This window comes from Leptodactylus fuscus, chromosome 2 (assembly GCF_031893055.1).
Source record: "Leptodactylus fuscus isolate aLepFus1 chromosome 2, aLepFus1.hap2, whole genome shotgun sequence".
Classification (NCBI taxonomy): Eukaryota; Metazoa; Chordata; class Amphibia; order Anura; family Leptodactylidae; genus Leptodactylus; species Leptodactylus fuscus.
The window spans coordinates 214,506,198-214,578,286 of NC_134266.1; positions in this window are offsets into that span (position 1 = coordinate 214,506,198).

Sequence of the window (72,089 nt, forward strand, 5' to 3'; positions counted from 1 at the left end):
AGGAAACTGATAACACTTCTTTAGCACAGATTTGTTCAGACAATTTCTGATTGTTGCTATATATAGTTATTTCTTAGAAAAAAGCCCTATTGGGAAAGTGCAATTTATTGACTCATTTTAAGGTTGTTAATGGGGTACTGTACTGATAAAGTGCAGTCACGCATCCACCCACTGATGGGGATCGGTAACTAAGAAGACAAGGGACATTATGACTGAAGTGCCTTTAGTGGATGGCTTGGAGTGCTTTTAGACTGACCTTTAACATGATTTGATTACTCAAGAGCGCCAAAGCTGTTAGAAGCATTAAGAGTTGGGTCTGCATTCAATGGTATCCTGATATGACATCACTTCGGAATCAGCTGCATTTATTCAAGTAGAACATCAATTTATGTCAAGGTCCATTATTTCACGCACATGGCCCCGAAATTTTTGATTTGTTCAGTTTTACTTCAGTAACAGAATTTATAAATGAAAGGTTCTAGAAATTGATTGTATGAATAGTAATAGGAACATGTGAAATATTTGTGATAAAGCAAGGCCTGGAGCAATATGTAAACAGAGCAGATGAAAACTGAATACGGGATAACATTTTTGAGCATAGGAGCAGAATTAGGTTAAAAATAAGCTTAATACAGCTCGCCAATCCCTCATCGTGTCCATTCTGACTCTGACTGAATTGACTTTCTCAGTCAAATACTGTGTTTCTCTGAAAATAAGGCAGGGTCTTATATTATTTTTTGCTCCGAAAGATAGATTAGGGCTTATTTTCAAGGGATGTCTTATTTTTTCCCCCATGAACAACAGTCCATTCACCAGACCCCCTTACACCCAAAGCAATTTAGAGTTGGCAAGTACCAATGGCGCATGGGTCCTCACACACAGATCTGAGTCACTCCTGTCTCAGGCCGCTTCCCATTGCAGCAGCATTCCAGTACAGCCAAGTATAGCAGTTGGCTCCCCCTGGATACTGGAGGCAGCCACAATGTAGTCATGTCAGTGGGATGACCTGATTTTTGTGTGAGAATCCAGCACTACCGGTAGTCAACCCTGATTGTTGTGGAGAACTCTCTCACTAGTTCCATCTTGTGCAGATAGTTCCCTTAAAGTCAATGTACGATTCTCTTGGGGGTGCAATTCTTTTTGGGGTGTCTGCTTTCATTGATGAAGGGTCTTCTCTATTCTATTTACTTTTTGACATGTATAGCTGCCTGGACACTTTTTTTTTATGAACTGAAGCTAGGGCTTATTTTCGGGGTAGGGCTTATTTTCAGAGTAGGGCTTATATTTCAAGCATACTCCAAAAAAAGTAGGGCTTATTTTTGGAGGAACATGGTACAGACCAAGGTAGGTCACTGCAATGCCCAGTGATTTACTAAGTCGGCATTTCCTGCATGACCAGACAGGATCAGGAAGTAGAGAACCAGTCAGTTAGAACACAAGTGGAAGGGGATCAGCAAGATGAGTAATGCTTACTTTATTTTTTTTAACCAATTCTACCTCTTTGTTCAGAACTGTTATCCAATATAAGGATCCCTTTTAAAGGTACAGAATAGAGATGAGCGAGTAGTATTTGATCGAATACCTCCCCGTTATAGGTATGCGTGTAAGCGGCCGAACACCAAGTGGTTAAGCACCTAGTACATAATCCATATAATAACAAAAAATGTACAGTAAATGATTTATTTTGTACAGACGTGAATTTCAGTATGTGTTTTTCAGAGTGTTGAGAGTGTAAAGGGTATATTTACCTCCTAATAATTGGTAAATATAGAATTAGGCAAATTAGTGCCAAAACCATTGAGCGACTCTTTAATTATATGCTCCATACAATACACGCCAGGTGCTCACAATAATGAGCAAATGACTTAATTAACTGCGATTTATTATAAAGCAAAGACAGCATTCAGACAGGTAAAACACACATTAACTATTTATATTTACAGACTCATTAGATTGTAATTGACTCACCAACCACAGAAATGGCTGAGTGATGAAAAATATATCATTGCAATATCTGTTTACTAACTATCTTGCTGCCAATTTGATATCATCCATATTTAGTTGGATAAAGCATCATAGCCTTCTTGTAGATCCTACATTTTTACTTCCCTGTGAGATATATATTATTAATCTATACATACCTGTAATTATATTGCCAGATGCTTTTTCAAACTCACCTCTGGCAAGTAACCAGTGTGGGCAATAAAAAAATCACACCTGAAACCAGATAAAAAGGAGAGAAGTTGATTCAATCTTTGCATTGTGTGTCTGTGTGTGCCACACTAAGCATGGAGAACAGACAGAGGAGAAGGGAACTGTCTGAGGACTTGAGAGCCCAAATTGTGGAAAAATATCAACAATTTAAAGGTTACAATTCCATCTCTAGAGATCTTGATGTTCCTTTGACCATGGTGCACAACATAATCAAAAAGTTTATAACCCATGGCACTGTAGCTAAACTCCCTGAATGTGGAGAGAAGAGAAAAATTGATGAAAGTTTGCAATGCAGGATAGTCCGGATGAGCAGCTACAATCAAGTGCCAAAGAAATTCAAGCTGTTCTGCAGGCTCAGGGGGTATCAGTTTCAGCGTATACTATCTAGCGACACTTTTGTTTTCCAAAATGTACCTGAGTAAGTCAAAATCTTCCTGGGAAAATTCTGCAGTTTACTGAAAAGGTTCAAAGATGTTTTGTGGTTGTTTTGTTGCCTCTGGCGCTGGGTGCTTTGACTGTGTGGAAGGCATCATGAAATCTGAAGATTACCAAAGGATTTTTGGTCTCAATGAAGGGCCAAAGTCAGAAAGCTAGGTCCTAGGTCATGGGTCTTCCAGGAGGGCAATAACACCAAACATACTTCAAAAAGCACCCAGAAGTAGATGAAAACAAAGCGCTGGAGAGTTCTGAAGTGGCCAGTAATTTTGCCCAGCTCATCTCTGCAGTTTTGCATAAAATTATATCAATTTAGGCCTTTTTCTCAGTTTTTTGTGTCATTCAATACACAGAAAAGAAATGAACATGTGTATAACAATGAAATAATTTTGTGGGAGAAATACTTATTTTTCTGAAAATGTTTTAGAATTGACAACACTTATGGCCATGGCTGTATGTAAATAATAAGAAGACTACTATCTCCTGCTCTCAGGGTCAGACTGGTTCCCCAGAATACCCCTCTGTACCTTTACATTAATCACCTTTATTGAAATGAGACAATTTGTTGAGACTTGAGACGTCTTTCCTGTCATCCACAAATGGCCGTGATAGAGGCCGACACTCGTTCAGTGCTGCGAAGCATTAATGGATCAAAAAAGTCCAGCAGAAGTCAGACACATTTGTTCCCAACTAGAGGCTCATCCATTTCTGATAGAAACACAATGTATGGATAAATTCTCAAATAAATAGACATGGAATAATGAAATATCATCTGTGTGCACTGATGATAGCATAGTTCAGGATGGTAGTTAGACTCTGCATGCACATGTCCTTCCCTGTGTTTGTGTGGGTTTCTTCCAGGTACTCTGGTTTCCTCCCATACTCCGAAGACATACTGATAGGGAATGTAGATTGTGAGTCCTATGTGGGACAGTGACTATGTCTGTAAAGTGCTGCTTAATATGATGTCACTATACAAATAATCAAAATAAAATTAATGGTAGGACTACAAATAATTTCCTTTGGTGATTCCAAGGCACTCTAGACTGATAGTAGCTGTAGGTGCTGGTCAGATAGACTTTCCCAATTTCATTCATTCAGCTACACCCATCTCCTTGTCCTGACAACATACAGTACATGCATTTTATTAGAATGGTCACAATTAGAGATGAGCGAGTACTATTCGAAACTCCAGTTTCGAATAGCACGCACCCATAGGAATGAATAGACGTAGCCGGCACGCATTCCTATGGGTGCGTGCTATTCGAATAATAAGAGCAGAGCAATCAATTGCAGCACTAACTGGGCTGTAAGATCAGAAGCATTGTACTTTGTTAGTCATACTTTTACATAATTTGTTTAGTTCAAAAAAATAAGTGTTGTCCTTTATGGAAGATGATAAGTAACACAGAAATAACACATAATTGGTGCAATTATCTTCTGCCGAGAAGGCTACAAAGCACAGCTTTGAAATGCCAATGATTTTACTCTACGTCACCATAATAAGTGTTTGTGAGAAAATCATCAATTTGTTAACAAGAGGTAAAATAGTGAGGGAGTATCTAGATAAAAATGTACAAGAGGTACAATATGCGGCACATGGACCTAGAGTGTAGGAACAGTTAAATGTCAAAAAACATGAGCTGCAAGCTATACATGGTCATTAAACTATCTCTATACAGATAAAGGAAACACAAAACTAAAGCAAAAGGGAGAAGGCGTTGTCTGGTGTTAGAGCAGTTTCGCACTAGCCCCCGGTCTCCACTTTGCAGGTTTCCATCTTCTGCCCAAGAAACTGGACAGGAGACGACAACTCGGCAGTCAGTTTTCAAACCCATTCACTTGAATGGGTTTGCAAAGTGTCCGCCCATACTCGTTTTGTGCCTCTCCGCGGCCAAAACTGTTTTTTTTAACCGTACTCATATTCCTGCATGTCCAACTTTGTGTCTGGTTAAAAAAAAAAACAGTTTTGCTGCAGAAAAGCACAAGACACTCATGGGCAGACACTTTGCAAACCCATGCGAATGGATTTGAAAACTGACCACTGGGTTTCTGTCTCCTGTCCAGTTTCTCGGGCAGAAGACGGAAACCTGCAAAGTGGAGACCGGGTGCTGGTGTGAACCCGCCTTCACTAAGACATTACAGAATGTGCTATACAAATGCATAGGGCTTAATGAAACCCATAAGAGTACTACAGTGCAGCAATGTGAGGGCTGGTACAAAGAACTGCTTCACTTTTTGTCTAAACTTGTTTGTCTATACAATAGTCTGATCGTGTTTCTTGGTTTCCGGCTGGCATGCTCAAATATAGGAAAAGAAGTACAGATGTAGCACTGTTTAACTTGACTATCTGCAGCTTGATAATGTTCTGCATCATGATATCCTATGTCAGAAGACAACAAAAAGTCATTGACAACCCATTGAGTCGAGTTAACACTCTGTGCCACAATATTGGTCACACATTATGAGTGATGTTCACCTTTGCTACATCTTTATATGTAACATGGTATCAGAAATATTTAGGTTATATTCACATCTGCTTTGTTAGGATTCTATCAATGATCACAGAAAAAAAGAGATGCTTACACAATGGAATTATTTCAATTTATGGTGACAGAAAAGTAGAAAAAAACACACACGCCAGCACACACTTTCACAACTATCACATCATACGAGTACAGGTAGGTTCAAACTACTCTTATTAACATCCATTGCTCTCATCCATTATAGGAAGAGAGCAACGGACATTTACAGTATCATTCTCACGTCAAGAAACATCCTGAAAGTTTCCTCTTGTAAGAATTACAAATCTTTCCATTACACCTTACAACTAAGGTGCCACATTGCGGAAACACAGTGTTATTCCTGTTTCAGAAACATAGCAGAGATAAAATGCATTTTACAGTACCTGCATAGTGAATGAGAGTCTGGCTAATCACATCACACATTGCGGGGAAAAAAGAAAATTCTCCGGAAAAAGTCGCATGTTTATAAAACGCGGCATGTCAAGTTTGCCTGCAGAAACTTGCGTTTCTCTAAAGAATTAATAAGGGAAGAAAAAATGCAATGAAAATTGATGAACAAAAAACCACCTTTTTATAATAAAATATTGTACACACAAATATTAATGAATAGAGTTTAAGATGAATTGACTTCTACAGAAATACCTGTTTCATTATGCACAGAGAACACATCACAGATTAGTCACTGGCACATGAATATTTATGTCTCTATTTTTCAACCTAGAAAGGAATCATTCCAGGAGTATAAAGGTCAGTACTAGCCTGTGTTGAACGCAAAGGTCCCTCGGTATTAATAGGACATTGTGATAACTTAGTATAAATAATCTCTATGTAGTGAATCATCATTACCAATGGTCAGCCAAAAATAAAATCACACTAATAATCACAGAGATGGAAATCTGTTTTTACACTTTACCCATAGACATCATTAAATCCTAACCAGAATAGTCAATACGTAGTCAATCATTAAGCACATAATAGGATCTACTGTTCATCTGGTTCACTTGTATTCCTTACCTGGGAAATGGATCCCATAAACCGCATTTGGATTGCAGGTACGGATAAATTGAAGTTTGGCTTTAAATTGGCACCTTTTTTTAATTGCACTTGTAGTCTTGATCACTTTATTACTGATTACTGGATAGGATGAGTATAAGATAAGATAATCCTTTAATAGTCCCACCATGGGGAAATTCAGTAGGGACTGCTATATTAGGGTCAGGTTCCGGTCAGGCGCACGTGCTATTTACGGTGGTGGCCTCGAGTTAGGTTTTTAGAATGTATCAGGCCAATCACATTTGTAGAGCGATTTATAGGGAGAGTAACACTTTATTTATGGGTTCCTTTTGGCTGTATTGATTTGATATGAACCTGTGTTTTATCCCTCCATCTATCCAGTATCTATTGTTGGTAATACTGGATTTCTCTGAATCACGGTAAGCCCTGGTTTATACGTCCTTACTGTTCCAGGCCACCGTGTTTGGATTATTGTTTGGCTTATCAGGACATATACTGTTATTGTGCTGACAACAGGTTATTCTAGCTGTGGTTGAAAAACATTTTTCTTGGTTTATTTATGATATTTTATTGACTTATTAATAGTTATATATTAATTTAGTCTAAAGGGGCATTCAGACTTTCACCCATGTCTGCTTGCCGGGTCTCCATCCTATTCCCCAGAAAAACTAGACAAGAGACGGCTTCCCAAGGATCAGTTTTAAAACCCATTCATTTGAATGGGTTTTAAAACCAAACCACCGGTGTCTGTATGCGGCCTCTCTGCAGGAAAATCAGGTTTTTTTTGGCCGGACACAAGGTCCTGCATGCCCGACTTTGTGTCCAGCCAAGAAAAACGTTTTCCCCACAGAGAGGCTGCATACAGACACCGGCGGTTTGCTTTTAAAACCCATGCAAATGAATGGGTTTTAAAACTGACTGCCGGGAAGCCGTCCCCTGTCCAGTTTCTCTGGGGCTGAGAACGGAAACCCAGCAGAATGACACAGGGCGGACACATATTGGATCATATTAGATTTTGCAATTGGATTGGACACTAAGAAAACTGGGGTGTGTAGTCTAAGTAATCTCCTGGCGCACAGTAATGATATTTTGGTAAAATTCCTTTATTGAGGTCTCCAGAATAGTAAAAAAAAGAAAACCTGGTAAACAAAAAAAATTGGCAACAAAGTTAGGAACATACCCAGGGATTGCCAGGATGCAGGACATAACATGTCAGAGGATGAGATACGAATAAACTATGCATAAAATGGACTTCAATTTTCAGGCAATAAGGTCAAGGACATCTTACATCTTACATCTTACAGTCTGGATTTTATCAGAAAGAAACGACGGTTGCTGTAGCAATGAGAGGCTTCCATAATGGTGAGCAGGCGAGCCACAGCCAAATCAGCTGAGATGGAGTTAAGTAAAATATTTCAAGAATGCATATGAGGTTCTTAGCATGCACTTAGATCAATTCTCTTACTTTTCACTTCTAAATTAATCTTATCTCTATATTACATGACGGACAAAGGAAAACACTTCTACAGCTCAACTGCTCCCCTTCTGCAAAGCTGAGCCTCGGCTCCGTGCTGCATCCTCACAGGCACAGAAATACAACAGTAAAGTAAGCAGCAAAAATGATCAAGGAGAAGGTGGATGTTCATAAAAATGAGGATGAAGAAAACAGTGTTATCTTAATAATCAGCAGTCAAATGGTTTCTACATGAAAAATAGGTACCAAGCTTTTAAAGTAAAGTCTACATATGGGCAGTAAGTTTTTGCCTACAAATCAATGTAGGGCAACAGATGCTTATGCTGTAACTAAAGTCTAAGATGTTTAAAGAGGACCTTTCACCACTTTTGGGCACATGCAGTGTTATATACTGCTGGAAAGCTGACAGTGCGCTGAATTCAGCGCACTGTCGGCTTTCCCGATCTGTGCCCGGTGTAAAGAGCTTACGGTGCCGGTACCGTAGTGCTCTATGGTCAGAAGGGCATTTCTGACCATTAGCCAGAGACGTCCTTCTGCCTCGCGGCGCCTATCGCGCTGTACTGTGGAGCCGGGAGGAACGCCCCCTCCCTCTGCTCACACAGCTCGTCCATAGACCAGCATTATCAGGAGCGGGAGGGGGGAGTCCCAGCCATAGTGCGGGCACCGCACTTTCGCGCATGCGCAGTACGTTTGGCAATCTCCGCCGAACAGAGAGCATACTGCGCAGGCGTCCGACAGACGCTGAAGAGGCAAGGGGAGGATACAGAAGACCAGAGAGGCGGCGCTGCGGTCGGTTTTCGAGCTGCAATGGGGATGCCCCCATCGCTGCTCCTGCGATGGGGACGCCCCCATCGCTGCGAGAGAACTAATTAGCATACCGGTACAAACCGGTATTTTGAACGAACGGCGCGGCGGAGAGCACTTCCACAGGTAAGAGACGAATAGCCTTTTTAAAGGCTATTCCGACGTGGTAACTAGAAAAAAAAGTGTTTTAGTGGTAGAATCCCTTTAATGTTTGCGGAACAAATTGTTCTTCATGTTGCCACCATTAATTATTCGTTACAATATACTGGGTGGCTGGAAAAAAAAATCAGAATAGAGTGGATTTGAAGAAAAAGTGCATTTGTGCCACTTTCCTACGGGCTTCGTTTTTATGGCATTCACTGTGCAGCCAAAACGACTTATCACCTGTATTCTCTGTTTTGATATGATTCCGAGAATACCAAATTTATATGGTTTTATTTATATTTTAACCCATTAACAAAAACATTAATAAAAATCCAAAACTGTGGCAAAAAATTTTTTTCTAAAAGTCGCCATATTCTGACACCCGTAAATGTTTTATACTTCTGTGTACGGGACTGCATAGGGCGGCTTTTTTTGCGGGGCTGGGTGTACTTTTCAGTTCTACCACTTTGGAGAATTGCTATTATTTTGATCACTTTTTATTCAAATTTTTATCAGAGGCAAAACAGTGAAAAAATGACAGACTTTTGACCTTTTTTTTCCCGCTACAGCATTTACCATATGGGAAAAACATTTTAATAGATTTGTAGACTGGGCGTTTTCGGACACAGGGATACCTAATGTGTAGGTGTTTCACAATATTTAAGTATTTTTATATGTGTTCTAGGGAAAGGGGGGTGATTTGAATTTTTAATACTTTTTTTAACGTTTTGTTGTTTTTTGTTTGCATATATTAGACCCCTCTAGGGTTAAAATAGAAAAACAAATCTAAGTGGATCAAACAATACAAATAATTGTACATTCATAAGAACTGCATGTAATGCTTTAATACAAGTACAATACATAATATGTAATGTAACACAGAGCTAAATGATTTAAAAAAAAATACTAGTTCTGTTTTACCCTTTTACAAGTACAAAAGCTGAGAGACAAATGAATAACTTATGTCACAGTTATGTAACGTGTCATTATTTTTCCCTTTGCATAACACACTTTTCACCTTTCCATAATAATTTTCAAATCAACATTGACTTTGAAATCAATCAACTATATCATCTCCTTGGGAATACAACTCTATATGAACGGAATAAGAAAATTCTACAATAAGTTACTTTAAAAGAACATTAATATTATAGACCACTCAGAAAGTAGTAATACCAAATATAACTATTCTTCTGAATTCAGTGCACTGTCAGCTTTCCAGCAGTATATAGAACTGCCTGTGCCCCAAACCATGAAAGGTCCTCTTTAAGGAAAAAAAATGGATAAATCCCAAACTATTACTGTATGTCCAATCCCTACAGACCTTGTAGCTTCATCCAAATATCAATCTGTAGACTTTCTAAAATCTCCACTTTAGATCCTGCTTAACAACTTCTAATCCGTGGAGTCCACACATTCTCAGATTCCGACAACCTGTTATTTCTTCTGTATATTGTTGTTTGGGTTTTTTGTAACTCTTTTTGTGTACTGTATTCATTTTTCTGAAGTGGGTGAAGTTGATTTCTCCAATTTAAAAGACTATGTTTCCTAGCAAAATATAAGGAGAAAGTATGTTTTTGTGCCATGTTAGCCAGTGGGTATAAAATATAAAAAAAAACAAAAAACTTGAGAGTCTTCAGTAGTTGATACCTTTTTTAATGGCTAACTTAATAATGATGACAAATTACAAGCTTTCGGGATAACTCTGATCCCTTCCTCAGGTATAGTATAAAAACTATTTCTGAAGGATGCATATTTATGTAAAAAGAGGCACATGAGAATAGAATAGAAACTGATGGTCATTGGTACATACAAGTAAACAATTATCAGTGCACAAGGTTTTTATCAGCTCAAAGCGTGGTCTTTTATGGCTGCTTTAATCAGTGATGATTCCTACAAAAGGCCATAAACCCATGTGACAAATTCACCCCCTCCTGGGGGAAACTTGAAACCAAAGAAAGACAGAAGGATTTATGAGTACAAGTTCATGACCCTGTTCAATACACTCCAGGAGGGGCTGAATTTGTCACATGGGTTTATGGCCTTTTACAGGAATTATCACTGATCAAAAGCAGCCATAAAAGACCACGCTTTGAGCTGATAAGAACCTTGTGCACTGATAATTGTATGTACCAATGACCATCAGTTTCCATTCTATTCTTATATGCCTCTTTGTACATAAATATGCATCCTTCAGAAATTGTTTTTATACTATACCCAAGGAAGGGATCAGAGTTATCCCGAAAGCTTGTAATCTGTCATCATTATTAAGTTATCCATTAAAAAAGGTGTCAACTACTGGAGATTCTCAAGTTTTTGTTTTTTTTTATATAGCAAAATATAGTAATTTACCCACTGCTATGATTCCTTGAGTTCCCAACGTTAGGCTAAGGACCCATAGCACAGCTATAAAGCGCTACGGGAAAAACCACAGCAGGAAAGCATCACAGTTCTTCCCGCAGCGCTTTAAACAGAAAGTTCGCATAGTTATACCTCTGCAGACTTTCTGTTACAATTATATCTATGGGGAAGCTGTTGGCGTTTCCGTAGATATAATTGACATGCTGCAATTTCCAAAACTACGCCAGTTTTGGAAATTGCAGCATGTCCACGCTGCAGTTTTTACTACAAAGTGGACATGGGATTCACAAGAAGATTTGCCGTGATTTTTCCTGTGGCGTTTCTGCCGCGGGCAAATCGCGGCGTTTTTGGCCCATGGGGTCCGTCTTTAGGGTCCTTTGCTCCCAATATACAAATCAATGAATCAAGTGGAACTTTCATCTGATATAAATTATATATATTTTTTTTTCCAGTCTCTCCCAAAACCTGTTAATCTTGGCGCACCGCTATAAAATATGAATATTATCTGCTTCAATGTAATTGTATCTTAAACACCTAAAATCTGCATTTTTATCAAGTATATATTTTTATAATGTAGTACAGAATAAAAATTCAATTTTGCTAGTAGCTGTTTTGTTTTGATGTATTACGATAAAAATAAACCACTTATATTATATTAAAAGAATACATTCCACTTTGTTCAATACTGTTTAGTCAATACTGTGTTTACTTGAAGACTCTTACTCAAAATGTCATTTTATTTTCAGCTATAATTTTTCTTTTTATGGATACAACAAATGTTGTCAAAGATGGATCAATTCCTCTCAATACTGTATGTGAACATCCCCTGTGGTTACAGAACTTCCTGCACCTGATTGTTATATTATTCAGCCTGAAATAACCCTGCTGTTCCACTCCTGACGGTAGGAATAATACTTATTAGGTTGCATGCCAACTGTAATGCTATACTGCACAATATACGTTTAAAGCTTATTAATAGTCAGATATTTAATACTGCTAATAACATATAATTCCCTGCCAAAAATCTATCTATTACGATTTTTTATTTTTTTATTTAGTTTTTTATTTTTTTTATTTTGTAGGGCAAACCTGAAAACCCAGTGGTAGCTGGAGGCAAGGGAGTAACTACTGGGGTAGCAGTGGTAGCAGTTGCCACAGGACCCGGGACACTAGGGAGCCCAGCGGCAGCCACTATTTCTGCAGATTTTTTTTTTTTTTTTAAGGGGCCGTTACCTGCTGGAATTACTCTATTACTCCTTACTAGAGATGAGCGAGTAGTAGTCAATCGAGTAGGTATTCAATCTAATACTACGATATTCATACTCGATCGAATACTACTAGCTATTCGCAGTAAATATTCAATTCAGAGCCAGCGTTGATTTACCGAATGCTATACAGTGTATAGCATTCGGCAAATCAATGCTGGTTCAGCAGCAGGCTCTACCTTGCTAGTCAGGAGAGCTGGCAGCTTGCTGTTATGAGCGAGCTAACTTTTTCGGCCAATCAATGCTGGTCAATTCATTCTTATGAGAAAGAGAGTCAGCTCCCTCATAACAGCAAGCTGCCAGCTCTCCTAACTAACAAGGACGAGCCTTGTGGTCCGATTTTAGACTCCGCCTTCATTGTGGTCCGATTTTAGACTCCGCCTCCTCACATACGAGCCTCCGGCAGAACCAGCATTGATTGGTCGAATGCTGTACACTGGCCAATCAATGCTGGTCAATTCATTCCTATGAGAAATAGTCAGCTGTCTCGTAACAGCAAGCTGCCAGCTCTCCTGACTAGCCAGGACGAGCCTGCGACAAATCAACATTGGTTCTGCAGCAGGCTCTTCCTTGCTAGTCAGGAGAGCTGGCAGCTTGATGTTACGAGGGAGCTGACTTTTTATCAGCGCAACTGCAAGCGCTGTGCAGTTAAAGCACACGGACCCCATAGACTATAATGGGGTCCGTGCACTTTAACTGCACAGCGCTCCTCCTGCTATTCGTGGACTTGGTGACTCTCCTTTAGTCAAATAGGGGTTTCCCCTGAAACGAGCGTTTTTTCTCATAGACTATAATGGAATTCGATATTCAATCAAGTAGCCGAATATTGAGGCTCTACTCAAAACGAATATTGAATCTCGAATATTTCACTGTTTGCTCATCTCTACTCATTACTAAAGAATAATGATCAGAGTGCTAGGAGTGGTGAGGGAACATAAAAAAAACACAGTTAGTTACCTCTTCTGGTTCCGGAACTCTTCAGGCCTACTTGTGTGATGTCCGAGACATCATGGCAGCTGGGGCTTGCGTCTTTATGCATTGCGACACAATCACCGGCTCAAGTGATGTCTCTTCCATCATTGAAGATAGCTGACATCAGTGGAGAGTGCGCCCAAACCCAGGAGAGGTAAGTAACAGTGTTTTTTTTTAATGTTTGTATCCTCCCCTGGGTCTCCGAGTATTATATGCTGAGGTCTGAACATGTCAAAAGTTTGCCACGGGGTCCCACCATTCCTAGTTACGCCACTGGCTGGAGGATATGAACAAATAAATAAGAAGAAATGCTTAGATATTCCTTGTCCTCTTTTGAAGCAAATGCGGCCCCATTCCCTCTACTTCTGGTCTTCGCTGGTGGTAAGTGGTGAGGCTCCCATGGATGCTGTAGTCATTCACTCGTCTCAGTAGTCACATATGCAGGAACAGCACATCATCCTCTGGAAGCAGAAGCAGAAGAACGACCAGAACCAGAAGGAATGGCGGACACACCACTGAAATAGAGAGCCAGCTCACTGCAATCATGTCACATGGCAATTTGTTTTTGTTACTTAAACCACATGTTGATGTCTCACTGAACTGAGACTTTAATGCCTTCTTATTTTCTCCTTTTCTCTATCTTTCCATATGTACCATTGTTTGGAAAATCTTGGTAACACATGGCAAGTGCTCAGACAATGATCTAACTATTCTTAGACAATAGAGGAATAAAGTAAACTTATCTGCTAGTATTCCATTTAAAACTCGGACACATTAATTAAAGGTTTTTGCCTCTGTTAATACAAAAAAGCTTCACTCTTGCAAGTTCATAAAAATATTTGAAGAAGGAGTGTGGTAAAAACTGTTTAAAAATATACCGCATAAACTAATAGGCGAATGTGATTTTTAGCAGCAAAATAGATAAAACTTCTAAACTGATGTAGAACACTTGACTATTGGTGAAATGCATCAGATTTTCTAGTGCCACGCAACACTATAGAAAATCCGGCACTGTTAAAGATATTACACCTAGTTGTTGGACTGTTTAAGCTTACTACACCCAAGGTTGTCAGTAACAGTCAGTAATGAATTTATTGGGCTATCTAATGTTTAAGAATGAGTTGGGTCCTCAAAAGGGTGAAAAGCTCTTCAGCAATTCTTCTTTATAGAGTCTTGACTGGAGATTCCTCTTCATTGCATCTTCCTAAACTAATAGGCTATTTTCTATGGACTAGAGTTGAGCGATCAGGTTTGGAAAAGATCGTCTCTCGATCGGCGATCGAGTAAATTTCATGATCGCGATCGTGTTCCGATCCCGCCTAAAAAAGATTGGGAATGGAATTCCGATCCCGATCGCTCAACTTACCTGCACAGAAGTGCTGCCGCTGCTGCTCCCCGTTCTTCTCACTCCTCTTCTTTCTACTTCACATGCCTTCAGAGCACCCTGAGCGCCCCCCGCCTCCCTAGACTAGTGTTAGAGATGCTGGGAGAAGTCGAGGCTTGTGGCTTAGGAGAGTGTGGGCGGGTACTGGGCGGGGAGACATGAGTGATGCACTCACATCTTCCTGCCCACACTCTCCTAAGCCACAACAAGCCCCACCTACTCCCATCATCTCTAACAATAGCCTAGGGAGGCGGTGGTGCGCACGACGCTCTGAAGGCATGTCAATGAGAGAGGACCGGAGCGAGAAGAACGGGGAGCAGCAGCGGATCTGTGCAGGTAAGTGGAAACGAGGGGGGCTAAGTAGCTAGGTTTTTTTTTTTTAATCATTACACAGCGTGGAGTCCAAAAATTTAAATAATTTTTGGACTCCATGCTGTGTAGTGAATAGGATCAATTTTAAAATCTGATCTTCGATAATTAAAAAAATCCCATTGACTTGCATTGGGATCGGATTTGGGATCAGGATCAGGTACAGATGGAAAATGATCGGAAATCGGATTTTAAAAACGATCCTGAAATTTCAAGATCGGCTCAAACCTACTACGGACCTGAATTCAGCCAAGCCAACATCTACATGGCATTTACATCTGTAATATCTTTTCATGTTTGCTTTTTTCTTTTGAGCATTCCAATTTCCTATCGCTCTTAGGTTAATTGGGTTCCTAAGACAAATACCTCCGTATATATGTGAAATAGGAAAATTCGTTTATCAGCAACGCTGGGGACAAGGACGGATGGGGATAGCTATATTCTGGGGAAAATAATGACACTTATGAAACATAAACTGAAATACTTATATCAAGTATATCAGTCACCTTATTAAATGCCTCAAGGCAGCTGTCATTACCTGGTTCCCTGGTCTGTACCCTGCACTACTTCTTCAATGGCTCCTACTTGTAAAGGGAGCAAGTAAGTTCATAGATACAGTATATATTACAGAATTGCTGATAATGTTGTCCCCAGTGTCCATTGTGCTTCATGGTAAAGCCTCAGTCTACTTAGTGGAAATGCTGATTAAAAAAAATAAAAACAAAAAAGTCCTTTTTTTTTTTTATTTCTCATTTTATTTTATTGTACCTTTTAAATTAAAATATCTATGCCAAATGTATCAGAATGAAGCGCTGTTTCCCCTTTTTCTACACAGGGAGGTGTGAATTGTTGCACGTTTCCTGTGATAATTAATTAATTGTTAATTAGTTATAATGAGTTTCTTAAACAATACAATTTTTATTGCTATGAAATAAAGATGCTATAGCAAGAACACAAAGAATGGGGTTGTTGTTTGCTTGTGGATAAAATGCAAATAATGTGAACAGGATACAGAGGATATTTTTCTACAACATGCACATAATATTTAAAAAAGTAAATAACAAGCATATAACATAAAGCAATATACCCGGATGTACTTACAGTATAATACAAATACCTTTCTGTACATTCCTTGTACATTGTTTCAGACTAACAGAAGACTAAGGCCTGGTTCACATCTGCGTTCAGTATTCCGTTCGGGGAGTCCCTTGGGGACCCCCCGAACGGAATATTGAATGCATTAAAAAGCTGTGGGCAATGAAAGCACACGGACCCCATAGACTATAATGGAATCTGTGTGTTTTCCGCACGAGTGATGCAGATAGAAAATAACTACTTCAAGAACTACTTTTCTCTCTGCATGATTAGTGTGGACACCGCACGGAAAATACACAGACTCCATTATAGTCTATGGGGTCCATGTGCGTTCATTGCTCACCGCTTTTTAATGTGTTCATTATTCCTTTCAGGGAGTCCATTTGGTGAACGCAGATGTGAACCAGACCTAAGACACAAGACATAAACAGTCTTATATATTCTAACATGGTAGAAAGGAAATAATCAAGTGATAACACAAAAACAAGCCACCATGTAATTCAGCCAAAGGAGAAATTCACACAATATGGTGACAGAGAAAAAAATATTTTTATTTAAAATTTTGTTTTATTGTAAAGCAATGGCAAATATTTTAAAAAAATTGTATGTACCCAAAATTGTTGCTATTAAAAATGCAAAAATACAGCAATTCATTTTGAAGGTACTTTTCGAGAATTCTGAGCAATGTCATCGTATTCCCCTTTGGTTGTATAAGTAACATCTAAGCAGTCAAATGTTATTCTGTACACAGAAAGCAAGGAAGGGATTTCATGGGAAAAAAAGAGAAATTTTACATCTAGAATTACTCATCCATTTTAATAAGCAGTCTCTGATCAAGAGGTAAAGGTTAAATTCTCTATCCCCAAACCCGGTAACAACCTTAATTTTAATGATGGACTTAAATAGAATTGTAATAACATATTGATGTAAATTTTATTTGTTGCTGTCAATCTCTTATTAAGTGAGGAGGAACAATGAGAAATGTAACCATTAATCCTTGTCATAGCATCTTTTGTAGCCAGTAGTCGTACAGTATCACTAGAGGATTTTCTTCTATCATTCACTATCTAACGTCTACATGTACATCCTCCTAAGTAGTATACTTTAAGTGATGATGTCACTCCTCCAGTTCAGTACCTGAGTTCATTTTCCATCTGACTTTCTCTCTATCTCTGATAATATAGCATTAACTAGAATCGTACAAAAACATTTTAAGGCTTAAGATCTCAAGCAGCGAGCAGTGAAAAAGTGGAAACGCATTGTGGTTTCTCCTACAGCACTTTTCAAAGAAAGTCCACAGAGTTTTCCTCTATTGGAGGACTTTCTGCTTCAAATAAACCTATATGGAAAACACCAGTGTTTCCATAGGTATAATTGACATCCTGCGATTTATAAAAACGTGCAGTTTGGAAATTGCATCATATCCGCTGCAGACATTTTTTTTTGCAATGGGTGGATGGGATTAGCCAGAAGGTTCGATTCGAACAGCCGCTCAATGTTCGTGTGTTCGAACGGGTTTCGAACCCCATTATAGTCTATGGGGAACAGATACTCGTTAAGGGGGAAACCCAAATCCGTGTCTGGAGGGTCACCAAGTCCACTATGACAACCCAGGAAATGATGCCAACACCTCTGGAATGACACTGGGACAGCAGGGGAAGCATGTCTGGGGGCATCTAACACACCAAAGACCCTCTATTACCCCAACATCACAGCCTAACAACTACACACTTTACACACTCAATACCACCTCTCTGACAGTAGGAAAACACCTTGAAACATGTGTATTTGGCACTTGCAGTGAGGAGAGCTTGTCACCAGCAGTGAATTTGGCCCTTGTAGTAAGTTGAGGTTGGCACCAACATTTGTTTTGAAAATCAGGGTGGATTGAGCCTCTAACCAGCAGAGTTGGGGCAAATTCATGGTGGAGGGAGCCTCTAAAAACCCCAGTTTGGACCAATTCATGGTGGAGGGAGCCTCTAAACAGCCCAGTTTGGGCAAATTCATGGTGGAGGGAGCCTCTAAAAACCCCCAGTTTGGACCAATTCATGGTGGAGGGAGCCTCTAAAAACCCCAGTTTGGACCAATTCATGGTGGAGGGAGCCTCTAAACAGCCCAGTTTGGACAAATTCATGGTGGAGGGAGCCTCTAAACAGCCCAGTTTGGGCAAATTCATGGTGGAGGGAGCCTCTAAAAACCCCAGTTTGGACCAATTCATGGTGGAGGGAGCCTCTAAAAACCCCAGTTTGGACCAATTCATGGTGGAGGGAGCCTCTAAAAACCCCAGTTTGGACCAATTCATGATGGAGGGAGCCTCTAAACAGCCCAGTTTGGGCAAATTCATGGTGGAGGGAGCCTCTAAAAACCCCCAGTTTGGACCAATTCATGGTGGAGGGAGCCTCTAAAAACCCCAGTTTGGACCAATTCATGGTGGAGGGAGCCTCTAAACAGCCCAGTTTGGGCCAATTCATGGTGGAGGGAGCCTCTAAACAGCCCAGTTTGGGCAAATTCATGGTGGAGGGAGCCTCTAAAAACCCCAGTTTGGACCAATTCATGGTGGAGGGAGCCGCTAAAAACCCCAGTTTGGACCAATTCATGGTGGAGGGAGCCGCTAAACAGCCCAGTTTGGACCAATTCATGGTGGAGGGAGCCTCTAACCAGCAGAGTTGGTGGAAATCAGGGTGGAGGGAGCCTCTAACCAGCAGAGTTGTGGGAAAGCAGGGTGGAGGGAGCCTCTAACCAGCAGAGTTGGTGGAAATCAAGGTGGAGGGAGCCTCTAACCAGCAGAGTTGTGGGAAAGCAGGGTGGAGGGAGCCTCTAACCAGCAGAGTTGTGGGAAAGCAGGGTGGAGGGAGCCTCTAACCAGCAGAGTTGTGGGAAAGCAGGGTGGAGGGAGCCTCTAACCAGCAGAGTTGGTGGAAATCAGGGTGGAGGGAGCCTCTAACCAGCAGAGTTGGGGGAAATCACGGTGGAGGGAGCCTAGTATTAGCAGAATTGTGCAACGCTTATGGTGGATGAGTATGAGGATGTGGAGGAATTGGAGAGGTTGAGTACAGACATGGAGTTTCATGTTGGGGTGCTTTACACAGGTGGGCACAAAAATGAAGGCTCTATCCAGTGGTGGTTCATTTTTATCAAAGTGAGCCGGTCGGCACTCTCAGCTGACAGACGGGTGCGCTTGTCAGTGATGATGCCACTGGCTGCACTGAACACCCTCTCAGATAGGACGCTGGCGGCAGGACAGGACAGCACCTCCAAGGCATATAGGGCAAGTTCAAGCCACAGGTCCAACTTCGACACCCAATACGTGTAGGGCGCAGAGGGGTCGGAGAGGACAGGGCTGTGGTCGGAAAGGTATTCCCGCAACATGCACCTAAACTTCTCACGCCTGGTGACACTAGGACCCTCCGTGGCGGCACTTTGGCGAGGGGGTGCCATCAAGGTGTCCCAGACCTTAGACAGTGTGCCCCTCGTTTGTGTGGACCGGTGAGAACTTGGTTGCCTACTGGAGGAATTGCCCTCCCTGCCACCAACGTCACATGCTGGAAACATCTCCATCATATTCTGCACCAATTGCCTGTGGCAAGCATTGATGCGATTGGCCCTCCCCTCTACCGGAATAAAAGACGAGATGTTGTTTTTATACCGGGGGTCAAGGATAGCAAAGATCCAGTACTGGTTGTCCTCCATGATTTTGACAATACGCTTGTCGGTTGTAAAGCACCCCAACATGAACTCAGCCATGTCTGCCAAAGTGTTAGTTGGCATGACTCCTCTGGCCCCACCGGAAAGTTCAATCTCCATTTCCTCCTCATCCTCCATGTCTACCCATCCGCGCTGCAACAATGGGACGATTCGAAGTTGCCCGGAAGCCTCCTGTATCACCATCACATCATCGGACAACTCTTCTTCCTCCTCCTCCTCCTCCTCCTCCTCCATTAAACGCAGTGAAGCGGACAGATGTGTGGACCTACTCTCCAGCTGTGACGGATCGGATGCTATCCCTAACTCCTCTGTGTGATCTGAGTTATCCCTGATGTCAATCAGGGATTCTCTCAGAACACACAAGAGCGGGATTGTAAGGCTCACCATCGCATCCTCAGAGCTCACCCTCCTTGTGGACTCCTCAAAGACCCGTAGGATGTCACAAAGGTCTCTCATCCATGGCCACTCATGGATGTGAAACTGAGGCAGCTGACTTTGTGGCACCCTAGGGTTTTGTAGCTGGTATTCCATCAAAGGTCTCTGCTGCTCAACCACTCTATTCAACATCTGAAACGTTGAGTTCCAGCGTGTGGGGACGTCGCACAAAAGCCGGTGTTGTGGCACATGCAGGCGTTGCTGGAGAGATTTTAAGCTAGCAGCGGCTACTGTCGACTTGCGAAAGTGGGCGCACATGCGCCGCACTTTCACCAGTAGCTCTGGAACATTGGGGTAGCTCTTTAGGAAACGTTGCACCACTAGGTTGAAGACGTGGGCCAGGCATGGAACATGTTGGAGTCCGGCAAGCTCCAGAGCTGCTACCAGGTTCCGGCCATTATCACAAACGACCATGCCTGGGCCCAGGTGCAGCGGCTCAAACCATATTGCCGTCTCATCGAGGAGGGCATCCCTCACCTCGGAGGCAGTGTGCTGTCTGTCCCCCAAGCTGATCAGCTTCAGCACAGCCTGCTGACGTCTACCAACGCCAGTGCTGCAACGTTTCCAACTCGTAGCTGGGGTCAATCTAACAGCGGAGGAGGAGGCGGTGGCGGAGGAGGAGGCGGTACAGGAGGAGGAGGCGGTACAGGAGGAGGAGGGGGGTGTTCTTCTCGTGTCCCTGCCAGGAATGTTAGGCGGGGAGACGAGGTACACCGGGCCAGTTTGGGAAGCAGTCCCAGCCTCAACTACATTCACCCAGTGTGCCGTCAGTGAAATGTAGCGTCCCTGTCCGCATGCACTTGTCCACGCTTCGGTGGTCAAGTGGACCTTTGTGCAAAGCGCGGAACTAAGGGCCCGCCTGATGTTGAGTGACATGTGCTGGTGCAAGGCGGGGACGGCACACCGGGAGAAGTAGTGACGGCTAGGGACGGCATAGCGAGGTGCCGCAGTTGCCATCAGGTCCAGGAAGGCGGGAGTTTCAACAAGCCGGAACGCCAACATCTCCTGGGCCAGCAGTTTAGCGATGTTGGCGTTCAAGGCTTGCGCGTGTGGGTGGTTAGCAGTGTATTTCTGCCGCCGCTCCAATGTCTGAAAGATGGTGGGTTGTTGTAAAGAAGCGCCTGATGGTGCCTTTGATGGTGCAGGAGAAGGAGATAAGACAGGAACAGGGGAGGATGAGGGAGAAGTCAACAAAGTGGCGGAGGCAGATGAAGTGGTGTCCTGGCTCGTCCTCTGGAGTGCATCGCCAGCACAGTCAGCAGTGGCAGTGGCAGAGGCAGAGGCAGTGGCAGAGGCAGTGGCGTGAACGGCAGGCGGCCTTTGTCCTGCCGTTGCTGCCTGCCACTGATTCCAGTGCTTGGATTCCAAATGACGGCGCATTGAAGTGGTGGACAGGTTGCTCTTCTCAGAGCCCCTAATCAATTTCGAGAGGCAAATTGTGCAGACAACACTATATCTGTCCTCGGCGCATTCCTTGAAAAAACTCCACACCTTCGAGAAACGTGCCCTCGAGGTGGGAGTTTTTCGGGGCTGGGTACGAACTGGAACATCTTGGGAGATTCCGGGTGTGGCCTGGCTTCGCCTAAGCTGCTGACCTCTGCCTCTGCCTCTAGCTACCCTTTTTGGTGCTGCACCTGCCTCAACATCCACACTACTTTCCCCGCTTGACATCCCCCTGTCCAGGTCGGGTCAGTGTCCTCATCATCCACCATTTCCTCTTCCAACTCCTGTCTCATCTCTTCCTCCCGCACAATGCGCCGGTCAACTGGATGCCCTGACGGCAACTGCGTCACATCATCGTCGATGAGGGTGGGTTGCTGGTCATCCACCACCAAATCGAACGGAGATGGAGGAGACTCTAGTGTTTGAGCATCTGGACACAGATGCTCCTCTGTTAGGTTCGTGGAATCGTGACGTGGAGAGGCAGGTTGAGGGACAATGAAAGGAGCGGAGAACAGCTCTGGGGAGCAGGGACAGTTGGGGTTATTGTTCTGTGAAGCTTGGGAATTTTGGGAGGAAGGAGGACAAGACTGTTGGGTAATAGGAGGAGAGGAGGCAGAGTCTGACTGGCTGCTGGACAATGTGCTGTAAGCGTTCTCTGACAGCCATTGCAAGACCTGTTCCTGGTTCTCGGGCCTACTAAGGTTTGTACCCTGCAGTTTAGTTAATGTGGCAAGCAACCCTGGCACTGTGGAGTGGCGCAATGTTTGCTGCCCCACAGGAGTAGGCACGGGACGCCCTGTGGCTTCACTGCTACCTTGCTCCCCAGAACCATTCCCCCGACCTCGCCCACGGCCTCGTCCACGTCCCTTTCCGGGAGCCTTGCGCATTTTGAATTCCCAGTTAGAAATTGGCACTATATACCAGTAGCAAAAATTGTGGGTGCACGTAACCCCAATATATTCTTTGAATTCCCAGTCAGACAATGGCACTATATACCAGTAGCAAGAAATGGGGGTATTTATAACCCCAATATATTCTTTGAATTACCAGTCAGAAACTGGCACTATATGGCAGTAGCAAGAAATGAGGGTATTTATAACCCCAATATATTCTTTGAATTCCCAGTCAGACAATGGCACTATATACCAGTAGCAAGAAATGAGGGTATTTGTAACCCCAATATATTCTTTGAATTCCCAGTCAGACAATGGCACTATATACCAGTAGCAAGAAATGAGGGTATTTGTAACCCCAATATATTCTTTGAATTCCCAGTCAGACAATGGCACTATATACCAGTAGCAAAAATTGTTGGTGCACGTAACCCCAATATATTCTTTGAATTACCAGTCAGAAACTGGCACTATATGGCAGTAGCAAGAAATGAGGGTATTTGTAACCCCAATATATTCTTTGAATTCCCAGTCAGACAATGGCACTATATACCAGTAGCAAGAAATGAGGGTATTTATAACCGCAATATATTCTTTGAATTCCCAGTCAGACAATGGCACTATATACCAGTAGCAAGAAATGAGGGTATTTATAACCCCAATATATTCTTTGAATTACCAGTCAGAAACTGGCACTATATGGCAGTAGCAAGAAATGAGGGTATTTGTAACCCCAATATATTCTTTGAATTCCCAGTCAGACAATGGCACTATATGGCAGTAGCAAGAAATGAGGGTATTTGTAACCCCAATATATTCTTTGAATTCCCAGTCAGACAATGGCACTATATACCAGTAGCAAAAATTCTGGGTGCACGTAACCCCAATATATTCTTTGAATTACCAGTCAGAAACTGGCACTATATGGCAGTAGCAAGAAATGAGGGTATTTGTAACCCCAATATATTCTTTGAATTCCCAGTCAGACAATGGCACTATATACCAGTAGCAAGAAATGAGGGTATTTATAACCCCAATATATTCTTTGAATTACCAGTCAGAAACTGGCACTATATGGCAGTAGCAAGAAATGAGGGTATTTATAACCCCAATATATTCTTTGAATTCCCAGTCAGACAATGGCACTATATACCAGTAGCAAGTATTGAGGGTATTTGTAACCCCAATATATTCTTTGAATTCCCAGTCATACAATGGCACTATATACCAGTAGCAAGAAATGAGGGTATTTGTAACCCCAATATATTCTTTGAATTCCCAGTGAGACAATGGCACTATATACCAGTAGCAAAAATTGTGGGTGCACGTAACCCCAATATATTCTTTGAATTACCAGTCAGAAACTGGCACTATATGGCAGTAGCAAGAAATGAGGGTATTTGTAACCCCAATATATTCTTTGAATTCCCAGTCAGACAATGGCACTATATACCAGTAGCAAGAAATGAGGGTATTTATAACCCCAATATATTCTTTGAATTACCAGTCAGAAACTGGCACTATATGGCAGTAGCAAGAAATGAGGGTATTTGTAACCCCAATATATTCTTTGAATTCCCAGTCAGACAATGGCACTATATACCAGTAGCAAGAAATGAGGGTATTTATAACCCCAATATATTCTTTGAATTCCCAGTCAGACAATGGCACTATATACCAGTAGCAAAAATTGTGGGTGCACGTAACCCCAATATATTCTTTGAATTCCCAGTCAGACAATGGCACTATATGGCAGTAGCAAAAATAGTGGGTGTATATAGCCCCAATTCTATTGCTAGGGGACTTGCAGTGTATTTCTGGGGTGAAGGTGGGGGGGCACACCGTTGGAACGGGTATCGGGGGTATATATCGGGTATACGGGAATACACTGTCAGTGTATTCCATTCAGGATCCTGGGAAAGCTGGGTTGCGGCGATTGAGCCCGTCAGTGCCACGTTACACTGACAAGCTTCTCCCTGGAATTGAAGTTATATGTAAGCCCAATATATTCTTTGAATTCCCAGTGAGACAATGGCACTATATGGCAGTAGCAAAAATAGTGGGTGTATATAGCCCCAATTCTGTTGCTAGGGGACTTGCAGGGTATTTCTGGGGTGAAGGTGGGGGGGCACACCGTTGGAACGGGTATCGGGGGTATATATCGGGTATACGGGAATACACTGTCAGTGTATTCCATTCAGGATCCTGGGAAAGCTGGGTTGCGGCGATTGAGCCCGTCAGTGCCACGTTACACTGACAAGCTTCTCCCTGGAATTTAGCTCTTATAAGAGCTGTTGGTTGTCTTCTCCTTCCTATCCTAGCCTGTCCCTGCCTACCCAGAATCTAAGCCCTAGCTAACTGGACGGAAACCTCCGTCCCCGGTGAATTGCAAGCTCAGAATGACGCGAAGCTGGGCGGCGCTGTTCTTTTAAATTAGAGATCACATGTTTTCGGCAGCCAATGGGTTTTGCCTACTTTTTTCAACGTCACCGGTGTCGTAGTTCCTGTCCCACCTACCCTGCGCTGTTATTGGAGCAAAAAAGGCGCCAGGGAAGGTGGGAGGGGAATCGAGTAATGGCGCACTTTACCACGCGGTGTTCGATTCGATTCGAACATGCCGAACAGCCTAATATCCGATCGAACATGAGTTCAATAGAACACTGTTCGCTCATCTCTAATAATAAACATCAAGCTAGTGGACCTCAGTGTCATGCATGCTGACACCCCGAAATATACAGGCAATTCAAAGACAGTTGGAAACCAGACATCTGGGGTCAAATGGTTTGGCTGGTAAGATTTACACTGAGGGGTCATTCACACGGAGTAAAGTGGCACTGATTCTGCCACGATAACTCACGGCAGAATAAGGGCTGATAAAAAGAGGAACACATAGAAATCAATGGGAGGCTTTTCAACCCATTGATTTCAATGTGTTCCGTGCGGAAGACAGAACCCATTGAACTCAATTGGAGTTTTTTCATCAGCGCTGATTCTGCCTCGAGTTATTGTGACAGAATCAGCGCCACTTTACTCCGTGTGAATGCACCCTAAGCATTCTTCAGAGGTGTTCCAGGTCCACACCTCCTTTCTGATGTACAGAAATTTCCGTGAGATTTGTTACACACGTCTGATTGTCTGTGGTTTGGAATGTAAATTTACACCTTTGTATCAGACAGAGCCAGGACTTTCTACAAAGCTAAAAGAGACTTAAAAATGAAGGGTAAGAGACACAACACACCAAGCTAAAGAAAATAAGCTAAAATTGAACAATTGTACTGAAGGAGCTCTGCACATACTCACCTAAAGCTGTCATTCTATACATGAGCTATGTACATTGTGGGGAATCGCTCAGGTAGATGCTTGTAACAGTGCAGGAAACAGGGACACAGACACTGGGTTGTACACAAGTTCAGGCTTTATTCACATGTAACGCATACATTGCTTTTGCAAAGCCACAGGATAAACAAAACAAAACCCTTCTCGGCTGAGAAAACTAACTTAAACATAAGGAAACTTTTCCCTGACTATACAGGAGACTGGCTACCAGTCTCCCACCTTGGCAACAACAACGGGTGGCACAGTACCTGCTTTGGAGGTCCGGTCTGGACAGTTCAACTCTGTCAGTGTGGTGCCACACTGCTAGTCTTCACACTCAGACTGTTATTAGGGCCTGATTGCCCAGCTGACCTCCCTGGTGTGAATCTTTACCAAACACCCTTTAGCTGCCTGGCTGGGACATACCTGTCTTCCCAGACTACACCCTTCACGCTCTCATAACATACAGATAAATATATGCAGCTCATTTATAGAACAGAAGTCTTCCAATATGTCTGTAGATGAGCTATGTATATACGGATTAATCTACTATATGTAGCTAGTATATGTAGAGCAGAATCCCCCATGAGTCACGTATGACAGGTAGTAGAACAACCCTGAATATTAAATAGCTTGTTACAAGTAAGTGTTAGTATTCTTTCTATGACGATAACTGTCAGTCATAGAGTTTGAGCTTAGTAACAAGTAGTAATAAAGCTACGACACTGCTGAAGTTCCTAGTGCATAATAATGCCTAGAATGGGAAAAAATCTGGTTGGTAGTCAAGCTTCAGGCCAGTGATTGGGAAACACTGCCATAGAGTGACCTGTATGGATGATATGTATAAAAAAAAAACACGCAAAGTGAGGATCAGTTATTATTTGACCATTTTTGTGCATCTTTTCTTGAAGTGAGACCTCTTTATGCATTTTTCATTTCATGGGCCTGATTTACTAAAATGCACAATTACATCAGATATTTAGAGGTTTGTTTATGCTGCTCCATGTACTGGAGTGCAGTCATCACTTTCTGTGCATTTTTATTTTTAATAAAAGGGAATGGGATTAATATATTAGTTTTACAAGTGAAAGCACCGGCTGCTCCAGCCCCGAGTGTTGCAATGCTGCAGTTGGGAACACCATGTGGTAGTAACAATCATTCATATCTTTCTATGCCCATACAGTTTGCATCATTTTCAGCAGCACATGTTCTATGAATGATCAATTCTGATAATTACCTCATGTAAAAGGTCCTTGAATCCTTGATATCATGGACTAGAAATCAGAGTTTCTCCAATGTTGAATTGGGATGTCTAGAGACCACCAGTTAAATTCATTCTGGGTGTGCACTATATAGCTACATGTAAATATTTCCTGACACTCATTCACAAATATCACAAATGTAGCCAACATCATTTTTTTTCAACAGTAGTCTGCTGCCTGGTTCTTGCCGCTATTTGTTTCTGTCCTGAGGTCCTGTTAGTAGCCTTGCCTTGAATTGGGACCCTTTTAGCTCTTTGAGTTGGGAATATGTGTTCATATAGCAGCAATCCTCAGGCAACAAGTTGGTGAAGTCATTATAAAGCAACTTAGTCCATGGGGCCCCAAGGAAGAAGGATAACAATTGACCTAATTCTATACCTAGATGTCACCCAATGTATCTACAGTATAAAAAAAATATGGTCAGTTTCTTTATCACTATATTATGCCGACACATAAACTGCTTGAAATGCGGCATGATGAGTATCTGTATGAAGCGCAGTGAGTATACTGTTCCATGTCAGGATGAGCTGGGGTCCCTCTTGGCTCAATGGTCCACTGGGGTATTTACTAGAGATGAGCGAGTACTGTTCGGATCAGCCGATCCGAACAGCACGCTCGCATAGAAATGAATGGACGTAGCCGGCACGCGGGGGGTTAAGCGGCCAGCCGCTGTCAAAGCGGAAGTACCAGGTGCATCCATTCATTTCTATGGAGCGTGCTGTTCGGATCAGCTGATCCGAACAGTACTCGCTCATCTCTAGTATTTACCTGTTCATCCAACATCAATTTCTCAATTGCTACATTTAGTATCAGTGTTCAGTAAAATAATGGCTAAACAACGAACCAATTTTATAAAAGGTGCCAACATTTATGCAGTTTGTGACACCTATATCACATGTTAAAAGCCACAAATATACAAATATACAAATTCATACCCTGAAATAATCCCCCTTTATTGAAGAATATCCACCCTTGGAGTCATCTCAGTGATTATTTTAGAAAAAATACAAAAATATCTTAAAGAATTTAAAGTTTAAAGTAAAACTTAATAAAAAAAAATATACAAAAATACCCTAAAACTTCCTCCCTTCATTTCCTCCTTTCCTTTGGACCTATTTTTATCTCATATTACCATTAAAGCTGATAAATATAATTTTTTGTACCTCGGACATGGCCCCCACTTGTCCCTCAATATATTGTGTCTGAGTGCAAGACAACTGGCTGGAGCAGTAGCCTTCCCCACTGCCCTGTCTACTGTAAGAAAAAAGATTGCTAAGCCCAACCCTCTTTGCTAAGCACCACCCCTCTAGGCAGTCATAGGCTAAAGATGGAGCCGATCAGCAGCTCACTCATGTTCTCTGCAGGATCACTACAGTAAAGTTGTTTTTAATAGGATTATTCAGAAAATACTGTAGATTGATAGTGAGAGACACTATTTTCTGTTTACTTTGTCTACTGTATATATTTATAGGGTTAGTGTTCCTTTAATCCCTCAACCATACACAATGCACTATTCACAATTAGGCAATGGAGCATAGGCTGTCCCAATGTGATGAAAAAATACAAGCTTCTTATTCATAGTTAGAGATGAGACAATATTTCCAAATTCTCTTTTTGATATTAATTTTCAAATTACACATCCCATGTCATGAAGCTTGAACCTGGCGATTCTGTCATCGCTATCAGTAAAATAAAGTCCTTTTCTTTGTTGTTTCTCCGAAATGCCAAACAGGCAAATCAATTCTATCTTCTCTATTTACTGCATGTGCTCCATAACTCCTCTGTCATTCATTGTGAACAAAGTGCCGATAGGAAGCATGACATTGATGAAGGATAATTCTTATGCCTTTCAAAGTATAAATGATAAAAAACAAAGATATTTTATTCCTCATTGCACTTAACCCCAAAGGAAAGAACTCAATTTCTGTCTTATGAGTCTCAGTGGACAAAATGACCTTTTTATTTATGTAAATATTCGGTCAAAGACATGCCAATGCTTTATACCCATAAAAAGTAAAAATCTCTTTAAAAAGAGTTCAAGTTGTATGAGCTCATACATACCACGTAAACTCTCTGTTTCTGACACCACAGCTAGGGTGCGATCGAATGGCCTCCTATGGGATCCCTTTCCGGACGGCAATGGTACCCGACAAGGTTGCTCTTTATCCCTTCTTCTTTACATGCTAATGATGGAAGATCTTGCAATTGCACCGGTGTATGCTTTTTCCAAATAGGTCGGTTCCAGGTCAAGACATCGCTGTATGAGGACGATCTTCTTTATGTTACCCAACCCCCGTATTTCCGTTCCCTCCATTCTTAAAGAGTTCCAACACTTCGATAACATGTCTAACTTTAAGGTTAATCTCTCCAAGAGGGAGGCTCCTAATTTTTCTTTGCCACTGACTTAGGTGGCGCATCTTGCCGCTCAGTTTTCCTTTAAATGGTAGCCTCGCTCTATTAAATATCTAGGGATACAGATCTCCACTGACCCATCTGGCTTATTCCACCTAAATTATACCCCTCTGCTGGAGAAAACCATGACCACTCTGAGGGCTATGGTGTCCTTGGTGTGTCCTTGTTTGGGCGCATTAACGCATTAAAAATGGAAGTAGTTCCCCGACTTTTATATCTTTTTCAGGCCCTACCAATCCCAGTCCCAAAGCGCTACCGTTCAACCCTTCAGATGCTATTTAGGCATATTGTTTGGGGCCGCTCTTGCAGCAGACTGAAATTTCAGACCCTCAAGCAGTGCAAGAACACCGGAGGGGTGGGTCTTCCAGACCTCTACCTGTATTACAGATCAGCTGCCTTGTTGTGCCTCCTTGACTGGCGATACAGGGCATTTTAAGGTTAGTCTAACATTACAGTGTTAGTAAATCTGCCCCTGTATGCATAAGGTAAGTGTGTTAGCTCAGTATACAATATGGGTGAGTTTTGTGTCGTGTATTTATAACTGTATATGAAGTTCCTATAATGTAATAAGAAGCTTATTGTACAGGAGCCACATGGTGGCTCAGTGGTTAGCACTGCAGCCTTGCAGCGCTGGGTCCTGGTGTTCAAATCCCGCCAAGGGCAAAAAACCATCTGCCAGGAGTTTGTATGTTCTCCCCGTGTTTGCATGGATTTCCATTCCATATTCCAAAAAGACATACTGATAGGGGAAAAAAATATACATTGTGAGCTCTATGTGGGGCTCACAATCTACATTAGAAAAAAAAATCTTAAATCTTATTGTACAGTATGTGTAAACTGTGTCTATGGTATGTATATATTTGTACAATTACAGTACCTGTATATTTATAAATCTGTCTGTAAGTGGTGCCAATAATGTAATGTACAGTATTTCTGTATATTGTATTTGTATAGCGTATTGTGTTTGTATTGTATATATATGTGTATATATACATTTGTATAGAGAGAAACATAAGGACAGAGTCTGTTATAGTATATTGCTAGGCTATGCCATGACTTGCTGATCAGTAAAGAAAGGATTGCTTGTACCCCCCTGATATAACTAGCATAAAGGAGCTGCGACAGTAGTAAAGTACAGCTGTAGATTTTCTTCTGAGTTTTACCATTCCTGACCTGGCACTGTGTAGGTCCTGCACATCTTTCTTTAGTCACCTGAATGGGGCTGTTTTGCACTGTCTGGTAGGGAGCAAAGATGTGCAAAAATGCCAGAAGAGCCATTGCTCTCCCTAATGTATGTGAAATGATGTGTATGTGATGATAAAAAAATATCTATCGATATTATGGTGGTGGTAGTAATAATAATAATAATAATAATAATAATAATAATAATAATAATAATAATAGTAATAATAATAATATGTAGCCCTTTCAGTAAAAGCTTGTAAAATAAAACTATGTTTTCATGAATTGTTTCTGAAGGACTTGTGCTTAGTTATTATTTCAATGTAATAGTCCATGAAGGGTTTAAAAGAAACTTGCTTTAAACAACCAGTTAAGCATAACATTATAAACATCATGTAATAGTAGAATTTGTAGAACAAGAGCCTACAACCGCCTCTATGTGGTTCCACCATTGTGGGGGGACACCATGAAGCTGAATCTAACAGTGTAGCCCTTAGGTAATATATAGGTAAGATTTAAAAAAAATATATATATATATTTCTTTTATTTCACAGGCCATAGTAATAAGTTACAGCATGTTTTTGCTATTGTAGGCTGTTAGTCACATTCAATAGAGTATTTATAAAATGTAGTTTATACTTAAAAAGGATTGTCTCATGAAAGCAGCCACATCGCTATGGGCTCACAATTTATTAAATTGTAGGCTAAGTACAACACATTTAGGAGGCGTTCACACAGAGTAACGTGCCGCGTGATGTGGCACGTATACGCCGTGTGAGATTTTGCGGGCCGTATACGCTCCCATTGATTTCAGGGGAGAGGGGTCAGAGACAAATATAGAGTTAACTATAATCATTGATAATGTCTAGCTTGGCAACAGTCCTGACAAAAATAAAAAATGGCCCTCAATCGTGATCAGAAACATGTAACCACATGAGTATTAAGATTGAATAGGTTCCTCATTAGAGTAGAAAAAAATAGTGTAACCAAATATGAAGGTTTACAGGACACGACAGAATTGATTGACAACCTAAGGCTATCACACAGTAAGGACAGACTACCTTTGCATGTTCTGCCTTGCTTCCATCCCTGTTCTTTCGATCACCCATGTTAAATTATGCAATATGTCTAAAGGTTAGAAACCCTTGAATGTGAACATTGCAAATTGCAAGCTGTTTTTCATCAAGTTTTTTCCTAAATGTGAGAAATATGATCTAACAAATTCACACTTTGATTTATTGCATGAGCGAAGGGAAATATTGACTATCTCAGTCTTCTGTTATGACACAACGAATATGTAGACCTGTCTTTAATAAGCTATTGGGGGACAGAATGAAAACAAATTACTGCGTGGATGGATCAAATTCCCTTTTATCTTCTAAAATCCTTGCTCTAAATTAGCATTTGCTCTCAAAAACATCCTGCTTACATTAGTGCGAAAGAGCAAACAATCAATCAGCGATGCTGCAGGTGCCAATGATAGAGGTTTATGTAATTACGGATGGATATCAGCTAATCCCTGTAGCCCACTCACTGTCACTCAACACATAACCCTATCTATCCTGATTATCAGTAGCAAATTTCCATTAGCTGTGAATGACGGAAAACCGGGAACACTAGGAACCATAGGGAGATATGGCATTTCCAGCTACTAGGCTTCGGAATTAACAGAGCAGCATAAATCCTTTGCCCCGTGTATTTTCTAACTATACACATAGACTCCCATTTGTTGATATATAATGTTAGTCTGATAATGTTTAGCTTTAAAAGGGTTAATCTATTGAGTGTTATCATGGTTAACCTATTAGTATCCATCATACTGTAAACCCATCTGGCTCTCCAGGAGTTTGTTGCATCTGGCCCCATATGTCCACTGCAGGCCACAATTCCCTGGCAATGTTCCTTTCTACTTGAGCGTTCATATGTCACAGGCTACTGGCTCGTGATGCCTGATGTGCCCTGATGGGATTAATTAGCTTGCTAGGAAAATATTAATCTTCAATCATTATTTTTATTTTGTTTATAGTTATTTTATATCATTATTTCATGTAATAGTGAAGTGTTTACTAAGCAGCCCTTCAATGAACAGTCTATAGTCAGAAAAATACAATGCAATCTTAGTCTTTAAATATTTTGATGTATAATTCTATATAATATATTTTATTGTATGTGTGTACGTATTGTGGCACTGCAGCTATTATTAGAAAGAGCAGGTTTTTAGCAAGAAATGTGAAAATAAGGATGTCTTCATAAAGAAGGTGATTTTTCTCCTCTTTCACTATGTGTAAAATATGGAAAATATCTGATTTGTTAGTGTAGGGAGAAAAGAGTAGATTCCATCTAGCAGGGTAGTCCCAGTTCTGGGTTGTTTATTAGGTGGTCAGTTGAGAAGAAAGGACGCCCGCAAGGATGTACAAAAAAGGAGTTCATTACTCATACAGGTCACTGAGGAGACATGGCTGAAATCTTGGACCAGTGCCAGTATAAAAGGTTATCTCAGGCCAGTCAAACAGAAGCTCAGTCTAGTCCAAGTAGTCAGGGACTACCTGGCTAGGTTTTTTGAATGATATTTTAAGAATATATATATATATATATATATATATATATATATATAGTCACGAAAAGAAAAAGAAAAAAGAGGGCGGCACAGCTCTGTCTCAAAAAATCTTATATGAATCGTGGTAACATATTTCCCCTTTTTTGATTAACTCTTTATCCAGCCTAAAAGAGTGCCGGCTGACATTGTTATCGGCGGTGCTCCAAAAACCCCGAAGGAAACAAGAGTAATAACATATAGAGAAAAAGAAAATATAGGGGTGGGCACTCACCAATCAGTAGATGAACAATCTTCTAAGTAAAAATAGATCCTTTATTGGGTGCATGGATAAAATTCAGAGAGGGAGTGACAGCATATTGGCAGAAAAAGTGGCAACAGCCGTTTCGCGTCCAAACAGACACTTTTTCAAGCCTAAAATGCAATACCTTCGATCTACTAAACAGGTCTTAAATACATAACACTAATTAGTTTTAATCAGGCTTAATGTGTGTTCGGTCAGAAAGTACACCAATCCGTGAGGAGGACCAGAATGAAGACTCTTGCAATACATGTAAACAAAAGGTTCATAGTACTTGAAGAACCGCCCATAAGCATAGAGCGCTAAAGGAGCTAAAAAGGAGATAAAACACAGCGGCCTTCTGTTTATTGGCGCTCTATGCTTATGGGCGGTTCTTCAAGTACTATGAACCTTTTGTTTACATGTATTGCAAGAGTCTTCATTCTGGTCCGCCTCTGGAGAGGGGTGGAGTTCTTGGCGCTGTGTCCTATTGTCAGTGTGCGGATTGGCCAAGTGACGTAACTATGAGATATCTCACGGATTGGTGTACTTATTGACCGAACACACATTAAGCCAGATTAAAACTAATTAGTGTTATGTATTTAAGACCTGTTTAGTAGATCGAAGGTATTGCATTTTAGGCTTGAAAAAGCGTCTGTTTGGACGCGAAACGGCTGTTGCCACTTGTTCTGCCAATATGCTGTCACTCCCTCTCTGAATTTTATCCATGCACCCAATAAAGGATCTATTTTTACTTAGAAGATTGTTCGTCTACTGATTGGTGAGTGCCCACCCCTATATTTTCTTTCTCTCTCTCTCTCATATATATATATATATATATATATATATATATATATATATATAGTACTGTCCAAACGTTTTAGGCACGCACTATCCTTTGGAGGTGTCCTCAAAGTGTTTAAATGGCCCCTACTTAGCCCTAATCTCTACATTATCTCCACCAACTCCAACTCTTTCCACTCTTCAATAGAGGCTGCTTCACTGATTCTGGTGTAGTTGGAATATCAGGTGGGTGCTTCAAGATATCTAGGACAGCCCATCTGACAGTAGAGAGCTCCATTAGTATAATGGATGCTGTAGCTTACAGAGATTATTTCAAGCTACTAACGCTAACATACAAAGCCATCCACAACCTGTCCCCTCCATATATCTCTGACTTAATCTCCCACTACCTGCCCACACGTAACCTCAGATCCTCCAATGACCTCCTGCTCCACTCTGCTCTCATCCGCTCCTCACACAACCGTCTAAAAGGTTTCTCTCATGCAGCCCCCATACTCTGGAACGCCTTACCTAGACACATAAGACTGACCCCAAAATCACAGGATTCAAGAAGGCCCTGAAGACTCATCTATTCAGGAAGGCCTACAACCTCCAATAACACTATCACCGCACCACCATCTGTACAGTCTGCACCTCTCCTTCTGTCTCTACCCCCTTCCCCCATAGATTGTAAGCCCTCGCGGGCAGGGCCCTCTACCCCACTGTGCCAGTCGGTCACTGATAGTATTATATCTACTTGTATATTCTGTGTATTGTATGTAACCCCCAAATGTAAAGCACCATGGAATTAATGGTGCTATATAAATAAATAATAATAATTATTATTATTATTATTATTATTGCTCAAGAACAGTGTTGACTAAATAAAAAAATCCATTCACTGTAGTGTCTTCCAAGGGTGAAAAACATTGGAGTTTGGTGGAGGTAGCAAAAGGTTTTCCTTAAAACTGAAGTGAAATTGTGCGTATGCTCCATGACTGACATCCTTCTTGGCCCTAGTAGAAAGTTTCAGCCCATTTGGTCCCAGATATGTATTGTAAAGTTTTCAACAGTGTAAAGATGTACAAAGTTCTGACATAGCTATATAGTAAAAGCTCTTAGTACTTCACTGTCCGCTTGTAAAAATGTCCGACTTTTCAAGCGGACAGCAAAAACCTACATGTCGGGTTTTTATGTCTGCTTGAAAAGTTGGACATCTTTACAAGCGGACAGTGAAGGAAGGGCCGGAGTGCAAAAGAACGCACCCGATCGCCATTTAAATGAATGACAAGTGTCACGGACACAGCTAGTGTCCGCTCCTAATGTCCGTGCAAGATTTTGAATGGACACTAGGAGCGGACACTACCTGTCGGACACTGATGGTAGTGTGAACGCCCCCTTAGATACTTTGGCATCTATCCCAATACTGTTAGATTTAGAATGATTGACACACTTGGGGTTCCCTTGTTGCTGCTTTTCTGTCTCCTCACCTTTGTCTCCTCCGCTGTCTATTTCACCTGGCATGTCCTCTGTACTGTCTGTATCCAGATGTTTGCCACTGGTGGGCTTTGTGAAATGCTACTGTTCACCCTCCATTCTTACCTTAGTTCACCTGGCATTTACAAGCTGTCAGATACATATTGACTGAAACCACCAGGGGTTTGCTAAGCTCTGCTGCTCTTTTACACATTTATTCATTAAGCTTGGGTACCAATACATTTGTCTTGGGTCGTAAGCTAAATATCCAAATCACATACCTGCCTGACATTACTTATCACCTTTTGTGATGGAATATACTAAAAACTTAAAATAGCCATTAAAACGCTTTCCTGCTGTTCAGATATCATCACTTCTTGTGAACTATGTGTTTACTCGGAATATATATATACAGTACATTAAGCTCCATTCCTTCATCTTCTTTTAAGCTTTTACAGAAAGTTAGCCAATTCCTGCCACCTGGTATCTCATGCTGATAAGCTTCTTATAAAATAAATCTTATGATGTGGTCATAGCAAGAGATATATGCGGAAAGCCTCACGGAAGTAAAGTCTGCCTGATGAGACTAGAACCTTTAGGTTACAAGCTCAGCAGTTTGCTCTTGAACTCTTGTAAGTATATGACTAATATTTGGTGATAACTAGAGATGAGCGAACAGTGAAATGTTCGAAGTTCGAAATTTGATTCGAGTAGCCGCTCAATACTCGACTGTTCGATCGAATATCGAACCCATTATAGTCTATGGGGAAAAAATACTTGTTATGGGGGAAACCACTATTCGACTCAGGAGGGTCACCAAGTCCACTATGACACCTCAGCAAATGATGACAACACCTCTGGAATGCAACTGGGACAGCAGGGGAAGCATGTCTGGGGGCATCTAAGACGCCAAAGTCCCTGTATTACCCCACTATCACAGCCTAACAGCTACACACTTTACACACTCAATACAACCTCTATGGAAACTGGAAAGATACCTGGAAACCTTCTTTCCTCCTCAATTGTATGGACAGAAACCCAAATTTTAAGCTAAAGAAAGATTAGCATGCACTCCTCACAATTCCTGATATGACAGATGCGTTAAGCAGGGTGCAGGGTATAACGCAGACCAGGTCCCAGCACCAGGAACAGGTGTTACAATGGCTAGCGGATAATGTTTACAGCTCCTTATCCACCAGCCAGTCAGCCACTACCTCAAGTCCTCTTCCTTGCCAAAAGTCTGGTCCACCTTCCTCCCAACATACCCAATCTTCCCAAGACTGTCATCCCACATTTCCCCCCTCCCAGGAGAGGTTTTCAGGTCCTTTAACTGTCCCTGACTCCCAGGAGCTACCAAATGACTTTGTATGTCCTGATGCCCAAACACTGGAGCATCCACCATTTCCTGCCAATTTTGTGGTTGTGGACCCACAACCAGAGTTCCTCGGCCTCAGTGTTGATGATGAGACACAGTTTCCATCAGAGCAGGCTGTGGTTATGTGCGGTTTGCAGTAAGAGGAGAGTGAGCAATTGGAAGAGGAGGTGGTGGATGATGAAGCCACCAACCCGACCTGGAGAGGGGTGATGTCTAGCGGGGAAAGCAGTGTATATGTGGAGGCAAGCTAAGCAGGAAAAAAGGTGTCTAGAGGCGTCCGCCTTCGTCAGGTTGCCGGTGAATCCTCTCTCCCCCCTTTCGCTCAGTTATGTCTTTCCCATCCTGATGTCCGCCTTTCCTGGTTGGAATACGGCCAGTTGTCGTCCTTCCTGCAGAAGTTTTCTCTTCCTCCCTTGCTCTCCTCGCCCTTGACTACGCTGGAATCTTATGCAGCGGGTTCGGTTCCCCTCCCGGGCGCGCTTTCCACCCTTTATGATCTTCTCCTTAATGACGCCACCCCAGGGCTCCCCTCTTTTGTGGAGTCTTGGAACTCTGATCTCCCTTCGAGTCTGCCACCTGCTGATTGGAGTAAATCTTTCACGTTATCTCATAAATTGGCTATGCCTTGTAGTGCGCAGGAACGGAACTTTAAAATCTTGACCCGTTGGTATAGGTGTCCCGACCTTCTCCACAGGATTTTTCCTGCTGTTTCGGACCGGTGTTGGCGCTGTGGAGTCGAAAAGGGCACCATGCTCCACATTTGGTGGGACTGTGACGTTTTACGGCCCTTTTGGGATGCAGTCTTCTCACTTTACGCTGAGGTATATGATCACCCTGTCACTCCTACTCCCCAGCTGGCCTTACTGTCAATTATACCTGGTAAGCTCTCCCGGATTAAAAAGAACTTATTGGGTCATTTCCTCATGGCCGCCAGGGCCGTCATCCCGCGACATTGGCGGAGCTCTACACCACCCTCTATGCTTGAATTCCTTCAGGAGCTTCTCCTCATGCGGAGAATGGAGGCTCTGGTTGCGGAGGACTCTCCCGACTCCTCCCGGTTCGACCGGCTCTGGCGGCCCTGGATGATCTTTCAGGAATCTTCTGCTTTCTCGTCTTTCTTCCTTGACTAGTCTCTGGCTGCTCTTTCCTTTCTCTCCCCCTCCCTCTTCTTGCCCACCCTTCCTTCCCTCCGTGTCTGCTTTTTCCCTCCCTTTTGTGGCTGTCTCGTCATTCTGTATGTCGTTTCTGTTCCCATATAGCGGTTGTCGCTGCTTTCCCCTCTCCACCTCTTTTCTTTTTTTTGCTCTCCTACATGTGGCCTGGATTTGGCCTGTTTTTGTTACTTTGTTTCCCTTATTTTTGTGATCACGCGGCCCATTTGGTTTTTCAAGTTGCGGGGTTGGGGGCCCTCCCCCCCTCCCCATTTATACTGTTTGGGGCCTGCGTGCCTGATTTGTCAACCCTTGTTTTTTTTCTTGTATCTTATTCTGTTCAACTGTAAAAATTTCAATAAAACCCGATTATACATAAAGGTGTCTAGAGGCAGAGGCATGTCCAGGGATGATGTCTAGGGGGGAAAGCAGTGTAGATGTGGAGGGAAGTGCAGCACCAAAGAGAGTGGCTAGAGGCAGAGGCATGTCCAGAGTCACAGGACAGCTGCTTGACAGAAGCCAGGCCTGAGTCAGTAAGGCCCAAGATGTTCCCTGTCCTAGCCACCTTAGAAAAACTCCCCCATCGAGGCCACATTCCTCGATGGTGGGGATATTTTTCAATGTATACGCGGAGGACAAACTGAGTGCAGTTTGCACACTTTGCAAGTCTAAACTGAGTAGGGCCTTTGAAAAGAGCAACCTTACCACCTCTGGCATGCACTGCCATTTGTAAGGCAAGCACTGGTCTCAGTGGGAGACAGCAAACGCAGAACAATTGTCGTCTGGCGTTGCTGCCTGTAATGATACTCCTTAATCTAGGGATACCTTGAGCCACCGGCCCGCAAGCAGACTAGCACAACAATATATAGTCAATAATGTTCTTTATCTTGTGCAGGTACAGAGTTTAGACACAGGCTCACACGATATGTAAGAACAGAGTTCAGACAATGCTCAAATGGTATGTAGGAACAGAGTGCAGACAACTTATCCAAGTCCATGCAGGTGTTGTAGCGATGTCATGGATTCCAGGAGCCAAGAGAGGGAGAGTTCAACTGCCAGAGTCCAAAAGCCAGGAGAGAGAGTTCCACTGCCAGAGTCCAGGAGCCAGGAGGGAGAGGGGTTCTGCAGTCAAGGTCCCAAAGCCAGAAGAGGTAGGTTCAGCAGCCAAAGTCTAGAAACCAGTGCTGATACTGAGGCACTAAGCAGCAGCAGGTGAGGCTTTTTAAGCAAAGTCCAAGCAGGAACTGGGTGTGCCGAAAGAAGCAGTCTTCTCCATCTTGGAACAGGGCAGATAAAAACAAAATGGGCAAAGCAATACACCTGGATCCTGACACTACTCCCTCCCTAGGAGTGGCCTCTGGACGATCCCTGGAGCCGGTTTGCTGGGGTGCCTTAGGTGGAAACGTTGGACCAGCTGTGGAGCGCAAAGGTTACTCATCGGCTCCCAAGAGTTGTCTTCAGCAGGGTACCCCTTCCACTTGACCAGGTACTGTAGGTGCTTTCGATAGAATCGGGAATCCAAGATGTCCTCCACCTCATAATGTTCCTGGCCATCAACCATGATGGGATCGGGGGGGTGGGGAAGACCGACCTAAAAAGGAATTAGGAACAGTGGGTTTCAGCAAAGAGACATGGAATACCGGGTGTATCCTAAGGGTCTTGGGAAGTTGAAGTTTGCAGGCCACGGAGCTTACAATACCGCAAACCTTGAAAGGACTGATGTATTTCTGGCCCAACTTGGGCGAAGGCAACTTCAATCTTAAGTTCTTAGTAGAGAGCCATACCGAATCTCCGAGCTTGTAAATGGGAGCCAGCTTCCGGAACCGATCAGCCGCCTTCTTATAGCGGGTCTGGGCCGTGGCCAGGGTCTCCTTTAAAGTTACCAGGATACCTTGCAAGGCTATTATTCTCTCCGCAACGGCAGGAACCGAAGTGTCCACAGGGAGCTGCGGTTGGATCTGCGGATGGTAGCCTAGGTTGGCATAAAATGGAGAAAGTTTAGTGGTCGCGCTCTGAGAGTTGTTAAAGCAGAACTCAGCCAGGGGAAGCAGCTCAACCCAATCGTCCTGCTGATGACTGATGTAGCACCGTAAATATTGTTCCAAGGTCTGATTTGTCCGTTCCGTCTGGCCATTTGTCTGGGGATGATAAGCGGAGGATAACCGAACTGAGATGCCTACTGCAGCACAGAATGCTCTCCAGAATCGGGAGGTAAACTGCACTCCTCAATCTGAGATGATCTCGTCAGGAACACCGTGTAGCCGGAAGACTTCCCGTATGATCAAAGTGGCGGTGGTGGTAGCCGATGGGAGGCCTGCGCACGGGATGAAATGGGCTGCTTTAGTTAAACGGTCTACCACAACCAGAACTGTGGTTTGTCCCTGAGAGGGCGGCAAGTCTACAATAAAATCCATGGAGATTGAGCCCCAAGGCCGAGATGGAACAGGCAGGGGCTGCAGGAGACCGGTGGGCAAGGCCCTAAGTACCTTACACCTGGCACAGACTTCACAGGAGCGAACATAGTTCTTGACGTCCTTTTGAAAACCGGGCCACCAGTAGAAACGAGACAGGAACTCTTGAGACTTCTGGATCCCCCTGTGACCTGCGAGTTTAGAATCATGGATTAGCTTGAGTACCTTAAGCCTTGCAGCTTCCGGGACATAGAGGCGACCGTCGCGAACCCACACACCATGGAAAGTCAAGGAGACGTCTTCCGGGGGTGAAGACAGAAAGGCATCCGATTCATACGCATCCTTAATATCGGCAATCAGGTCCTTGTTGTGTATGACACCTAAAAAACAAGAATTAGGAAGAATAGGCTCTGGCAAAGGGGCAGAACTTGGTTTGGAGGAATACATTCGGGAAAGAGCGTTTGCCTTGCCATTGCGGGAACCTGGTCGGTAAGAAATGATGAAATTGAATTGATTGAGAAATAAAGTCCATCGGGCTTGTCGGGTAGTCATATTTTTCGCGGACCGGAAGAATTCCAGGTTCCGATGATCTGTAAGAACAACAATTTGCTGCACTGCCCCCTGAAGATGATGTCTCCATTCCTTAAAAGCAGAAACAATAGCTAATAACTCCTTATTGCCTATATCATAGTTCCTCTCTGCGGTAGACATCTTTCGGGAGAAGAAGGCACAGGGGTGGAGCAACCCCCTTATCCCGCTTCGCTGCGAAAGAACAGCCCCTATAGCACAGTCTGAGGCATCTGCTTCCACAATAAAAGCAGATTCGGGGTCAGGGTGTATCAGGAGTGGAGCGGTAGTAAATTCCTGCTTCAGTTGATCGAATGCGCTCTGGGCTTGTGGGGACCAGTGAAAAACTGCAGTCTTTTTTGTCAGTGAGGTAATAGGCGACACAATTGCAGAAAAATTCTTTATGAAGCGCCGGTAGAAGTTTGCAAAACCTATGAATCGTTGTACCTCCTTGCTGTTTTTTGGGGTCGGCCATTCCTGGACAGCTTTCACCTTGCTGGTGTCCATGCTCAGTCCCTGGGGAGAAATGACATATCCCATGAATTGTATTTTGGATTTATGGAACTCACACTTCTCCAGTTTGATGTATAGGTGATTTTCTCTTAGACGCTGTAATACTGCTTTCACCTGATCCTGGTGTTCTTGCATATTGTTCGAGTAGATCAGGATGTCGTCCAAGTAGATTACCACAAACCTGTCCAGGTAGTCTCGAAATATATCATTGATTAGATGCTGGAAAGTGGCAGGGGCATTAGTGAGTCCGAAAGGCATGACAAGGTATTCAAAATGACCATACCTGGAGCGAAAAGCCGTCTTCCACTCATCCCCTCGCCGTATCCGAACCAGGTTGTAAGCCCCTCGTAGATCCAGCTTAGTAAAAATGGACGCCTGTCAAACTCTTTCCAATAGCTCGGGGATCAACGGTAATGGGTAACGATTTCTCACCGTCACTTTGTTAAGCTCTCGATAGTCAATGCAGGGCCTCCGAGAACCGTCCTTCTTTACAAAAAATATCGGGGCTCCGGCTGGGGAGGAAGAGGGACGAATGAATCCTTTGGCTCGGTTTTCGTCTATGTATTCTTTTAGTGCTTTGAGTTCCGGACCGGCCAGGGGGTAAATATGTCCAAATGGTATCGGGACCCCAGATAATAATTCTATCGGACAATCATATGGACGATGAGGGGGAAGTACATCCGCATTCTTCTTGTCGCACACATCTGCAAATTCTTTATATACCACAGGAAGCCCAGTTTCCGACAACCCGACACCCGAAGCAGAGGAGGGTTCAGGCTCCTGCTTATGTGCAGGAGGGAAATCTTTCAGGGAATGGCAAGAAGCAGCGTCCCTTTTTGGGAAAACAATGTCTTTAGTCTCCCAATTGATGGTTGGGTTCTGTGCTTGAAGCCAAGGTAGGCCAAGGATGAGTGGGAAGTGCGGGGATGAAATGATCATGAATGTGATGACTTCTTCATGCTGAGGTTCGATGCGGATCTTCAGGGTCTCAGTTTCGTGATCCACGGGACCCGATGTCAATGGAGAGCCATCAATGGTTTCCATAATTATGGGGGAATCTTTCTTCCTGACAGTGATGTCGTGACGCTCTGCAAACGCACCGTCCATGAAGTTACCCCCCGCTCCCGAATCCACCATGGCCAGACACTGGAGCCACTGAGTCCCCTTCCAGATCTTAATGGGCAGGAAGAAGTGTGAATTCTTATCCTTGAGTTCTATGTGTGGAGCGACTGATGTTAGGGATTGGACAACCATATTCAGTGAAGGAGCAAGTTCTGATGTATAAGACTCCATGTCTGAACTGGGCTCCTCATCCTCATTCTCAGCTAATGCTGCGATAGTCCTGGGGGGTCTCCTGGGGCAATTCATCAAAAAATGGTTTTTAGCTCCACAGTACAGGCAAGTTCCTTCCCGAAGTCTCTGCTCACGTCGTTCTGCATTTTCTCTCTTGCGGAGCGAATCCACTTGCATGGGTTCTGCTATCGGTTCCTGCATCACCTGATTTTGGGACCCCCGGCTGGAAGAAAAAGGTAAGGGGTTATTACCTCGGTTTAATGAAGTCCATCTCTCTAGCTTGCGTTCTGAGAGATGGACATCCATACGAATGCAGAGGTTAATGAAATCGGAGAGATCCGTAGGAGGTTCAATTCGGGCCAGTTCATCTTTAATAGGGCTGGACAAACCTCGGCGAAACAAGGGGAGCAGACCCTCTTCAGACCAGGCAGTATCAACCGCCCATCGCCGGAACTCCGTAACATACTCTGCGACTGAGCGTTTACCCTGTCGTAGTGCCAACAGGGCGTTTTCTGCGGTAAAGGACCGGTTTGGGTCATCGAACAGTTGGGCCATAGCTGCGATGAAACTGTCAAAGTTATGTAAGCAGGGATCATCAGTCTCTATTAAAGGATTTGCCCAGGCCAGTGCCTTATGGGTAAGGAGCATAAGCACACAATTTATTTTAGTTGTATCCGTGCAGTAATGGGCGGCGTGGGCCCGAAAAAACAGACGACACTGATTGACGAATCCCCGAAACTTATCCCGTTCACCTCCAAAACGAAAAGGCGGCAGCCTTGGTGTACTCTGGGAGAGCGGAGTCGATCCTGCAGTCTCGAGTTGGGTGCAGCGTTCTGCCAAAGCAAGCACAGCCTCATTTATCTCAAGCCGAAAGGTGTGCAATTCCTGCTGGGAGATTTGCAGAGCTGCTTGTAGTCCTTGCTGGGATGTGCTCACCTCCTGCAGCATCTGACTGACTGCTTGCAGATCACTAGTGGACCGATTATCCACTGATTCAATCTTTAATCCCAGTGCGCGCACACTATCGCTGGTTGTCTGCACCTGTCCATTGAGCTTTTTAATGCGGATGTCAAACGCCTGCACGGCAGCGGTATCCATAATGGCCTCAGTATCTTGTAATGATACTCCTTAATCTAGGGATACCTTGAGCCACCGGCCCGCAAGCAGACTAGCACAACAATATACAGTCAATAATGTTCTTTATCTTGTGCAGGTACAGAGTTTAGACACAGGCTCACACGATATGTAAGAACAGAGTTCAGACAATGCTCAAATGGTATGTAGGAACAGAGTGCAGACAACTTATCCAAGTCCATGCAGGTGTTGTAGCGATGTCATGGATTCCAGGAGCCAAGAGAGGGAGAGTTCAACTGCCAGAGTCCAAAAGCCAGGAGAGAGAGTTCCACTGCCAGAGTCCAGGAGCCAGGAGGGAGAGGGGTTCTGCAGTCAAGGTCCCAAAGCCAGAAGAGGTAGGTTCAGCAGCCAAAGTCCAGAAACCAGTGCTGATACTGAGGCACTAAGCAGCAGCAGGTGAGGCTTTTTAAGCAAAGTCCAAGCAGGAACTGGGTGTGCCGAAAGAAGCAGTCTTCTCCATCTTGGAACAGGGCAGATAAAAACAAAATGGGCAAAGCAATACACCTGGATCCTGACACTGCCACTGCCTCTCCCACTGTTGCCAGTGCTGGTGCTGTAGTCCAGACCACCAGCCAGGTCACCTCCACATCTTCCTCTGACACTTTGGGGAGTTCACCTTCATCCTCCCCTTTTCCTGCCACTGCTCCTTTTGCCTGCACCATCATGCGCCTCTTCCCAGCAACTCCCCATCTCCCAGGCCTTTCATTTCAAGCAGAAGTATAGCGTAACCCACCCAAGGCTTCAACGGCCTCATCTTAAAACTGCTGGCCCAGGAGATGTTGTCGTCATGGCTTGTGGAGACTCAGGCCTTATGTGACTGGCTGGCAGTTGCGGCACCTTGCTATGATGCCCCTAGCTGTCACTACCTCTGTTGGTGTGCCGTCTCCGCCTTGCGCCTCCATGTGTCCCCTAACATAAGTCGGGCCCTGAGTTCCGCGCTTTACTATAAGGTCCACTTGACCACCGACGCATGGCCAAGCGCCTGTGGTCAGGGACACAGCTTCTCTGTAATGACAGGCTGGGTGAATGTAGTTGTGGATGGGCCCGAGGTGCAAACTGGGGTGGCCTTTCTCCTCTCCCAGCCCAAAATTCATGCTAGGGGTTGACTGAAAGCCTTCTGCTACACTGCAACATTGACCACACCTGCGACCTGTACGTGCTTCAGCACTGGGGTGTGGAGATGACAGCAGGTCATGCTGAAGCTCTTCAGCTTGACTGACAGAAAACACACTTCCTCCGAGGTTAGGGATGCCATCCTTGATGCGACGGCAATGTGGTTTTCACCGCCGCACCTGGGACCAGGCATGTTTGTGTATGTGATATTGGCCGGAACCTGGTAGCAGATCTGGAGCTTGCCAGACTCAAACATGGCCCACACATGGTTCCCTTTTTCAACTAGTTGGTGCAATGGTTCTTTGAAACCTAAACCATTGTGCCTGATATACTGGTGAAAGTGCGGCCATTTTCCTAAGCAAAAAGTAGCCTCTGCTAGGCTGAAAACATTTAGAGCACACTCCTGTCATCTTTGCACCGTTGGCTGATGGAGGAAGATGAGGGGGATGAAGTGGCATTTCATGACACAGTCCCACCCGAGGCTTGAGTGGGAAGTTCAGTGTATCCCATTGCTTCAACATGGATGGTGTGAAAGGAAGTGGGAAGTGGAGGAAATGGAGAGTGACCCTTCCAGTTGGGGGCAGGAAAATCATGCCAAGTAACACTCTGGCACACATGGCTGACTTCATGTTGGGTTGCTTTTCAAGAGACAAAGGCATACTTCACATCATGGAGAACAAATAATACTGGATTTTTGCAAGCCTCGACCCCTGGTATAAGTAAAATATCTGTTCCTTTGTTCTGGTAGGGGAGAGGGAAAAAAAACGCTAAATATGCAGAATATGATGGAAATGTTTCCGTAAACCCTCTTGGGCGGTAGAGAGGAGATTTCCTCCATGAGGCTCACAACTGCCATCCGGTGCACAACCCACCAGGGGAACACTGTACAAGGTCTGGTACATGTTAATGGACCCCCCCCCCCCCCCCCCGCCCAACCTACTGCCAGTTAGGGGCCTAGTATCATCATGAGGGAAAAGTATAGGCACATGTTGCGTGAGTACCTGGCCAACGACAGCCCTGTCCTCTCCAATCCCTCTGCGAGTTACACTTATTGGGTGTAGAAGTTGGACCTGTGGCCCTTGGGTTGAGCGTACATAGCCTGACAATTAATGTGCATACCTGGGCCACACTGTGGCTCAGTGGTTAGTACTGCAGCCTTGCAGCGCTGGAGTCCTGGTGTTCAAATCCCTCCAAGGGCAAAAAACCATCTGCAAGGAGTTTGTATGTTATCCCTGTGTTTGCATGGATTTCCATCCCATATTAAAAAGAGACATACTGACAGGAAAAAATGTACATTGGGAGCTCTATGTGAGGCTCACAATCTACATAAAAAAAAAAAAAGTTATTAATGTGTATATCACTAATTTGTGGTGGGTACGCACCCTTAAAACCTGGATTAAGTGTATTTAGCCTGACAATTGCTGTGTATCCCAGTTAGGTTTTATGGGTACACACCGTTGAAAGCTGGGTTTTGCGTACATAGCCTAACTATTGCTGTGTGTCCCACTTTTGCGTTTGTGGGTACACACCGTGGCAGGCTGTGTTGGTCGTATATGGCCTGATAGGTATCCCAGATAGGTTTTGTGGGTACACACCATGGAATGCTGGGTTTAGCATACATAGGCTGACTATTGCTGTGTGTTCCACTTTTGCGATTGGGGGTACACACCATGGCAGGCTGTGTTGGTCGTATATGGCCTGATAGGTATCCCAGATAGGTTTTGTGGGTACACACCGTGGAATACTGGGTTTAGCGTACATAACCTGACAATTAATGTGTATCCCACTTAGTGTTGGTGGGGTACACACTGTGACAACCTGGATTATGCGTATATGGCCTGAGAATTATAATGTATATCTCACTTTTTTTTTCGTGGGTACACACCGTTACAACCTGGATGAAGCGTCTATAGCTTGAGAATTAGAATGTATATCTCACTTTTTTTTTCGTGGGTACACACCGTTACAACCTGGATGAAGCGTCTATAGCCTGAGAATTATAATGTATATCCCATTGTTTTTTTGTGGGTACACAACGTGACAACCTGGATGAAGCATATATAGCCTTAGAATTAGAATGTATATCCCACTGTTTTTTGTGGGTACACACCGTGACAACCTGGATGAACCGTATATAGCCTGAGAATTAGAATGTAGATCCCACAGTTTTTTTGTGGGTACACACCGTGACAACCTGGATTTGTGGGTAGACACTGTGCCAAGCTTGTTTGAGCTTCTCCCTTTAGTGCAGCTCTTAAAAGAGCTGTTGTGGTTCTTCTTCTTTGCTATTCCTGCCTAGCAGAATCTAAAAGCTATCTAGCCCTCAGCAGATCTCTGACCCTAACTAAGTGAAAGCCGAGAATGAATCGAAGATGGCCGCCGCTGTTCTTATGAATCAGAGGTCACATGTCCTCGGTAGCCAATGGCTTTTTTCTATTTTTTTTTTCAATGACCCCGTTGTCATATGTCCTGTCCCACCTCCCCTGCGCTGTTATTGGTGCAGAAAAAGCTCCAGGGAAGGTGGTAGTGGAATTGAATTTTAAGTGTGTTTGCCATGTGGTGTCCGATTCGAATCGAACATGGAGAACAGCGTGATATTCGATCGGACATGTACTCGATAGAACGCTGTTTGCTCATCTCTAGTGATAACATTTCTATTTTTTTTGTTTTATTTGGCACCTTCAAATCACATCGAAATCAATAATTAACTTGCAAAATCACGTGCGTTATACGCCAGTAACGACACATTGAAATGAATGTAATCTGTTTTGAGCGCTCACATTCTGACACGTGTATATGTGCCAGAACGCACACGCGTTAACTTCGTGTGAACTAGCCCTTAAAAGCAGAGCTGACTGATTGCTCTTAAAGATCTTCCTGATAAGGAGGAGTGCCGCAGAGAAAGGTCAGGTACTTTTCCTATCCTAGCTTGTAGAGATGAGCGAGTACTGTTCGGATCAGCCGATCCGAACAGCACGCATGCATTGAAATGAATGGAAGCACATGGTACTTCCGCTTTGACGCCGGCCGGCCGCTTAACCCCCCCGCGTGCCAGCTACGTCCATTCATTTCAATGCGTGCGTGCTGATCGGATCGGCTGATCCGAACAGTACTCGCTAGAGATGAGCGAACACTAAAATGTTCGAGGTTCGAAATTCGATTCGAACAGCCGCTCAATGTTCGTGTGTTCGAATGGGATTCGAACCCCATTATAGTCTATGGGGAACAGATACTCGTTAAGGGGGAAACCCAAATCCGTGTCTGGAGGGTCACCAAGTCCACTATGACACCCCAGGAAATGATGCCAACACCTCTGGAATGACACTGGGACAGCAGGGGAAGCATGTCTGGGGGCATCTAACACACCAAAGACCCTCTATTACCCCAACATCACAGCCTAACAACTACACACTTTACACACTCAATACCACCTCTCTGACAGTAGGAAAACACCTTGAAACATGTGTATTTGGCACTTGCAGTGAGGAGAGCTTGTCACCAGCAGTGAATTTAGCCCTTGTAGTAAGTTGAGGTTGGCACCAACATTTGTTTTGAAAATCAGGGTGGATTGAGCCTCTAACCAGCAGAGTTTGGGCAAATTCATGGTGGAGGGAGCCTCTAAACACCCCAGTTTGGGCAAATTCATGGTGGAGGGAGCCTCTAAAAACCCCAGTTTGGACCAATTCATGGTGGAGGGAGCCTCTAACCAGCCCAGTTTGGGCAAATTCATGGTGGAGGGAGCCTCTAAAAAACCCAGTTTGGACCAATTCATGGTGGAGGGAGCCTCTAACCAGCCCAGTTTGGGCAAATTCATGGTGGAGGGAGCCTCTAACCAGCCCAGTTTGGGCAAATTCATGGTGGAGGGAGCCTCTAAAAAACCCAGTTTGGACCAATTCATGGTGGAGGGAGACTCTAACCAGCCCAGTTTGGGCAAATTCATGGTGGAGGGAGCCTCTAACCAGCCCAGTTTGGACCAATTAATGGTGGAGGGAGCCTCTAACCAGCCCAGTTTGGACCAATTAATGGTGGAGGGAGCCTCTAACCAGCCCAGTTTGGACCAATTAATGGTGGAGGGAGCCTCTAACCAGCCCAGTTTGGACCAATTAATGGTGGAGGGAGCCTCTAACCACCCCAGTTTGGACCAATTCATGGTGGAGGGAGCCTCTAAACAGCCAAGTTTGGACCAATTCATGGTGGAGGGAGCCTCTAAAAACCCCAGTTTGGACCAATTCATGGTGGAGGGAGCCTCTAACCAGCCCAGTTTGGGCAAATTCATGGTGGAGGGAGCCTCTAAACAGCCCAGTTTGGGCAAATTCATGGTGGAGGGAGCCTCTAACCAGCCCAGTTTGGACCAATTAATGGTGGAGGGAGCCGCTAAACAGCCCAGTTTGGGCAAATTCATGGTGGAGGGAGCCTCTAAACAGCCCAGTTTGGACCAATTCATGGTGGAGGGAGCCTCTAAAAAACCCAGTTTGGACCAATTCATGGTGGAGGGAGCCTCTAAACAGCCCAGTTTGGACCAATTAATGGTGGAGGGAGCCTCTAAACAGCCAAGTTTGGACCAATTCATGGTGGAGGGAGCCTCTAAAAACCCCAGTTTGGACCAATTCATGGTGGAGGGAGCCTCTAACCAGCCCAGTTTGGACCAATTAATGGTGGAGGGAGCCTGTAACCAGCCCAGTTTGGACCAATTAATGGTGGAGGGAGCCTCTAACCACCCCAGTTTGGACCAATTAATGGTGGAGGGAGCCTCTAACCAGCCCAGTTTGGACCAATTAATGGTGGAGGGAGCCTCTAACCAGCCCAGTTTGGACCAATTAATGGTGGAGGGAGCCTCTAACCAGCCCAGTTTGGACCAATTAATGGTGGAGGGAGCCTCTAACCACCCCAGTTTGGACCAATTCATGGTGGAGGGAGCCTCTAAACAGCCAAGTTTGGACCAATTCATGGTGGAGGGAGCCTCTAAAAACCCCAGTTTGGACCAATTCATGGTGGAGGGAGCCTCTAACCAGCCCAGTTTGGGCAAATTCATGGTGGAGGGAGCCTCTAAACAGCCCAGTTTGGGCAAATTCATGGTGGAGGGAGCCTCTAACCAGCCCAGTTTGGACCAATTAATGGTGGAGGGAGCCGCTAAACAGCCCAGTTTGGGCAAATTCATGGTGGAGGGAGCCTCTAAACAGCCCAGTTTGGACCAATTAATGGTGGAGGGAGCCGCTAAACAGCCCAGTTTGGACCAATTCATGGTGGAGGGAGCCTCTAAAAACCCCAGTTTGGACCAATTCATGGTGGAGGGAGCCTCTAAAAAACCCAGTTTGGACCAATTCATGGTGGAGGGAGCCTCTAACCAGCCCAGTTTGGGCAAATTCATGGTGGAGGGAGCCTCTAACCAGCAGAGTTGTGGGAAAGCAGGGTGGAGGGAGCCTCTAACCAGCAGAGTTGGTGGAAATCAGGGTGGAGGGAGCCTCTAACCAGCAGAGTTGGGGGAAATCATGTTGGAGGGAGCCTAGTATTAGCAGAATTGTGCAACGCTTATGGTGGATGAGTATGAGGATGCGGAGGAATTGGAGAGGTTGAGTACAGACATGGAGTTTCATGTTGGGGTGCTTTACACAGGTGGGCACAAAAATGAAGGCTCTATCCAGTGGTGGTTCATTTTTATCAAAGTGAGCCGGTCGGCACTCTCAGCTGACAGACGGGTGCGCTTGTCAGTGATGATGCCACCGGCTGCACTGAACACCCTCTCAGATAGGACGCTGGCGGCAGGACAGGACAGCACCTCCAAGGCATATAGGGCAAGTTCAAGCCACAGGTCCAACTTCGACACCCAATACGTGTAGGGCGCAGAGGGGTCGGAGAGGACAGGGCTGTGGTCGGAAAGGTATTCCCGCAACATGCGCCTATACTTCTCACGCCTGGTGACACTAGGACCCTCCGTGGCGGCACTTTGGCGAGGGGGTGCCATCAAGGTGTCCCAGACCTTAGACAGTGTGCCCCTCGTTTGTGTGGACCGGTGAGAACTTGGTTGCCTACTGGAGGAACTGCCCTCCCTGCCGCCAACGTCACATGCTGGAAACATCTCCATCATATTCTGCACCAATTGCCTGTGGCAAGCATTGATGCGATTGGCCCTCCCCTCTACCGGAATAAAAGACGAGATGTTGTTTTTATACCGGGGGTCAAGGATAGCAAAGATCCAGTACTGGTTGTCCTCCATGATTTTGACAATACGCTTGTCGGTTGTAAAGCACCCCAACATGAACTCAGCCATGTCTGCCACAGTGTTAGTTGGCATGACTCCTCTGGCCCCACCGGAAAGTTCAATCTCCATTTCCTCCTCATCCTCCATGTCTACCCATCCGCGCTGCAACAATGGGACGATTCGAAGTTGCCCGGAAGCCTCCTGTATCACCATCACATCATCGGACAACTCTTCTTCCTCCTCCTCCTCCTCCTCCATTAAACGCAGTGAAGCGGACAGATGTGTGGACCTACTCTCCAGCTGTGACGGATCGGATGCTATCCCTAACTCCTCTGTGTGATCTGAGTTATCCCTGATGTCAATCAGGGATTCTCTCAGAACACACAAGAGCGGGATTGTAAGGCTCACCATCGCATCCTCAGAGCTCACCCTCCTTGTGGACTCCTCAAAGACCCGTAGGATGTCACAAAGGTCTCTCATCCATGGCCACTCATGGATGTGAAACTGAGGCAGCTGACTTTGTGGCACCCTAGGGTTTTGTAGCTGGTATTCCATCAAAGGTCTCTGCTGCTCAACCACTCTATTCAACATCTGAAACGTTGAGTTCCAGCGTGTGGGGACGTCGCACAAAAGCCGGTGTTGTGGCACATGCAGGCGTTGCTGGAGAGATTTTAAGCTAGCAGCGGCTACTGTCGACTTGCGAAAGTGGGCGCACATGCGCCGCACTTTCACCAGTAGCTCTGGAACATTGGGGTAGCTCTTTAGGAAACGTTGCACCACTAGGTTGAAGACGTGGGCCAGGCATGGAACATGTTGGAGTCCGGCAAGCTCCAGAGCTGCTACCAGGTTCCGGCCGTTATCACAAACGACCATGCCTGGGCCCAGGTGCAGCGGCTCAAACCATATTGCCGTCTCATCGAGGAGGGCATCCCTCACCTCGGAGGCAGTGTGCTGTCTGTCCCCCAAGCTGATCAGCTTCAGCACAGCCTGCTGACGTCTACCACCGCCAGTGCTGCAACGTTTCCAACTCGTAGCTGGGGTCAATCTAACAGCGGAGGAGGAGGCGGTGGCGGAGGAGGAGGCGGTGGCGGAGGAGGAGGCGGTAGAGGAGGAGGAGGAGGGGGGTGTTCTTCTCGTGTCCCTGCCAGGAATGTTAGGCGGGGAGACGAGGTACACCGGGCCAGTTTGGGAAGCAGTCCCAGCCTCAACTACATTCACCCAGTGTGCCGTCAGTGAAATGTAGCGTCCCTGTCCGCATGCACTTGTCCACGCGTCGGTGGTCAAGTGGACCTTTGTGCAAAGCGCGGAACTAAGGGCCCGCCTGATGTTGAGTGACACGTGCTGGTGCAAGGCGGGGACGGCACACCGGGAGAAGTAGTGACGGCTAGGGACGGCATAGCGAGGTGCCGCAGTTGCCATCAGGTCCAGGAAGGCGGGAGTTTCAACAAGCCGGAACGCCAACATCTCCTGGGCCAGCAGTTTAGCGATGTTGGCGTTCAAGGCTTGCGCGTGTGGGTGGTTAGCAGTGTATTTCTGCCGCCGCTCCAATGTCTGAGAGATGGTGGGTTGTTGTAAAGAAACGCCTGATGGTGCCTTTGATGGTGCAGGAGAAGGAGATAAGACAGGACCAGGGGAGGATGAGGTAGAAGTCAACAAAGTGGCGGAGGCAGATGAAGTGGTGTCCTGGCTCGTCCTCTGGAGTGCATCGCCAGCACAGTCAGCAGTGGCAGTGGCAGAGGCAGAGGTAGTGGCAGAGGCAGTGGCAGTGGCGTGAACGGCAGGCGGCCTTTGTCCTGCCGTTGCTGCCTGCCACTGATTCCAGTGCTTGGATTCCAAATGACGGCGCATTGAAGTGGTGGACAGGTTGCTCTTCTCAGAGCCCCTAATCAATTTCGAGAGGCAAATTGTGCAGACAACACTATATCTGTCCTCGGCGCATTCCTTGAAAAAACTCCACACCTTCGAGAAACGTGCCCTCGAGGTGGGAGTTTTTCGGGGCTGGGTACGAACTGGAACATCTTGGGAGATTCCGGGTGTGGCCTGGCTTCGCCGAAGCTGCTGACCTCTGCCTCTGCCTCTAGCTACCCTTTTTGGTGCTGCACCTGCCTCAACATCCACACTACTTTCCCCGCTTGACATCCCCCCTGTCCAGGTCGGGTCAGTGTCCTCATCATCCACCACTTCCTCTTCCAACTCCTGTCTCATCTCCTCCTCCCGCACAATGCGCCGGTCAACTGGATGCCCTGACGGCAACTGCGTCACATCATCGTCGATGAGGGTGGGTTGCTGGTCATCCACCACCAAATCGAACGGAGATGGAGGAGACTCTAGTGTTTGAGCATCTGGACACAGATGCTCCTCTGTTAGGTTCGTGGAATCGTGACGTGGAGAGGCAGGTTGAGGGACAATGAAAGGAGCGGAGAACAGCTCTGGGGAGCAGGGACAGTTTGGGTTATTGTTCTGTAAAGCTTCGGAATTTTGGGAGGAAGGAAGACAAGACTGTTGGGTAATAGGAGGAGAGGAGGCAGAGTCTGACTGGCTGCTGGACAATGTGCTGTAAGCGTTCTCTGACAGCCATTGCAAGACCTGTTCCTGGTTCTCGGGCCTACTAAGGTTTGTACCCTGCAGTTTAGTTAATGTGGCAAGCAACCCTGGCACTGTGGAGTGGCGCAATGCTTGCTGCCCCACAGGAGTAGGCACGGGACGCCCTGTGGCTTCACTGCTACCTTGCTCCCCAGAACCATTCCCCCGACCTCGCCCACGGCCTCGTCCACGTCCCTTTCCGGGAGCCTTGCGCATTTTGAATTCCTAGTTAGAAATTGGCACTGTATACCAGTAGTAAAAATTGTGGGTGCACGTAACCCCAATATATTCTTTGAATTACCAGTCAGAAACTGGCACTATATGGCAGTAGCAAGAAATGAGGGTATTTATAACCCCAATATATTCTTTGAATTCCCAGTCAGACAATGGCACTGTATACCAGTAGTAAAAATTGTGGGTGCACGTAACCCCAATATATTCTTTGAATTCCCAGTCAGACACTGGCACTATATGGCAGTAGCAAGAAATGAGGGTATTTGTATTCCCAATATACTCTTTGAATTCCCAGTCAGACAATGGCACTGTATACCAGTAGTAAAAATTGTGGGTGCACGTAACCCCAATATATTCTTTGAATTACCAGTCAGAAACTGGCACTATATGGCAGTAGCAAGAAATGAGGGTATTTATAACCCCAATATATTCTTTGAATTCCCAGTCAGACAATGGCACTGTATACCAGTAGTAAAAATTGTGGGTGCACGTAACCCCAATATATTCTTTGAATTACCAGTCAGAAACTGGCACTATATGGCAGTAGCAAGAAATGAGGGTATTTGTATTCCCAATATATTCTTTGAATTCCCAGTCAGACAATGGCACTGTATACCAGTAGTAAAAATTGTGTGTACACGTAACCCCAATATATTCTTTGAATTCCCAGTCAGACACTGGCACTATATGGCAGTAGCAAGAAATGAGGGTATTTGTATTCCCAATATATTCTTTGAATTCCCAGTCAGACAATGGCACTGTATACCAGTAGTAAAAATTGTGGGTGCACGTAACCCCAATATATTCTTTGAATTACCAGTCAGAAACTGGCACTATATGGCAGTAGCAAGAAATGAGGGTATTTATAACCCCAATATATTCTTTGAATTCCCAGTCAGACAATGGCACTGTATACCAGTAGTAAAAATTGTGGGTGCACGTAACCCCAATATATTCTTTGAATTCCCAGTCAGACACTGGCACTATATGGCAGTAGCAAGAAATGAGGGTATTTGTATTCCCAATATACTCTTTGAATTCCCAGTCAGACAATGGCACTGTATACCAGTAGTAAAAATTGTGGGTGCACGTAACCCCAATATATTCTTTGAATTACCAGTCAGAAACTGGCACTATATGGCAGTAGCAAGAAATGAGGGTATTTGTATTCCCAATATATTCTTTGAATTCCCAGTCAGACAATGGCACTGTATACCAGTAGTAAAAATTGTGGGTGCACGTAACCCCAATATATTCTTTGAATTACCAGTCAGACACTGGCACTATATGGCAGTAGCAAGAAATGAGGGTATTTGTATTCCCAATATATTCTTTGAATTCCCAGTCAGACAATGGCACTGTATACTAGTAGTAAAAATTGTGGGTGCACGTAACCCCAATATATTCTTTGAATTCCCAGTCAGACACTGGCACTATATGGCAGTAGCAAGAAATGAGGGTATTTGTATTCCCAATATACTCTTTGAATTCCCAGTCAGACAATGGCACTGTATACCAGTAGTAAAAATTGTGGGTGCACGTAACCCCAATATATTCTTTGAATTACCAGTCAGAAACTGGCACTATATGGCAGTAGCAAGAAATGAGGGTATTTGTATTCCCAATATATTCTTTGAATTCCCAGTCAGACAATGGCACTGTATACCAGTAGTAAAAATTGTGGGTGCACGTAACCCCAATATATTCTTTGAATTACCAGTCAGACACTGGCACTATATGGCAGTAGCAAGAAATGAGGGTATTTGTATTCCCAATATATTCTTTGAATTCCCAGTCAGACAATGGCACTGTATACCAGTAGTAAAAATTGTGGGTGCACGTAACCCCAATATATTCTTTGAATTCCCAGTCAGACACTGGCACTATATGGCAGTAGCAAGAAATGAGGGTATTTGTATTCCCAATATATTCTTTGAATTCCCAGTCAGACAATGGCACTGTATACCAGTAGTAAAAATTGTGGGTGCACGTAACCCCAATATATTCTTTGAATTCCCAGTCAGACACTGGCACTATATGGCAGTAGCAAGAAATGAGGGTATTTGTATTCCCAATATATTCTTTGAATTCCCAGTCAGACAATGGCACTGTATACCAGTAGTAAAAATTGTGGGTGCACGTAACCCCAATATATTCTTTGAATTACCAGTCAGACACTGGCACTATATGGCAGTAGCAAGAAATGAGGGTATTTGTATTCCCAATATATTCTTTGAATTCCCAGTCAGACAATGGCACTGTATACCAGTAGTAAAAATTGTGGGTGCACGTAACCCCAATATATTCTTTGAATTCCCAGTCAGACACTGGCACTATATGGCAGTAGCAAGAAATGAGGGTATTTGTATTCCCAATATATTCTTTGAATTCCCAGTCAGACAATGGCACTGTATACCAGTAGTAAAAATTGTGGGTGCACGTAACCCCAATATATTCTTTGAATTACCAGTCAGACACTGGCACTATATGGCAGTAGCAAGAAATGAGGGTATTTGTATTCCCAATATATTCTTTGAATTCCCAGTCAGACAATGGCACTGTATACCAGTAGTAAAAATTGTGGGTGCACGTAACCCCAATATATTCTTTGAATTCCCAGTCAGACACTGGCACTATATGGCAGTAGCAAGAAATGAGGGTATTTGTATTCCCAATATATTCTTTGAATTCCCAGTCAGACAATGGCACTGTATACCAGTAGTAAAAATTGTGGGTGCACGTAACCCCAATATATTCTTTGAATTCCCAGTCAGACACTGGCACTATATGGCAGTAGCAAGAAATGAGGGTATTTGTATTCCCAATATATTCTTTGAATTCCCAGTCAGACAATGGCACTGTATACCAGTAGTAAAAATTGTGGGTGCACGTAACCCCAATATATTCTTTGAATTACCAGTCAGACACTGGCACTATATGGCAGTAGCAAGAAATGAGGGTATTTGTATTCCCAATATATTCTTTGAATTCCCAGTCAGACAATGGCACTGTATACCAGTAGTAAAAATTGTGGGTGCACGTAACCCCAAAATATTCTTTGAATTACCAGTCAGAAACTGGCACTATATGGCAGTAGCAAGAAATGAGGGTATTTATAACCCCAATATATTCTTTGAATTCCCAGTCAGACAATGGCACTGTATACCGGTAGTAAAAATTGTGGGTGCACGTAACCCCAATATATTCTTTGAATTCCCAGTCAGACACTGGCACTATATGGCAGTAGCAAGAAATGAGGGTATTTGTATTCCCAATATACTCTTTGAATTCCCAGTCAGACAATGGCACTGTATACCAGTAGTAAAAATTGTGGGTGCACGTAACCCCAATATATTCTTTGAATTACCAGTCAGAAACTGGCACTATATGGCAGTAGCAAGAAATGAGGGTATTTATAACCCCAATATATTCTTTGAATTCCCAGTCAGACAATGGCACTGTATACCAGTAGTAAAAATTGTGGGTGCACGTAACCCCAATATATTCTTTGAATTACCAGTCAGAAACTGGCACTATATGGCAGTAGCAAGAAATGAGGGTATTTGTATTCCCAATATATTCTTTGAATTCCCAGTCAGACAATGGCACTGTATACCAGTAGTACAAATTGTGGGTGCACGTAACCCCAATATATTCTTTGAATTCCCAGTCAGACACTGGCACTATATGGCAGTAGCAAGAAATGAGGGTATTTGTATTCCCAATATATTCTTTGAATTCCCAGTCAGACAATGGCACTGTATACCAGTAGTAAAAATTGTGGGTGCACGTAACCCCAATATATTCTTTGAATTACAAGTCAGACACTGGCACTATATGGCAGTAGCAAGAAATGAGGGTATTTGTATTCCCAATATATTCTTTGAATTCCCAGTCAGACAATGGCACTGTATACCAGTAGTAAAAATTGTGGGTGCACGTAACCCCAATATATTCTTTGAATTCCCAGTCAGACACTGGCACTATATGGAAATAGCAAGAAATGAGGGTATTTGTATTCCCAATATATTCTTTGAATTCCCAGTCAGACAATGGCACTGTATACCAGTAGTAAAAATTGTGGGTGCACGTAACCCCAATATATTCTTTGAATTCCCAGTCAGACACTGGCACTATATGGCAGTAGCAAGAAATGAGGGTATTTGTATTCCCAATATACTCTTTGAATTCCCAGTCAGACAATGGCACTGTATACCAGTAGTAAAAATTGTGGGTGCACGTAACCCCAATATATTCTTTGAATTACCAGTCAGAAACTGGCACTATATGGCAGTAGCAAGAAATGAGGGTATTTATAACCCCAATATATTCTTTGAATTCCCAGTCAGACAATGGCACTGTATACCAGTAGTAAAAATTGTGGGTGCACGTAACCCCAATATATTCTTTGAATTACCAGTCAGAAACTGGCACTATATGGCAGTAGCAAGAAATGAGGGTATTTGTATTCCCAATATATTCTTTGAATTCCCAGTCAGACAATGGCACTGTATACCAGTAGTAAAAATTGTGGGTGCACGTAACCCCAATATATTCTTTGAATTCCCAGTCAGACACTGGCACTATATGGCAGTAGCAAGAAATGAGGGTATTTGTATTCCCAATATATTCTTTGAATTCCCAGTCAGACAATGGCACTGTATACCAGTAGTAAAAATTGTGGGTGCACGTAACCCCAATATATTCTTTGAATTACCAGTCAGACACTGGCACTATATGGCAGTAGCAAGAAATGAGGGTATTTGTATTCCCAATATATTCTTTGAATTCCCAGTCAGACAATGGCACTGTATACCAGTAGTAAAAATTGTGGGTGCACGTAACCCCAATATATTCTTTGAATTCCCAGTCAGACACTGGCACTATATGGCAGTAGCAAGAAATGAGGGTATTTGTATTCCCAATATATTCTTTGAATTCCCAGTCAGACAATGGCACTGTATACCAGTAGTAAAAATTGTGGGTGCACGTAACCCCAATATATTCTTTGAATTACCAGTCAGACACTGGCACTATATGGCAGTAGCAAGAAATGAGGGTATTTGTATTCCCAATATATTCTTTGAATTCCCAGTCAGACAATGGCACTGTATACCAGTAGTAAAAATTGTGGGTGCACGTAACCCCAATATATTCTTTGAATTCCCAGTCAGACACTGGCACTATATGGCAGTAGCAAGAAATGAGGGTATTTGTATTCCCAATATATTCTTTGAATTCCCAGTCAGACAATGGCACTGTATACCAGTAGTAAAAATTGTGGGTGCACGTAACCCCAATATATTCTTTGAATTCCCAGTCAGACACTGGCACTATATGGCAGTAGCAAGAAATGAGGGTATTTGTATTCCCAATATATTCTTTGAATTCCCAGTCAGACAATGGCACTGTATACCAGTAGTAAAAATTGTGGGTGCACGTAACCCCAAAATATTCTTTGAATTACCAGTCAGAAACTGGCACTATATGGCAGTAGCAAGAAATGAGGGTATTTATAACCCCAATATATTCTTTGAATTCCCAGTCAGACAATGGCACTGTATACCAGTAGTAAAAATTGTGGGTGCACGTAACCCCAATATATTCTTTGAATTCCCAGTCAGACACTGGCACTATATAGCAGTAGCAAGAAATGAGGGTATTTGTATTCCCAATATACTCTTTGAATTCCCAGTCAGACAATGGCACTGTATACCAGTAGTAAAAATTGTGGGTGCACGTAACCCCAATATATTCTTTGAATTACCAGTCAGAAACTGGCACTATATCGCAGTAGCAAGAAATGAGGGTATTTATAACCCCAATATATTCTTTGAATTCCCAGTCAGACAATGGCACTGTATACCAGTAGTAAAAATTGTGGGTGCACGTAACCCCAATATATTCTTTGAATTACCAGTCAGAAACTGGCACTATATGGCAGTAGCAAGAAATGAGGGTATTTGTATTCCCAATATATTCTTTGAATTCCCAGTCAGACAATGGCACTGTATACCAGTAGTACAAATTGTGGGTGCACGTAACCCCAATATATTCTTTGAATTCCCAGTCAGACACTGGCACTATATGGCAGTAGCAAGAAATGAGGGTATTTGTATTCCCAATATATTCTTTGAATTCCCAGTCAGACAATGGCACTGTATACCAGTAGTAAAAATTGTGGGTGCACGTAACCCCAATATATTCTTTGAATTACAAGTCAGACACTGGCACTATATGGCAGTAGCAAGAAATGAGGGTATTTGTATTCCCAATATATTCTTTGAATTCCCAGTCAGACAATGGCACTGTATACCAGTAGTAAAAATTGTGGGTGCACGTAACCCCAATATATTCTTTGAATTACCAGTCAGAAACTGGCACTATATGGCAGTAGCAAGAAATGAGGGTATTTATAACCCCAATATATTCTTTGAATTCCCAGTCAGACAATGGCACTGTATACCAGTAGTAAAAATTGTGGGTGCACGTAACCCCAATATATTCTTTGAATTCCCAGTCAGACACTGGCACTATATGGCAGTAGCAAGAAATGAGGGTATTTGTATTCCCAATATACTCTTTGAATTCCCAGTCAGACAATGGCACTGTATACCAGTAGTAAAAATTGTGGGTGCACGTAACCCCAATATATTCTTTGAATTACCAGTCAGAAACTGGCACTATATGGCAGTAGCAAGAAATGAGGGTATTTGTATTCCCAATATATTCTTTGAATTCCCAGTCAGACAATGGCACTGTATACCAGTAGTAAAAATTGTGGGTGCACGTAACCCCAATATATTCTTTGAATTACCAGTCAGACACTGGCACTATATGGCAGTAGCAAGAAATGAGGGTATTTGTATTCCCAATATATTCTTTGAATTCCCAGTCAGACAATGGCACTGTATACTAGTAGTAAAAATTGTGGGTGCACGTAACCCCAATATATTCTTTGAATTCCCAGTCAGACACTGGCACTATATGGCAGTAGCAAGAAATGAGGGTATTTGTATTCCCAATATACTCTTTGAATTCCCAGTCAGACAATGGCACTGTATACCAGTAGTAAAAATTGTGGGTGCACGTAACCCCAATATATTCTTTGAATTACCAGTCAGAAACTGGCACTATATGGCAGTAGCAAGAAATGAGGGTATTTGTATTCCCAATATATTCTTTGAATTCCCAGTCAGACAATGGCACTGTATACCAGTAGTAAAAATTGTGGGTGCACGTAACCCCAATATATTCTTTGAATTACCAGTCAGACACTGGCACTATATGGCAGTAGCAAGAAATGAGGGTATTTGTATTCCCAATATATTCTTTGAATTCCCAGTCAGACAATGGCACTGTATACCAGTAGTAAAAATTGTGGGTGCACGTAACCCCAATATATTCTTTGAATTCCCAGTCAGACACTGGCACTATATGGCAGTAGCAAGAAATGAGGGTATTTGTATTCCCAATATATTCTTTGAATTCCCAGTCAGACAATGGCACTGTATACCAGTAGTAAAAATTGTGGGTGCACGTAACCCCAATATATTCTTTGAATTCCCAGTCAGACACTGGCACTATATGGCAGTAGCAAGAAATGAGGGTATTTGTATTCCCAATATATTCTTTGAATTCCCAGTCAGACAATGGCACTGTATACCAGTAGTAAAAATTGTGGGTGCACGTAACCCCAATATATTCTTTGAATTACCAGTCAGACACTGGCACTATATGGCAGTAGCAAGAAATGAGGGTATTTGTATTCCCAATATATTCTTTGAATTCCCAGTCAGACAATGGCACTGTATACCAGTAGTAAAAATTGTGGGTGCACGTAACCCCAATATATTCTTTGAATTCCCAGTCAGACACTGGCACTATATGGCAGTAGCAAGAAATGAGGGTATTTGTATTCCCAATATATTCTTTGAATTCCCAGTCAGACAATGGCACTGTATACCAGTAGTAAAAATTGTGGGTGCACGTAACCCCAATATATTCTTTGAATTACCAGTCAGACACTGGCACTATATGGCAGTAGCAAGAAATGAGGGTATTTGTATTCCCAATATATTCTTTGAATTCCCAGTCAGACAATGGCACTGTATACCAGTAGTAAAAATTGTGGGTGCACGTAACCCCAATATATTCTTTGAATTCCCAGTCAGACACTGGCACTATATGGCAGTAGCAAGAAATGAGGGTATTTGTATTCCCAATATATTCTTTGAATTCCCAGTCAGACAATGGCACTGTATACCAGTAGTAAAAATTGTGGGTGCACGTAACCCCAATATATTCTTTGAATTCCCAGTCAGACACTGGCACTATATGGCAGTAGCAAGAAATGAGGGTATTTGTATTCCCAATATATTCTTTGAATTCCCAGTCAGACAATGGCACTGTATACCAGTAGTAAAAATTGTGGGTGCACGTAACCCCAATATATTCTTTGAATTACCAGTCAGACACTGGCACTATATGGCAGTAGCAAGAAATGAGGGTATTTGTATTCCCAATATATTCTTTGAATTCCCAGTCAGACAATGGCACTGTATACCAGTAGTAAAAATTGTGGGTGCACGTAACCCCAAAATATTCTTTGAATTACCAGTCAGAAACTGGCACTATATGGCAGTAGCAAGAAATGAGGGTATTTATAACCCCAATATATTCTTTGAATTCCCAGTCAGACAATGGCACTGTATACCGGTAGTAAAAATTGTGGGTGCACGTAACCCCAATATATTCTTTGAATTCCCAGTCAGACACTGGCACTATATGGCAGTAGCAAGAAATGAGGGTATTTGTATTCCCAATATACTCTTTGAATTCCCAGTCAGACAATGGCACTGTATACCAGTAGTAAAAATTGTGGGTGCACGTAACCCCAATATATTCTTTGAATTACCAGTCAGAAACTGGCACTATATGGCAGTAGCAAGAAATGAGGGTATTTATAACCCCAATATATTCTTTGAATTCCCAGTCAGACAATGGCACTGTATACCAGTAGTAAAAATTGTGGGTGCACGTAACCCCAATATATTCTTTGAATTACCAGTCAGAAACTGGCACTATATGGCAGTAGCAAGAAATGAGGGTATTTGTATTCCCAATATATTCTTTGAATTCCCAGTCAGACAATGGCACTGTATACCAGTAGTACAAATTGTGGGTGCACGTAACCCCAATATATTCTTTGAATTCCCAGTCAGACACTGGCACTATATGGCAGTAGCAAGAAATGAGGGTATTTGTATTCCCAATATATTCTTTGAATTCCCAGTCAGACAATGGCACTGTATACCAGTAGTAAAAATTGTGGGTGCACGTAACCCCAATATATTCTTTGAATTACAAGTCAGACACTGGCACTATATGGCAGTAGCAAGAAATGAGGGTATTTGTATTCCCAATATATTCTTTGAATTCCCAGTCAGACAATGGCACTGTATACCAGTAGTAAAAATTGTGGGTGCACGTAACCCCAATATATTCTTTGAATTCCCAGTCAGACACTGGCACTATATGGAAATAGCAAGAAATGAGGGTATTTGTATTCCCAATATATTCTTTGAATTCCCAGTCAGACAATGGCACTGTATACCAGTAGTAAAAATTGTGGGTGCACGTAACCCCAATATATTCTTTGAATTCCCAGTCAGACACTGGCACTATATGGCAGTAGCAAGAAATGAGGGTATTTGTATTCCCAATATACTCTTTGAATTCCCAGTCAGACAATGGCACTGTATACCAGTAGTAAAAATTGTGGGTGCACGTAACCCCAATATATTCTTTGAATTACCAGTCAGAAACTGGCACTATATGGCAGTAGCAAGAAATGAGGGTATTTATAACCCCAATATATTCTTTGAATTCCCAGTCAGACAATGGCACTGTATACCAGTAGTAAAAATTGTGGGTGCACGTAACCCCAATATATTCTTTGAATTACCAGTCAGAAACTGGCACTATATGGCAGTAGCAAGAAATGAGGGTATTTGTATTCCCAATATATTCTTTGAATTCCCAGTCAGACAATGGCACTGTATACCAGTAGTAAAAATTGTGGGTGCACGTAACCCCAATATATTCTTTGAATTCCCAGTCAGACACTGGCACTATATGGCAGTAGCAAGAAATGAGGGTATTTGTATTCCCAATATATTCTTTGAATTCCCAGTCAGACAATGGCACTGTATACCAGTAGTAAAAATTGTGGGTGCACGTAACCCCAATATATTCTTTGAATTACCAGTCAGACACTGGCACTATATGGCAGTAGCAAGAAATGAGGGTATTTGTATTCCCAATATATTCTTTGAATTCCCAGTCAGACAATGGCACTGTATACCAGTAGTAAAAATTGTGGGTGCACGTAACCCCAATATATTCTTTGAATTCCCAGTCAGACACTGGCACTATATGGCAGTAGCAAGAAATGAGGGTATTTGTATTCCCAATATATTCTTTGAATTCCCAGTCAGACAATGGCACTGTATACCAGTAGTAAAAATTGTGGGTGCACGTAACCCCAATATATTCTTTGAATTACCAGTCAGACACTGGCACTATATGGCAGTAGCAAGAAATGAGGGTATTTGTATTCCCAATATATTCTTTGAATTCCCAGTCAGACAATGGCACTGTATACCAGTAGTAAAAATTGTGGGTGCACGTAACCCCAATATATTCTTTGAATTCCCAGTCAGACACTGGCACTATATGGCAGTAGCAAGAAATGAGGGTATTTGTATTCCCAATATATTCTTTGAATTCCCAGTCAGACAATGGCACTGTATACCAGTAGTAAAAATTGTGGGTGCACGTAACCCCAATATATTCTTTGAATTCCCAGTCAGACACTGGCACTATATGGCAGTAGCAAGAAATGAGGGTATTTGTATTCCCAATATATTCTTTGAATTCCCAGTCAGACAATGGCACTGTATACCAGTAGTAAAAATTGTGGGTGCACGTAACCCCAAAATATTCTTTGAATTACCAGTCAGAAACTGGCACTATATGGCAGTAGCAAGAAATGAGGGTATTTATAACCCCAATATATTCTTTGAATTCCCAGTCAGACAATGGCACTGTATACCAGTAGTAAAAATTGTGGGTGCACGTAACCCCAATATATTCTTTGAATTCCCAGTCAGACACTGGCACTATATAGCAGTAGCAAGAAATGAGGGTATTTGTATTCCCAATATACTCTTTGAATTCCCAGTCAGACAATGGCACTGTATACCAGTAGTAAAAATTGTGGGTGCACGTAACCCCAATATATTCTTTGAATTACCAGTCAGAAACTGGCACTATATCGCAGTAGCAAGAAATGAGGGTATTTATAACCCCAATATATTCTTTGAATTCCCAGTCAGACAATGGCACTGTATACCAGTAGTAAAAATTGTGGGTGCACGTAACCCCAATATATTCTTTGAATTACCAGTCAGAAACTGGCACTATATGGCAGTAGCAAGAAATGAGGGTATTTGTATTCCCAATATATTCTTTGAATTCCCAGTCAGACAATGGCACTGTATACCAGTAGTACAAATTGTGGGTGCACGTAACCCCAATATATTCTTTGAATTCCCAGTCAGACACTGGCACTATATGGCAGTAGCAAGAAATGAGGGTATTTGTATTCCCAATATATTCTTTGAATTCCCAGTCAGACAATGGCACTGTATACCAGTAGTAAAAATTGTGGGTGCACGTAACCCCAATATATTCTTTGAATTACAAGTCAGACACTGGCACTATATGGCAGTAGCAAGAAATGAGGGTATTTGTATTCCCAATATATTCTTTGAATTCCCAGTCAGACAATGGCACTGTATACCAGTAGTAAAAATTGTGGGTGCACGTAACCCCAATATATTCTTTGAATTCCCAGTCAGACACTGGCACTATATGGCAGTAGCAAGAAATGAGGGTATTTGTATTCCCAATATATTCTTTGAATTCCCAGTCAGACAATGGCACTGTATACCAGTAGTAAAAATTGTGGGTGCACGTAACCCCAATATATTCTTTGAATTCCCAGTCAGACACTGGCACTATATGGCAGTAGCAAGAAATGAGGGTATTTGTATTCCCAATATACTCTTTGAATTCCCAGTCAGACAATGGCACTGTATACCAGTAGTAAAAATTGTGGGTGCACGTAACCCCAATATATTCTTTGAATTACCAGTCAGAAACTGGCACTATATGGCAGTAGCAAGAAATGAGGGTATTTATAACCCCAATATATTCTTTGAATTCCCAGTCAGACAATGGCACTGTATACCAGTAGTAAAAATTGTGGGTGCACGTAACCCCAATATATTCTTTGAATTACCAGTCAGAAACTGGCACTATATGGCAGTAGCAAGAAATGAGGGTATTTGTATTCCCAATATATTCTTTGAATTCCCAGTCAGACAATGGCACTGTATACCAGTAGTAAAAATTGTGGGTGCACGTAACCCCAATATATTCTTTGAATTCCCAGTCAGACACTGGCACTATATGGCAGTAGCAAGAAATGAGGGTATTTGTATTCCCAATATATTCTTTGAATTCCCAGTCAGACAATGGCACTGTATACCAGTAGTAAAAATTGTGGGTGCACGTAACCCCAATATATTCTTTGAATTACCAGTCAGACACTGGCACTATATGGCAGTAGCAAGAAATGAGGGTATTTGTATTCCCAATATATTCTTTGAATTCCCAGTCAGACAATGGCACTGTATACCAGTAGTAAAAATTGTGGGTGCACGTAATTCCAATATATTCTTTGAATTCCCAGTCAGACACTGGCACTATATGGCAGTAGCAAGAAATGAGGGTATTTGTATTCCCAATATATTCTTTGAATTCCCAGTCAGACAATGGCACTGTATACCAGTAGTAAAAATTGTGGGTGCACGTAACCCCAATATATTCTTTGAATTCCCAGTCAGACACTGGCACTATATGGCAGTAGCAAGAAATGAGGGTATTTGTATTCCCAATATATTCTTTGAATTCCCAGTCAGACAATGGCACTGTATACCAGTAGTAAAAATTGTGGGTGCACGTAACCCCAATATATTCTTTGAATTCCCAGTCAGACACTGGCACTATATGGCAGTAGCAAGAAATGAGGGTATTTGTATTCCCAATATATTCTTTGAATTCCCAGTCAGACAATGGCACTGTATACCAGTAGTAAAAATTGTGGGTGCACGTAACCCCAATATATTCTTTGAATTACCAGTCAGACACTGGCACTATATGGCAGTAGCAAGAAATGAGGGTATTTGTATTCCCAATATATTCTTTGAATTCCCAGTCAGACAATGGCACTGTATACCAGTAGTAAAAATTGTGGGTGTATATAGCCCCAATTCTATTGCTAGGGGACTTGCAGGGTATTTCTGGGGTGAAGGTGGGGGGGCACACCGTTGGAACGGGTATCGGGGTATATATCGGGTATACGGGAATACACTGACAGTGTATTCCATTCAGGATCCTGGGAAAGCTGGGTTGCGGCGATTGAGCCCGTCAGTGCCACGTTACACTGACAAGCTTCTCCCTGGAATTTAGCTCTTACAAGAGCTGTTGTGGTTGTCTTCTCCTTCCTATCCTAGCCTGTCCCTGCCTACCCAGAATCTAAGCCCTAGCTAGCTGGACGGAAACCTCCGTCCTCGGTGAATTGCAAGCTCAGAATGACGCGAACCTGGGCGGCGCTGTTCTTTTAAATTAGAGGTCACATGTTTTCGGCAGCCAATGGGTTTTGCCTACTTTTCTTAACGTCACCGGTGTCGTAGTTCCTGTCCCACCTACCCTGCGCTGTTATTGGAGCAAAAAAGGCGCCAGGGAAGGTGGGAGGGGAATCGAGTAATGGCGCACTTTACCACGCGGTGTTCGATTCGATTCGAACATGCCGAACAGCCTAATATCCGATCGAACATGAGTTCGATAGAACACTGTTCGCTCATCTCTAGTACTCGCTCATCTCTACTAGCTTGGAATATGTAGAACATCTGCTGTATGAAATGCTTCTGTCCATGTTGGGCTTTCTCTCTGAGAAACAGAAGGACACCTATGTCCAGACTAAATGATATTCCCCTAAGTATATATTCTAAAATGGATATTAGTAATCATTCCAGCCCCCAGAATAAAATAAAAATGTCAATTATACTACACAGTGAATGTCTCAAAAGAGAAAATCTTACAATTGTGGCATTAAAAAACCCATACAACTTGTTTCACAAAAATAAGGTAAAAGTATTTTAAAAGACAAAATGTGAAAAAACAAAGAGATTGAAAATTGTGTTTGGTGGAGAGGGATTATAGGAATTGTATAGTATTAGAAAAATACAGCTGCTTTTCTTTCAGATACAGTTCCACATCTATCAGTGGGCAGTGTCTGGTATTACAGCTCTAGTCAAGAGAATAGGATTAAACAGCAATACCACATACAACCTGTGGACAAGTGTAGCGCTGTTTCTGGAACAACAGCATTTTTATAAATCTTAAGCAACTGCTATAAACAGAAACTGTTGCTATGAAAAAGTGTTTTTATTTGCGGGCAGTATGTTATAGAGTAGGGGGATAGTTTAGCAGATTGATATATAGCACTTTGAAAAAGGATTAAGTATAACTTGTCATTTATAGCTCTGCTTTTCTATGTTAAAGAAACAGTAATTGGTCAGGAGGGCGGTGCTTTAAGTGAATGACAGCTATCAGTGTATGTACTCTCATGCATGGGAGTCTGCCTGTCACCGACAGAACCACATACTAGACTTTATTACCGTTTCTTAGCATAGATATACATTGATAAATGGCAAGTTATACTGAATCTTTTCCCACATTACTATATACAGTGCCTACAAGTAGTATTCAACCCCCTGCAGATTTAGCAGGTTTACACATTCGGAAGTAACTTGGCATTGTGACATTTGGACTGTAGATCAGCCTGGAAGTGTGAAATGCACTGCAGCAAAAAAGAATGTTATTTCTTTGTTTAATTTTTTTTTAAATTGTGAAAAATTTATTCAGAGGGTCATTTATTATTCAACCCCTCAAACCACCAGAATTCTGTTTGGTTCCCCTAAAGTATTAAGAAGTAGTTCAGGCACAAAGAACAATGAGTTTCACATGTTTGGATTAATTATCTCTTTTTCCAGCCTTTTCTGACTATTTAAGACCCTCCCCAAACTTGTGAACAGCACTCATACATGGTCAACATGGGAAAGACAAAGGAGCATTCCAAGGCCATCAGAGACAAGATGGTGGAGGGTCACAAGGCTGGCAAGGGGTACAAAACCCTTTCCAAGGAGTTGGGCCTACCTGTCTCCACTGTTGGGAGCATCATCCAGAAGTGGAAGGCTTATGGAACTACTGTTAGCCTTCCACGGCCTGGACAGCCTTTGAAAGTTTCCTCCCGTGCAGAGGCCAGGCTTGTCCGAAGAGTCAAGGCTAACCCAAGGACAACAAGGAAGGAGCTCCGGGAAGATCTCATGGCAGTGGGGACATTGGTTTCAGTCAATACCATAAGTAACGTACTCCACCGCAATGGTCTCCGTTCCAGACGAGCCCGTAAGGTACCTTTACTTTCAAAGTGTCATGTCAAGGCTCGTCTACAGTTTGCTCATGATCACTTGAAGGACTCTGAGACAGACTGGTTCAAGGTTCTCTGGTCTGATGAGACCAAGATCGAGATCTTTGGTGCCAACCACACACGTGACGTTTGGAGACTGGATGGCACTGCATACGACCCCAAGAATACCATCCCTACAGTCAAGCATGGTGGTGGCAGCATCATGCTGTGGGGCTGCTTCTCAGCCAAGGGGCCTGGCCATTAGGTCCGCATCCATGGGAAGATGGATAGCACGGCCTACCTGGAGATTTTGGCCAAGAACCTCCGCTCCTCCATCAAGGATCTTAAGATGGGTCGTCATTTCATCTTCCAACAAGACAACGACCCAAAGCACACAGCCAAGAAAACCAAGGCCTGGTTCAAGAGGGAAAAAATCAAGGTGTTGCAGTGGCCTAGTCAGACTCCTGACCTTAACCCAATTGAAAACTTGTGGAAGGAGCTCAAGATTAAAGTCTACATGAGACACCCAAAGAACCTAGATAACTTGGAGAAGATCTGCATGGAGGAGTGGGCCAAGATAACTCCAGAGACCTGTGCCGGCCTGATCAGCTCTTATAAAAGACGATTATTAGCTGGAATTGCAAACAAGGGTTATTCCACAAAATATTACACCTAGGGGTTGAATAATAATTGACCCACACTTTTATGTTTAAAATTTATTAAAATTTAACAGAGCAACATAACTTTTTGGTTTGTAAGATTTATGCATCTGTTAATAAATCCTGCTCTTGTTTGAAGTTTGAAGGCTCTAACTTATTTGCATCTTATCAAACCTGCTAAATCTGCAGGGGGTTGAATACTACTTGTAGGCACTGTATCAATCTGCTCTGCCCCTCTTGCTCTATAATATAGTATCTGCATATTGGATTGCAATATTTATGTGACAGGCTTCTTATCATTCACAAACCGTATCAGGGAATAACATATTCCAATATAATGTTGCTAACTAATAGAGATGAGCGAACAGTGTTCTATCGAACACATGTTCGATCGGATATCAGGGTGTTCGCCATGTTCGAATCGAATCGAACACCGCGTGGTAAAGTGCGCCAAAATTCGATTCTCCTCCCACCTTCCCTGGCGCCTTTTTTGCACCAATAACAGTGCTGGGGAGGTGGAACAGGAACTACGACACCGGGGGCATTGAAAAAAATTGGAAAAAGTCATTGGCTGCCGAAATCAGGTGACCTCCATTTTAGACGAATAGTGGATTTCAAATCCGGGTCATATGAGAATGTGAAGTTTGTGACTATGAGACAGGGATAGCTGTACAGGCAGGGATAGCTAGGGATAACCTTTATTTAGGGGGGAATGTTATTAAAAATAACTTTTTGGGGCTCTATCGGGTGTGTAATTGTGATTTTTGTGAGATAAACTTTTTCCCATAGGGATGCATTGGCCAGTGCTGATTGGCCGAATTCCATACTCTGGCCAATCAGTGCTGGCCAATGCATTCTATTAGCTTGATGAAGCAGAGTGTGCACAAGGGTTCAAGCGCACCCTCGGCTCTGATGTAGCAGAGCCGAGGCTGCACAAGGGTTCAAGCGCACCCTCGGCTCTGATGTAGGAGAGCCAAGGGTGCACTTGAACCCTTGTGCACCCTCGGCTCTGCTACATCAGAGCCGAGGGTGCGCTTGAACCCTTGTGCACACTCTGCTTCATCAAGCTAATAGAATGCATTGGCCAGCGCTGATTGGCCAATGCATTCTATTAGCCCGATGAAGTAGAGCTGAATGTGTGTGCTAAGCACACACATTCAGCTCTACTTCATCGGGCTAATAGAATGCATTGGCCAGCGCTGATTGGCCAGAGTACGGAATTCGGCCAATCAGCGCTGGCTCTGCTGGAGGAGGCGGAGTCTAAGATCGCTCCACACCAGTCTCCATTCAGGTCCGACCTTAGACTCCGCCTCCTCCAGCAGAGCCAGCGCTGATTGGCCGAATTCCGTACTCTGGCCAATCAGCACTGGCTAATGCATTGTATTGGCGTGATGAAGCAGTGCTGAATGTGTGTGCTTAGCACACACATTCAGCTCTACTTCATCGGGCTAATAGAATGCATT